At 49.7% G+C, this 71,092-nt stretch overlaps 3 protein-coding genes across 3 annotated transcripts in view; all 3 read right to left on the bottom strand.

The window, feature by feature from the left end:
• Positions 1–28,646: 28,646 nt before the first annotated feature.
• On the bottom strand, positions 28,647–40,001 carry ZNF8 (zinc finger protein 8; the record flags this gene model as incomplete). The annotated part of the gene is made up of 5 exons (XM_079724167.1): positions 28,647–30,043; positions 34,755–34,850; positions 35,139–35,265; positions 39,652–39,855; positions 39,900–40,001. 5 exons carry the CDS (start codon positions 39,999–40,001, stop codon positions 28,647–28,649), a joined length of 1,926 nt encoding a protein of 641 aa, XP_079580293.1.
• A 5,684-nt stretch (positions 40,002–45,685) lies between these two features.
• On the bottom strand, positions 45,686–46,372 carry LOC307066769 (large ribosomal subunit protein eL32-like). The gene is made up of 2 exons (XM_079724015.1): positions 46,262–46,372; positions 45,686–46,036 (listed from the first exon to the last, which is right to left on the bottom strand). The coding sequence occupies exons 1-2, from the start codon at positions 46,355–46,357 to the stop codon at positions 45,725–45,727; spliced, it is 408 nt and encodes a 135-aa protein (XP_079580141.1). The 5' UTR covers positions 46,358–46,372; the 3' UTR covers positions 45,686–45,724.
• Positions 46,373–70,640: 24,268 nt separating this feature from the next.
• The window catches only part of ZNF274 (zinc finger protein 274), a 22,402-nt gene continuing 21,950 nt past the window's right edge, over positions 70,641–71,092 (bottom strand). The window contains exon 8 of the mRNA XM_079724014.1: positions 70,641–71,092. This exon is cut by the window's right edge and continues 882 nt beyond it. Coding sequence (XP_079580140.1) covers positions 71,061–71,092 — 32 coding nt within the window. The 3' untranslated portion in view covers positions 70,641–71,060.

Genomic DNA, 71,092 nt, shown 5'->3' with positions numbered 1-71,092 from the left:
AACCTCTGGTGCTCGATGAGGGACGAGCTCTGTGCAAAGGCCTTTGGACAAACCTGACATTGATAGGGCTTCTCTTCGGAGTGGATCCTCAGGTGCTGGATCAGAGCCGAGCAGTCGCTGAAGGCTCAGCCACAGGCATAGCACCTGTAGGGCTTCTCCCCTGTGCGGGTGCGCAGGTGCTGGGTCAGGTGGGTGCTCTGGCTGAAGGCCTTGCCGCACTCCTCGTATGCATAGGACTTCTCCCCGGTGTGGATCCTCTGGTGCTGGGTCAGGTGGGTGAGCCGGCTGAAGGCCTTCCCGCACTCCTTGCATTCGTGGGGCTTGGCCCCCGTGTGGACCACCTGGTGCTGGGCCAGGTGTGCACTCCGGCTGAAGGCTTTCCCACACTCACTGCAGGTGTGGGGCATCTTCCGAGCATGGCTCTTCTGCTGGGCCTCCAGGGCCAAGGGGCTCCAGAACGTCTTCCAACTCACCACACTTGGAGGGCTTCCTCCCCAAGTACGTGCCTGGAGGCTCTGTGCCATAACCATCCAGTGGATCCACTTTCTCTCTGGAAGGAGTCTTCTCTTGGGAGGTGAAGTCTGGCCACACGTTGGGACTGTCCCCCAAAGCACCAGCTTCACAGCCGGGCTGGTCTGTGAGGGCGCCCTTGTGAGGCCCTGAAGTTTTCCTGAAATACATCTCTTGGGTGACAGACTTTGTCCACATCTTCCCTGAGAGTCCGGCCTGCCTCTCTGAGCTGCCCTCAGGTTCGCAGGCATCACCAAAGGTGGGTCCTGGGGAAAGCTCTCCTACCAGGGTTTCAGTGGCCCTGTCCAACAGCTCTGACTCGTCCGAATTGCTCTGCTTACAGCTCACCTCTGAGAGCTCAGATCCCAGCACCAGCCTGCAACAATCCGAACCACAGTGTCACCACTTTTTCCATACCAGGCCTCCCCTCTCTGCTGGGCCCTGGCCTCACTCTGAAAGGGGAGATGTGGGCCACTCCTGATATTTGGCCCCATTTCCAAAGGAGAGTTTCTCATTTGGTGTCTTGGATGACAAAAGGGCACAGTGCTGTCCTCCCACACCATCAAAACCGGCGTCACACACACAGATGGCCAATAGGCACATGAAAAGATGCTCGTCATCGCTAATTATTAGAGAAATGTAAATCCAAATTACAATGAGATATCACCTCACACCAGTCAGAATGGCCATCATCAAAAAGTCTACAAATAAAAAATGCTGGAGAGGGTGTGGAGAAAAGGGAACCCTCCTATACTGTTGGTGGGAATGTAAATTGGTACAGCCACTATGGAAAACAGTGTGGAGGTTCTTCAAAAAACTAAAAATAGTGTTGCCATATGATCCTGTAATACCACTCCTGGGCATATATCCAGACAAAACTATAATTCAAAAAGATACCCCTATGTTCATAGCAGCACTATTCATAATAGACAAGACATGGAAGCAACCTAAATGTCCATCAACAGATGAATGGATAAAGAAGATGTGGTACATATAGACAATGGAATATTACTCAGCCATAAAAAAGAATGAAGGGACTTCCCTGGTGGTCCAGTGGTTAAGACTCCGTGCTCCCAATGCAGGGGACTGGGTTCGATCCCTCGTCAGGGAACTAGATCCCACATGCATGCCGCAACTAAAGATGCCACATGCTGCAACTAAGACCCAGCACAGCCAAATAAATAAATATATTAAAAAAAAAAAAAGAATGAAATAATGCCATTTGCAGCAACATGGATGCACCTAGAGATTATCATACTAAGTGAAGTAAGTCAGAAAGAGAATGACAAATACCATATGATATCACTGGGAGTTTGGCATTAGCAGATGCAAATATTATATATAGAATGGATAAACAACAAGGTCCCACTGCATAACACAGGGAACTATATTCAATATCCTGGGATAAACCATAATGCAAAAGAATTTTAAAAAGAATGTATGGGACTTCCCTGGTGGCGCAGTGGTTAAGAATCTACCTGCCAATGCAGGGGACACGGGTTTGTTCCCTGGTCCAGGAAGATCCCACATGCTGCGGAGCAACTAAGCCCGTGTGCCACAACTACTGAGCCTGCGCTTCAGAGCCCGCGAGCCACAACTACTGAGCCCACGTGCCACAACTACTGAAGCCCGTGCGCCTAGAGCCTGTGCTCCGCAACAAGAGAAGCCACCGCAATGAGAAGCCCACGCACCACAACGAAGAGTAGCTCCTGCTCTCCACAACTAGAGAAAGCCCGCGCGTAGCAATGAAGACCCAATGCAGCCAAAAATAAATAAATAAACAAATAAATAAATTTATATATATAAAAAGAAGAATGTACACATGTGTATAACTGAATCGCTTTGCTGTACAGCAGAAATTAACACAATATTGTAAATCAACTATACTTCAATAAAAAAAAACAAAAACCTGCATCACATGTTTCCATCCACCCCTCAAACCACCCACCGCAAACTCTCCATTCTTTAAGGCTCCTGATTTTGTCACAAGTGTCAGGAAGAAAACCCTGAGGCTGAATGGATCTGAAAGAGAGAGGGAGAGAGCGAGCGCGCCAGGCGCCTGTGGACCTGCTCCCTTGGGCAGGCTTGGGCTCCGTCCCTGCCACCTGGATCTGGATGCATCTGCAGATGCTCAGTAAACACCGGCTGAATGAGGGAGTCAATCCAGGATGCAGTAGACTCTACCTTGAACCCCAAGTAGACACCTGCTGCTGTGGTGGGTGGGTGATGCCTCCACCTGGCCTCCCTGAGCCCCCGGGAAGCCTGAGGCCTGCTCTTTATAATGTGCTGTGAAGGCAGCGCATGGCTGAGCGGCAGCTGGAGGTTGGCTTGTGTACGAGGTAGAAGCATTCCTGAACGGACCTGCCCTTGACGGGTACACAGAACACCTTAGCACGCCTGACTGGACATCGTTTACTGGACAGAGTCCAGGAAGTGGGGGGTGTGTGTGGCCGGAATAACTGCTGGTTAAATCCACAACGGGGCCCCAGCTGTGCCGCTCGCCAGCTCCAAGGGTTGGGTAGTCCTGCCCTCGTCTGGGCCACAGTTTCCTCATCTGCAAGAGCGGGATGCTATTCTGCTTGCCTCCCAGGGCTGCTGGCCGCCGTTAGGCTCTTGTTCTGGGCTCGGCTCCAAGTGCAACGGGCAACTCCCACTGCCTCATTTCAGCTTCATTCTGCTCTCAGAAAGGGGCACTTTGACAAGTGGGTCTCAGGCAAGGAAACTTGAGGCCCAGCTGAGGGGAGGTCTTGAGTAATTGGTACAAGACCACATGATTAATTCAGAGAGGTACAAGATCACACAGTTAGCTAGTGGCCAAGTCGGGATTTCAGCTCTAGAATCTCCTCCTCTAGACCCACAGGTGTTCCCTAAGTCCCTCAACCTCCCTAGCCACATGCTGGGTCCCGACCACCCTTTTTTCCTCTATTCCAGAAACACTGCACCACCTGCTCTTCCCAGAATGCAGCAGTGCATACCATACCCCAGGGGCCTTTGCCTCTCACCATTCCCTCTGCCTGGAGTGTGGCTCTTTCTTGCTGTTTCAGTGCCGTTTTGCATTCTCCCTGAAGACTCTCTTGACCCTACACAAGCATGGGGCCGCGCCCTCCCTCCTCCCCCGTCCGTGTCTCGGCATAGCTGACGGGGCCAAGGGAGCACAGCTAACAAGCTCTTTCAGAAAGGTTCGTTTCTCAGGGAGCAGAACACGGTTTCCTAACAGCTCCAGTTACCACGCGTCTGATTCGTGCAGGCACCGTTTCACAGGCCGCATAGACTGCCTTGTTCACACCTCTCGATGACGCTGAGGTAAGTATTAGGACTACAATCCCCATTTTACTGACAGGGAAACTGAGGCACAAAAGAAACACACAGCCAGGAGGCGGCAGAGCAGTGGTTGGACGTACCAAGCCTCGATGATTCTCCTGAGCCCAAACTCCATGGTCTCCCTGCCCACGACCTCCGCCCTGGCTGCTGGCACACCCACCCCACCAAACGCTCCCATCAGGTGGGGCTGGGTCCTCCTGGTGTCCCATCGGGTCTCCCTGGGCCGCGACATCTGAGCAATGGTGCCCACTCTGGCCTGGGGCAGGTCTGTCTCACCCAGATGCTGGAGGTCAGCATAGGGAGGGCTCCGAGGGGGTGCATCGGGACACACCCCTCTCCCCAGCCCCAGGCATCCAGCCCCCTTATCTGATAGCAGCAGCCTGGTTTTCCTTTGGGGAACTTCCCTTGCTCACATCAGTCCCTGGGGCTTTGGTCAGTCAAAGACAAGCACAAGACCCCGACCAGCTCAGTGAAGCTCAGCTCAGGGATCTTTCGCTGTTCTCCCCATGAGGTTTCTACGTTGATAAGGCACAAGCATGAGATTGCTGGGCCAACTGTGTCTCCCTTGGGGACAGAAGCTACTTAAAGATGAACCTAACATAGGAAAACTCAACTGAGAAAGAAAGGAGAACGAGAGAATCCTGATGCCGTCACCTGAGCTCTTGATACACAGCCATGAAACCTCCCTCCTTGGCTTCCGTCAGTTTGAGCTGAGCTTTTGGTCACTGGCGGTCACAGCAGACCTGCTTACCGCAGTGTGTGAGGGTTTGGGCGAGTGCCCCCAGGTGCACACCTGTGCCCCCAGCGTTCCAGTCCGGGCTTTGCCCCGTGTGCCGTGGGCACCTGCCCGTCACCCCTCACCTCTCGTCCAGCGTCCGAGTCAGGTCCTCCACGAGCACCACAGCCTCCTCGCCACTCTCGGGGCACTGAGCCCGCACCCAGGCCTGGATCTCGGGGGGCAGCGCGCCCAGGACCTGCTCCAGCACCAGCAGCTCCAGCATCTGCTCCTTGGAGTGCGCCTCGGGCCGCAGCCACTGGCGGCACAGCTCCCAGAGCCGGGCCAGGGCCTCACGTGGGTTGGGATGCCTCCTCAGAGCAGAAGTGTCGGAAGCGCAGACAGGCAGCCTCAGGGTGGGAGGTGTGGCCAAAGTTAGACTCCTGGACCTGAGAGAAGCTGGCCTCCTCATCCTCGACCTTCACTCGCAGAAAGTCATCCTGTTCCCAGGGCACCGGGCTCACAAGGCTCTTGGGGATGGCCACTGGGCAGCAGACCTCCAGTGAGATATGGGATGGCTGGAGCCTTGGAACTGGGTCTGCAGGAAGATCAGAACTTGGTCATCCTGTGAACTTGGGGCCCTGCCTTGTGGCTGCCGAGTAGGGCAGATGCGGGCTTGGGGCCTGTGAGATGTGACTCACTCTCACAGAGTCACAGATGATCAAAATAATCAGGGCAGCGCCCATTTGGTGCTGAGCACCTTTCTAAATGCTTGCATCCAGTCACTCGTTCAAAACTCACAACAAACTCAGGAGGTGGGGGCTTTCTCTCAGTATATGGTATAAAGACAGACAGACAGGAGAAAGAGATTTGCCCAGAGTTTCCCAGATAGTGAAAGGAAGGGTGGCTGCTGAGCTACAAACCCCAGTAGCCTGAGCCCATGGCCAGTCTGCTTCAGGCCTATGCTCCTCCCACACAGAGCGGGTCTGTCTTCCATCTCACACACAACCCACTCTCCTGGGAGCCACAGGGGCATTCCCTTACTTTACTTGCTAAGTATTTTGTAGTTTCTGAGATGAATATTTAGACAACTGATATTCAGCCTTTCTTCTTTTCTAATACATGTATTTCAGGCTATAAATTTCCCTATAAACATAGTTTTAGCTGTACACCCACAAGTTCGGTTTTGCATCTTCATTATCATTTAGTTAAAAATAGTTTCTAATTTCTCTTTTGGTTTCTTCCTGAACCATGGGTTACTTAGAACTCTGCTGCTTCATTTCCGAACAATTCAGAGTTTTCTGATAGTCTTTTTATTACTGATTTCCAGATTAACTCTGTTGTGCTCAGAAAATGTGCTTTGGTCAATTTTAATCCTTTGATATTTGCTGGTTTGAGACTTGGTTTGTGACCCAGTGTATGGTTTTGTGGTCAGTGTTCCACATACACTCAAAAATAATGCAAAGCCATCTTAGGTAAGTGACAAAACAGGAAATAGATAAACTAGACTTCAACAAAATTAAAAACCTTTGTGATTTGCAGGACACCGTCAAGAAGGTGAAAAGAGGAATTCCCTGGCAGTCCAGTGGTTAGAAGTTGGAACTAAGATCGTGCAAGCTGTGTGACAAGGCAAAAAAAAAAAAAAAAAAAAGGTGAAAAGGCAACCTGCAGAATGGGAGAAAATATTTGCAAATCATATATCCGATAAGGGACCTGTATCTAGAACAACTCCATAATAAAAAGACAAATAATCCTAAATTAAAGAATGGGCAAAGGATTTGACTAGATATTTCTCCAAAGAAGATATACAAATGGCCAACAAGCACACGAAAAGATGATCGACATCATCGGCTACCAGAGAATTACAAATCAAAAGCACAAGGAGATATCACTTTACACCTGCTAGGATGTAATACTCAAAATAACAGATAACAACTGTTGGCACTGGAGCCATGACCTTGGGCACAGCGAGAAATGAACACGAATAAAACAAGATCTCAATCCTGAAACCTTTCAGTGGCAGCTGGTGATTTCTGGCAAAGCTGTGCTCTAGCCCCTAACTCCACTGTAAAGCTTACTTGGGCCTCTTGCAACCTTGCCTTTGCCATTATCCCAAGTCCTGAATTCCTTTGTCCCTGTTAGTCTCTTGTCCTAAAATCCCCCTCTGCACCTGAGCAATTTCTCCTAGTTCTCCAGGCCCCACTTTAGCTGTCATCTTCTCCAAGAGCTGTCCCAGCACCTGGGAGCAGGCTGAGTATCCTTCTGAGTGCCCCGGGTCATTCTCCCCCAGCTCTGTGCTCTAACCTTGTTTCCCCAGACAGACTGGGCATGCTGGAGCCGCAGTGCCTATATAGCAAGTGCACAGTGAACAGGTGCTGAGAAAACGGAGGGACCAGGAAAGGCGGAGTTTGAGGCAGGGAATCATTGTTCAGAGGAGGGGGAACAGGGGTGGCAGGACTGACAATAAATACAGAGACAGTTTCCGAGCTCCCTTTTGTACCCCTGAAACTGCTGTTTTGGAAAATCCCCGAGGACAGTCTCTGAGACACAGGGACGTGAACCATGATCAGCTCACCCCCAACGTGCTGACCTCACATCAGGTCGAGGTCCCCTGTCCACAGCTGTTTAACCCACTTAGGAGAGCAGTTCTTTCATTTCTTGCTCCGTCCTGTACCCGTCCTGACAACAGGCCTGGCACACAGCAGACATGCAGTACATGCCCAATCTGATGACTCCACAGACCCTGCCAGGCTTAAGTCCACAGAAGGTGCTAGTGGGCATCAACGCAGCTGGGTGACTGCAGGTCACATAATTTCAGCTGCAGACAAACTCTCTGTCACGTACTTGGTAAACTCCCTGCAAATCATCCAAATATAGTCCCCCTGACAAATCCCAGGCAATCCCATAGTAACATGCATACACCCTACCTCAGGCATAGTCTGTCAGTCATATCCCAAAATATACCCCTGCACCCTAACTTTCTCAGTGTCACTCATAGTCAGTCCAATAAACACAGGAGCTCACAGCATCGCCAGTCGTTCATAATCATCAGTCACTGTCTCAGCCAGTCACATACAGACTCTCGGTTACGCCTGAAATCACAGTCAGTCACAGACACACTCTCTCACGCACAACAACACACAACCCTCCGACAAAATCTCAAACAACTTCTTTGTCAGTCGCACACTTGATCAGGTCAGTCAGACATCCTATCAGCCGACCACACGCTCCCAGCCTGTCAGTCAGAAACACACCAAAACGAGTCAGACACAGAAACACAACCACACACACACACATACAACTGGTCAGTCAGCCGGTCCCGCACTGGAACAGAGTTCCACACTCGGTCTGTCCGTCTGTCGGTCCACGCGCGGCTCGGGGTCAGTCCCTCGCTCCCCATCTGCGGGTGTCGGTCCCACACATCTCGCTTAGACCACCGCAGGCGTTCGCCGCCTCGGGGTTTCCCGTAGTTTCTCTCCGGCAATCCGTGGGGAACCCCACCCAGACCCACCTCACCCGCTGGCGCGCGGGCGGACGCTTCCGGGAGGCGACGCGGCGGCGCTGGAGTTAGGAGTCCGCGCGCCAGCTGCCCACAGCCCCCAGAACGCGCCGCGTCTCAGGCGCCCCGGCTCGTGCGACTGCCCGCCCACCTGGACTACAATTCCCAGAAGGCGCCGCGTCGCCCACCCCCAGCAGCCCCGGGTCACGCCGGGAGTTGTAGTCCGGCCAGGTGCGTGGGCCGTGGGGACAGCGGCCGTGACTTTGTGGGGCAGTGGTGGCGGTGTGTGGATGATCCGGCCGGAGGGTGTGCGGGAGGCGAAACCGTGCATGGTGCGTGGGGGGTGAGAGGTGTGAGGGGTGTGTGAGGAGGTGAGGGGTGTGTGAGGAGTGTGTGAGGAGGTGAGGGGTGTGTGAGGAGGTGAGGAGGTGTGAGGTGAGAGGTGTGAGGGGTGTGTGAGGAGGTGAGAGGTGTGAGGGGTGTGTGAGGAGGTGAGAGGTGTGAGGGGTGTGTGAGCAGGTGTGAGGGGTGTGTGAGCAGGTGAGAGGTGTGAGGGGGTGTGAGGAGGTGAGAGGTGTGAGGGGTGTGAGGAGGTGAGAGGTGTGAGGGGTGTGAGGAGGTGAGAGGTGTGAGGGGGTGTGAGGAGGTGAGAGGTGTGAGGGGCGTGTGAGCAGGTGAGAGGTGTGAGGGGTGTGTGAGGAGGTGAGAGGTGTGAGGGGTGTGTGAGCAGGTGTGAGGGGGTGTGAGGAGGTGAGAGGTGTGAGGGGGTGTGAGGAGGTGTGAGGGGGTGTGAGGAGGTGAGAGGTGTGAGGGGTGTGTGAGCAGGTGTGAGGGGTGTGTGAGGAGGTGAGAGGTGTGAGGGGTGTGTGAGCAGGTGTGAGGGGGTGTGAGGAGGTGAGAGGTGTGAGGGGGTGTGAGGAGGTGTGAGGGGGTGTGAGGAGGTGTGAGGGGTGTGTGAGGAGGTGAGGTGTGAGGGGTGTGGATGCTGTGGGAAGCTGTGTATCATGTATGGAATGTGTGTGACCCGCTGCAACCATGTGGTCACAGTGCCTCTTTACCTGGTCCTCTTTCCATTTTCTTTCCCCTTTAAAAATTTTTTACCATTTTTCTGGAGCTGTAATTCACATACCTTCAGTTCACCCTTCCAAAGTGTACAATTCAGTGGGTTTTAGTATCTTTACAAGGCTGTGCAACCATCACCACTATCTATGTCCAGAACACTTTGATCACCCCCAAAAGAAACCCCATGCCCATTAGCAGTCACTCCCTACTCCCCCTGACACCCACCAATCTGCCTCCTGCTTCTGGGGATTTGTCTGTTCTGGATATTTTATGTAAATGGTCCCTTTGCATTTCCTGACCACCGGTAGGCACACCATGGGCACCGAAATCCAAGGAATCCTTCACTTTCCCCAACGAAGACCCATCTCACCCATCAAGTGCTGGGCTTTGGCCTGTGGGTGGCACTGGTGGCCTTCATTTCTTTGGGTCTTCTTGGCCTTCTTTGTGGTCCCCTGCCTTCTGCTGTCCCACTTCTGTTGTCAAAAGCACAGCCCCACGCTGCCCACCCCCAATAATCATGACAATAAACCACATCTGCACTGAGCCCCGTTTGCACGCCAGGCGATCACTGAGCCCGGTCAGCTCATCCAGATGGTCAGCTCTGCCCACGACCCTCTCCCTTTTTGCACCACCAGAGGCTTTCTCTCTGGCAGCTCTTGCTTCCCACCCTCCAGCCCTGCCCTCTCCACCAAGCCCAGCTTCACGTCACTGATGTCCTGCGGCACCTGCCTTGATACCTCCCTGCCTCCACGCCTCACTTGCCTCCCACCAGTGAAGGGACCCCCGGAGTTTCCTGGTTCCTATTCTATCACTTCTGTGAACCGTCATGTCCGTCTTCCTATTATACACATGGGTGCAGTTGGCTCTGCTAACTGGTCTGGTTTGTGTCTAAAGAGGCTGTATTAGTTTCCTATCACTACTGTAACAAATTACCACAAATGCAGTGGCTCACAACAACAAAAATCTCTTATCTTAGGTTTCTGGAGGTCAGAAGCCTAAAATGGGTCTCACTGGGCTAAACTCACCATGTTGGCGTTTGTGCTCCTCCTAGAGGCTCTCGGGGAGAAATCCATTTCCTTGCCTCTTCCGCCTTCTAGAGGCTCCCCTCGTTCCTGTTCTGTGCACCCGCCTCGCCGTCATCCCATCCCCTTCTCTGACTGACCCTCCTGCATCTCTTTTTCACTTATGAGGACCCTGTGATTACGCTGGACTCACCTGGTAATCCAGGATACTTTCCCCACCTGCAAATTCCCTTTTGCCATGTAAGGGAACATACTCACAGGGTCTGAGGATTAGGATGTGGACAACTTGGGGGGCGGGAGAGGCATTATTTTGCCTATTACAGATTCTAATTTCATTGGTCTGGGTTTGGCCTGGGCATCCAGACTTTTTTTTTTTTTTTTTGGCCACACCATGCGGCATGCAGGATCTCAGTTCCCCGATCAGGGATCAAACCCGTGCCCCCTGCAGTGGAAGCGTGGAGTCTTAACCACTGGACTGCCAGGGAAGTCCCCATCCAGACTTTTAAAAGTTTCCAGATGATTCTAATGTGCAGGCAAGGCTGAGAGCCACTGGCTAAGAAACAGCATAATGCAGGAGGAAGCAAAGGCTATGGAGAGGGACCCAGCTGATTTCAATTCCCAGTTCTGCCTCTTAACTCTTTTATGGGCAAATGACTTCATTTATCTGGCCTTCTACTTCCTTCTCTGTAACACGGAGATAATAAACCCTCTCCTCTTCCCAGATGATCATGACGCCCTCTGCTTCTCCATGTCCATGGTGGGAGGCAAAGTTGTACCTGCTCAGACACAGCCACACACTTAGGCTCACACAGACATACAGACCCACATAAAGACACACAGACACACAAAAACACAACTTGCATCCAGGATATATAAAGAACTCTTACATCCCAAATAACCCAACAACAAAGCCCCTAAATAACCCAATTTAAAAATGGGCAGGGAATTCCCTGGTGGGCCAGTGGTTAGGACGGCTGAGGGCCCAGGTTCCATCGCTGGTGGGGAAAATCTTAGTTTCTGTGCTCCATCGCTGGCGGGGAAAATCTGTGGTTTCTGCAAGCCACACAGTGTGTCTACATAAATAAATAAAATAATAATGGGCAAAGACAGTAACATTTACCCAAGGAAAACATGCAAATGGCCAATAAGCACATGAATGGATGCTCAACATCCTTTGTCATCAGGGAATTGCAAATCGAAGCCACACGGTGATGCCACTTCACACCCAAGAGGATGGCTATGATCTGAAAGACAGGTAACAAGTGTTGGTGAGGATGTGGAGAAATAGGAACCCTCATACATTGCTGGTGGAAATGTAAAATGATGCAGCCTCTGTGGAAAACAGTTGGAGAAATGAAAACGTACGTCCACACAAAATCTTATACAGAAATGTTCGCAGTAACATTGTTCAAAGAGGTAAGGGAGAAGCCAGGATATAGAGGTCTTTTTGCTGGAAAAACAAACAAACAAACAACAAAACATGTAGTCGAACATCAAAAGATTACTGCTAATCGCAAAGAACAGACACCTCAAGTTAATAACGTTCGTGCTTTTCTATGTATTGGAAGATGCAAGAGTCTGGGTTCAGTGAAATTATTCCTTAGATACGTATCTTAACTATCCAGGGCCAGTATCCAAAGCACAGAATGGATAACATTCTGTGTTATCCACAGAATGCTTCCTGTTTTTCTCCATCCTGAATTCCCCTCAGGGCTCACTGTCTGGAGGCATGCACTGGCTGATGGCTTGATCTTTGTCTACTGGAATGGCAGGCAACATTCCCTGTCCACAAACCACAGGGTGGTCTGGGGGACCCCCCAGTAGTTGTTTTGTATTCGGTGTCTCATTGGCTCACTCATGCATTCCCCATATGTGCCAGGAGATAGGGACACAGAGAGTGGACATGTGCTAATGGGGCTCCTGGCCCAGGGGGGCTCTGAACAAAGACACAGGCAAAAGCAACACAAGGGATGTGCTGCCACGGTGGGGGGGCCCCAAGGAGGCCACGGGCCTCTGACTTGCTCAGGGAGTCACCCTGGAGCTGATGCTGAGGACAGGAAACCAGAACAAGCTGGGCTGCCTAAGGAACCGGAAGGAGGTAGGTTTGGTCACCGCAAGCTGCCTGGGGGATGACGAGAAATGAGCCTGGAAAAGCGGGCCACGGTGGGGAAGTGCAGGGGCTTCGAGGCTGGGCTTGAGGTTGGTTCTTACCTTGGTGGCCACAGGGAAGCCCTGAGCAAAGTTGTACAGGAAGTGAAAGGCCCCCGCCTGTGACGGGAACAAGCTCGTGGCTCCCAGCAGGCATTTCACCAACGACGTCTGGATTGAGCAAGGGCTGCCCAGTTCCCATGCTGGCTTTGCCTCGAGTGGGTCAAATGGTTCGACTGCTTCTTCAGATGGGGCCCAATCCTCCTGATGTCTCCCAATTCTCAAGGGGGCTTTATGTTCCAGCACCGCCTCCTCACAGGGAACATGTCTGGGTGTCCGCTGAAAGGGGTGGATGGACTTCCACTACGCTCTCCTTATCTGCTACATCTAATATTTCCATCCTGAACAGTGAATGGCTTCCAGCTGGCCTTGGGCAAGCAGTTTAACCTCTCAGAATCTCAGCTCTAAGTGGGGATAGAAGTGCCTGCATCCCAGGGCCGCTGACAGGATGAGATAGGGACAACGCTTGCAAAGTGCTCACACAGTGTGGGCGCCTTACACCGGCATCACCGTCGCAGCTGATTTCAACAGTCTTCATGCTGAAGCTGAGGAGCGACACAGTTTTTAAAGAGCTGGACTTGGTGACACCACGTTTCAGCACACAGAGCTTCCTTTTTTGGGGGGTGGGGTGGGAAACAAAAAGCCACATGGCCCGAGTTAATGCAAGGCACAAAGGACTAAAAAAAAAATACCTTTTTTAAATAGTTTTTTTTTTCTTGTTTGTTTGTTTTTTTGTTTTTTTTTTGCAGTACGCGGGCCTCTGACCGTTGTGGCCTCTCCCGTTGCGGAGCACAGGCTCCGGATGCGCAGGCTCAACGGTCATGGCTCACGGGCCCAGCCGCTCTGCAGCATGTGGGATCTTCCCGGGCCGGGGCACGAACCCGTGTCTCCTGCATCGGCAGGTGGACTCTGAAGCCCCTTGTTTGTTTGTTTTTTAATAACACTTTTCCCTTGGCGAAAACTTTGAAATGAGTTGTTCCAGGCCTGCTGAGAGGAAGACCGTGGGAACCTGCACATAGGGAAGGATTGGGGGTGGCCGTGACTCCCCTTGAAGTTCACGGAGAAGCATCTCCAGAGGACAGGTCCCGGGCCCACGCCCAGCTTTCTCAACCGACCAGGTGACCCTGCGTGGAGAAGTGCATTAAGTGCAACAGTGGCTGCTCTGTACCAGCCCAAGTTCCTGACGCTCCCAGGGCCCTCTCAGGCTGGGGGGACAACACACCCAGGACGGACAGGTCTCCGCCGCATCTGGCACGTCCGCAGTTCACTGACGCATGAGAACCAAACGATCAGGGAGGGTTTTCTGACACCCGCTGTGTTCGCGTGGTCTCCCCCCGCCCCCACCCCCGCCAAGGGACCTGCTCTGGCGGAAGGCCCCGCCGCACTCCCCGCACGCGTAGGGCCGCTCGTCCATGTGCGCCCTCAGGTGCTTGTCTAGGGTCCAGCTTTGCATGCACTCGGTGCAGGCAAAGGGCCGCTCACCCCCGTGGATGCGCCGGCGCTGGGCCGGGACGAGCCCTCGCTGAAGGCGCGCCCGCACTCCAGGCACGGGAACAGCTTCTCACCCGCGTGGGTCCTCTGGACCTTCCCACGCTCCTCGCACGCGTGGGGCTTCCGTCTGCCGGGACTCGGCGGACAGCCCACGAGGCACGCGTTCTCGCCAAACGTACCTCCCCACCCACCGCGCGCCGGCGCGTCCTCCCCAGCGTCGACTCCTAGAGGGAGACTGTGGTCCGGAAAAGAGCCGAAGGCTCCCACGCACACGCCCTCTCCCGGATCCAGGTCTGAAATGCACGCGACGCCCTCTTGGCGAACATGGTTCGCGCGAGCTTGCGCCCGTGCCCGCGTGTCCTGATGCTCGGTGAGGAAGGCGAGCCTGGGGAAGCCTCCTGCGAGGCTCCGCTCGGGGCTCTGCTCCCGCCGGCTGCGCGTCCCCGCGGCCGCCTGGCCTCTGTGCTCTGTGACTTCACGATGGTGTGTGCCCTGGCAGCCCCCGCGTCACCTGCCCTGGCAGCCCCCGCGTCACCTGCCCTGGAGCCTGCCCTCTGTCGGGAGCTCGGGACCCAGGCTCTGATTCTGAAATGTAAGCAAGAAACGTGCTCAAGCGGCGACCTGAACGTGCACTGCCAATCTGCGCGGGGACACAGCCCCAGCGGCCTGACTTGGACAACAGAACGAGCTGCTGGCCCGGACCTGCGGCCTCGAGCAGAGGCTCCTGCATCTGAGGAAGGGCACCCACCGCAGAGCACGTACCAAAATTCCAGACTCCCAGAAGGAACGCAGGTGCCCAGTATAAACCATGTTGTTGGTACCCACGGTTCAGGCGCAGTGAGCTGCTGTTACCATTTAGGGAGTGGTGAGAACCCCACACTCCCGAAATCCAAGTTCAGACACCAGCCAAAGGCCAGCCTTGCATCAGGCCTTTCCAAGGACGGCAGCCTCAGACCTGCTATGTTAACCTTTTTCTGCACAGCGAGGAAGGAAAACGGTAGAAAGGAACAGAGAAGGGCACGGGCCAAGGCCACCGAGAGCCATCCCCTCGGTCAGATGCCATGAGGGGCACAGCCACGCCCTCACCGGACCAGGGCCTGGCCAGCGGAGTGGAGAACAGGCACTCAAACACAAACTTGTATGTATGTGAATGTTCCCAACAGCCAAAACGTGGAAACAGCCCAACTCTCTGTCAACTGAAGACTGTATGAATAAAATGTGGTCTATCCATGCGATGGAATATTATTCAGCCACAAAAAATAAAGGACTGATAATGTGCTACGTTGTTGATGAACTTTGAAAGCATTATGCTAAGTGAAAGAAGCCAGATACAGAGGCACAAAGCAGATTAGTGGTTGTCAGGGGCTGGGGGGACTGACTGCTTAATGAGTAAGGGGTTTGGCTCTTTTCTGTTGGGTGTACACCCCACCTCCTTGCCCCAGGAGGAGAAATAAACTCATCTGAAACATGGTGACTATAGTTATAATACTGCATTGTATACTTGAAATGTCCTAAGACAGTTTATCTTAAGTGTTCTCACCACGGTGAAAAAACGGTAACTCTGGGCTTCCCTGGTGGTGCAGTGGTTAAGAATCCGCCTGCCAATGCAGGAGACACAGGTTCGAGCTCTGGTCCGGGAAGATCCCACATGCCGCGGAGCAACTAAGCCCGTGCGCCACAACTACTGAGCCTGTGCTCTAGAGCCCGTGAGCCACAACTACTGAGCCTGTGCTCTAGAGCCTTCGAGCCACAGCTACTGAAGCCCGCGCGCCTAGAGCCCGTGCTCCGCAACAACAGAAGCCACCGCAATGAGAACCCATGCACAGCAACGAAGACCCAACGCAGCCATAAATAAAAAAATAAATTTATAAAAAACGAAAAAACAAAAAAACCCCGGTAACTCTGAATCAATAGCTTGACTGTGGTAATCATTTCACAATGTATACGTATGTCAAAATACAACCTTGTACACCTTAAATATATATAACCTTTATTTGTCAATTACACCTCAGTAAAGCTGGGAGAAAAAAAAAGAAATTTAATTTAAAAAATGATTAGATAAAGAGACCTTCCTTCACTTACCTGGGCCTCTCGGGACGTCTCTCTCCACAGTCCACGGGTCTTCCCACTGCTCCAGCTTGGAGATCACGTCTGGTTTGGAATCAGGAAGTCCTGTCCATGGTGACAAAGGAGGAGGGGGTTGCTACAAGTCAGTCAGGCCCCAAGAGGCTGAACAGTAGTGCAGTGTGTGCCCCGAGGCATGGGAAAGCCCTCTCCCTGGTGATTCAGGGAGAGGCATCCAGTCTGTACAAAGGGGACCCAGCTGGGGACACAGAGCAAGGACACATCTGGGTGTGAGTGACTGGGCACGAGGCAGGGGATGAACACACACACACACACACACACACATGCACACTCACACAGAGCATCCTCTGCGTTGGGCCCAGCAACCCCCATTCCTCCTTTGTGAAGCCCATGGCCACGTCCTTGAATGTCACTGGCTCTGAAACATCCCACACGCATTGGCTCAGCCAGGGGCTATGTCTGACAGGGGTCAGCCCCATGGGAAACAGCAGGATGTGAATATCCCGTTGTCATGGGGGGACTCATGCTAAGTGGCCCAAGCCAAGAGTTGGTGCTGTTATCACCTTGATACTGGGTGCTGTGATCCCACTTGAATATTTGTGTCTCTCCCAAAGTCCTATGTTAAAGCCTTAACCCCCAATGTAAAGGTATTTGGAGGTGGGGCCGCTGGGGGTGATTAGTTTTAGATGCGGTCATGAGCCTGGGTGTTGGCTGGTAAACAGTGTGGCCACAGAGAACCCCATGTCCCACATCTTCCCAGGGTCAGGGTTTCTCCCAAGGTGCCCTCGAGTAGTGACAGAGTCACTGAGCTCCACCCTGGTGTGAAGAGAGGAGGAGGAAGAGGAGGGAGAGCAGGAGGTTGGCCCTGCCCCAGGACCCACCCTCGCCAGGGTCTGCAGCTCCAGTTCAGCTCGCAGGTGAAGTGGCGCAGAAGCAGAAACGGAAATGGATGTGCCTGCTGAGAACATTGGCATTTTGGAGACTCACGTGGACGGCATCTGCCAGGAATGTGGTGTCCTGGGCCTCAGGCTTATGGTCCTTGATCCTCCCCTGAGAGGGAGGAGCTGGGGGAGGGCAGGGGAGGGGCTTGAGGGAGGCCAGACCTGCCCGCAGACCCCAGGGACTGCAGCCCCCAAGTCCCCTCACCTAGAAGCCCTGCCAGCCAGTGGCCCCTTTCCCAGGGGCCCTGGCCCTCCCGGTCCAGACCCTCCCACAGGCGTTTGCTGCTGTGCTGCCTGCCCTCGGCCTGCTCCCTCCTGTTCGCCCTACAGGGCTCACAGAGCCACAGCCCCCAACGTTTGCTGTGCGCCAGGCGTGCTGTGGGAACCTTCCGTCAGCTTGCTTGACCCTCACTCAGCCCCCACGAGTGAGGCAACACCACCTGCCCCATTTGACAGGAAGGAAACTGAGGCATCAAGAGGGGAAGACGCCTGAGTTCACATGGACAGATGCGGTGATCTGTGCCCCTGGAATTAGTCTGGGGATGCGGCACACCATCTCGGCTCTGGTGCAGGGGTCTGCACAGCCACCATGGATCCAGGGTGACCCGGGGAAGATGTATGCTTGGACCAGGAAGTCCTGGGCCTCTGGCCCCATATCCCTGCTCTGGGCCTGTTTCCTCGCAGATACAGCAGGGACAGTCTCCGGGAGGATGGACAGCATATTATGCTGTGAAAAGTCTTTGTGAAATGAAACACAACATGGGAACAGCGCACAGGGCCTTTGCTGCCCAAGGCCACACCGCCTTTACACCCTGCATCCCCGTGTGGCTCCTAGGCTGGGCAAGGGGTCATGGGGCTCAGGGCTCCATAGGGGCTTCCCTGGTGGCGCAGTGGTTGAGAGTCCGCCTGCCAATGCAGGGGACACGGGTTTGTGCCCCGGTCCAGGAAGATCCCACATGCCGCGGAGCGGCTAGGCCCGTGAGCCATGGCCGCTGAGCCTGCGCGTCCGGAGCCTGTGCTTCGCAACGGGAGAGGCCACAACAGTGAGAGGCCCGCGTACCGCAAAAAAAAAAAAAAAAAGGGGTCATGGGGCTCAGGGCTCCATAGAAAGCAGCCCTCTGACTTGATGCTTGGGGGCTGGGCCTCAGACCCTGCCTCTAAAACTGTCCCTGAGCCTAGGCTGAGTCCCTGAGCTGCAGCCCCATGCCACCCCCAGCCTGTGAGCTTCTCAAAGGCTCTCTGTGCCACACTGGCCCAGTTCCCTAATGTGGGGACAATCAGGTACTGTCACTACCCTCTGTTATACAGGTGGGGGAAAACGAGGGCACAGAAGAGTTAAATCTAAGGTTGTGAAGCAGTAGGTGGGGATTTGAAACAAGGCAGTCAGACGGGTCTGTGCCTTCCAAACGGTCATTTTTATTTTTTTTATTTTTTATTATTATTGTTTTTTTGCAGTACGCGGGCCTCTCACTGTTGTGGCCTCTCCCGTTGCGGAGCACAGGCTCCGGACGCGCAGGCTCAGCGGCCACGGCTCACGGGCCCAGCCGTTCCGCGGCATGTGGGATCTTCCCAGACCGGGGAACGAACCCGTGTCCCCTGCATCGGCAGGCGGACTCTCAACCACTGCGCCACCTGGGAAGCCCAAAACGGTAATTTTTAAAAAGAGAGATATCAGGGCTCAGCTCAATGAGTTCTGAGCAATGCACACACCTATGTAACCATCGTCCGGATCAAGCTCTAGAACTTTCTGTGAGGATGGAATTTGGCAGCCATCAGCCCCATGTGGCTCCTGAGCAGTAGGAACGCAGGTGGTGTGACTGAGAAACTAGATTTGTGATTTTTAAGTTTATTTCTTTAATTCAGATTTCAATATGTACAACGTGGCTCAAAGATACCAGTTGGAAAGTTCGGCCCTGGGGCGTTTCAGCACCATGGACGGACCCCTCCCGGCTCCTTTCCAGGCAATGCCCTCCCCAGCTAGGAGGTGGTTACTGCTGGGATTTCTGACAGCGCATGAGTGCCTATTCTTGAACTTCGTACAAAGTGAATGATATGCTGTGTAACAGTCTGAAGTCTCAGCTCCAAGCTCTCTCAGGCCTATGGGTGACAGCAGCAGAAGGCACATTTCAGGATCCCTTGTTACAGGGACAGTTGGGGACGAAGTGGAGCTACCAGGTGGGCGAGCACTCAAGAGGGCTGAAAATCATAGTCCCAGCTGTCTTGAATTCAGGTCCTGACAGAGACTCCCAGGAGGGAACGGCTGACTGAGGCCTTCTGACCCTCCCCACAGGGGTGAGAGTGGTGGGTGAGCAGATCCCTGGGGCCCAGGGCACCCTTCCTCCTGGTGTCATTGCTAAGCTGGGGACAGCGAGCGAGGTGGTAAGTGGAGTCTGTCAGATCTAGGATCAAACCCACCGTCACCACTCCCTGATGGGTGACCTTGGGCTGCTCAATTCCCCTGGGGCCTCAGTTTTCTATCTGTAAAATGGGGTAATAATACCTTTTGTGGGAAGCTGTTTGTTCATTCATTAACAAGTACTCCACAGACCGGGCACCACATCATGAAATTTACAGTTTGTGATGAATGGGAACAAGTGTAAAGTGTTCAAACGTGGTAAGAGATAAAAGCATAATGTGGGTTTGGGTGGCCAGGGAAGGCCTCTGAATGGCTAAGCTTATACGCTATTGAGTGGCTGGTGGGGTGGAGGAGGAGAATGATGGGCAAAGGGAGAGCCATAGGGGAGGCCTGGAAAACAGGTAGAAGTCAGGTCATGCAGGGCCTGGAAGGCATGTAAAAAAGTGTGAATTTGCTTCAAGTCAGGGGTCAGCAAACGCGGCCCCATTGCCTGGTTTTGTGCGGTCTGTGAGCTAAGAATAGTTTTTACATTTTTAAGTGGCTGGGGCGGGGGGGAAAGGTGAAAAGAAGACAAATGTTACATGAAAGTCAGATTTCAGTGTCCATCACCAAAGTCGTGGATTACGTCAGGAAAAAAGAAAAGAGCGTGGATGTGTGTTTTCTCTCTTGTTAGGTAAGAACCTATACGACATCCTTGCTTTTGCCTCTGGGACTGCAAAGCTCAAAATCCTTGCTATCTGGTGCTTCACAGGGAGAGTTTGCTGACCCTGCTCTTATGACTTGGGCAGTGACAGAGGGTTAAGGGGAGGGGTGGCCTCACCATTCAGGGTTAAAAACTCCTCCAGTCTTATGTGGAGGGAGATGGAAGGGGCAAAGGGTGGCAGAGACCTGTGAGGAGGTGGCGGTCTGGACTAGGCTGAGGAAGGCAAGGAGAAGGGCATGTTTTGAGGGAGATCTGGTTTCTGAAAAATGTCCAGCCCTGTGACCACCACCCTGCTGTCTGCCTCACCTGGTGCCTTGGGCTCCATCAACTGCCACTCTCCTCCATCTCTGGGCTGCTTGGCCTCACCAGATACATGACAGTGGTCTTAGTCTCAGGCTGAGGAGCCAGGCTGTAGGTGACACTGGCAGGGATGGATTCCTGTCCCCAGAGTCTACTTCTCACACAGCAGTGGGGCTCCAAGCTTCTGGCTTGAACCTTGGGGCCCAGGGCTGGGATTCTCGTAAATGAAGTACTGCTGGCTGAGCACAGGCAGCAGGGAGTGGGTGTGGCCACAGCCATACACATGGGCTCCCCAATTGCCTCAGTCCCCCGAATTGAGAACCAACTGCCTCAGTCCCCCGAATTGAGAACATATGTCCACACACAAACCTGTGTGTGAATGTTCACAGCAGCGATGCTTGAGTTAACAAACTGGTCTATTTCCATACGATAGAATATTATTCAACTACAAAAATGAAGTAAGGGCTTCCCTGGTGGCGCAGTGGTTGAGAGTCCGCCTGCCGATGCAGGGGATGCGGGTTCGTGCCCCGGTCTGGGAGGATCCCACATGCCGTGGAGTGGCTGGGCCTGTGAGCCATGGCCGCTGGGCCTGCGCGCCCGGAGCCTGTGCTCCGCAACGGGAGAGGCCGCAACAGTGAGAGGCCCACATACCGCAAAAAAAAAAAAAAAAAAAATGAAGTAAGTACTGATACACAGCACAACATGAATGAACTTGGAAAACATTACTTCCAGTGAGAAAAGCACACACACAAAAGCACATATTGTAAGACCCCATTTATATGAAATGTCCAGAACAGAGACAGAGGGTAGATTAATGGTTGCCAGGGGCTGGGGAGGAGGTGAACGGGGGAGTGGTGGCTACGGGTTCAGGGCATATAGGCACACACCTGAGGTCACACCTGCATACACAGGCGGTGTCACACATGCGGGGTCGCGCTCGGATGCACAACTGAGGTCTCAACTGCCAGCACAGGTCGCTCCCCCACCCCCACCCCCTGGCGCGCATCACCGCCTCTTCTCTCCCCTCCCCCACAGCCCGGCCGCCCCTGTCCACGCCCCTTGGGCCCCACCGCCTGCACACACGGGCCTCCTCGTTCCTCACACTCGCACCGCCAACCCGCTGGGACCGCGGACTCACCACAGAATGGGAGGGCGCACCTACTCTCCCGCATGCCGCCCTGTGCAGGCTCGCTAAGGCCACTTCCGCCCAGCGCCGGTGGTTGGGGACTTCATCTCCCAGCGGGCCCCGCGCGCTCCGTGCCTGGAAACAGCCGGCATAGGGTGAAGGCCCTTCTGGGAAATGAAGTCCAAGTGCACCGCCAAGGAAAGAGCGTGGGGACATGTCAGTCCGTCTTCCGGGGGGGGGGGGGTGGTTGGAGGACTGGACATACAGTGACAGGCACAGTTTCCTGTGTCCTTTTAGATATGCAACGTATGTACTTTTTTTCCTCTTCCTCCTCACACATATACATGTATAAGTATTAATGGAAGAAATTTTCATGTATTGAGGTACGGGGAAGTCATTCTGGCTTGTACACGATTTAACTTTACTTTTATGCTAACTAAAACTTAAAGCCTGTTTGCAGCCTATCACACACACATTGTATATCTGCTTTCATCATTAAAGAAAAGGGTGCACTGACGAGAAGTAAAGAATGTCCATGTTAAAAATAAAGATTAAATGCCTTCCTTCCTGGGACAGCAATGCCGGTCCTCCTTCAATGATAAGGCTCCCTTCCCAGGTGCCAAGGCCATACTGACTCACTGTTTTTTGTTTGTTTGTTTAAATTTATGTTTTATTTATTTATTTTTGGCTGCGTTGGGTCTTCGTTGCTGCACCCAGGCTTTCTCTAGTTGCGGCGAGCGGGAGCTACTCTTCGTTGCGGTGCGCAGCCTTCTCATTGCGGTGACTTCTCTTGTTGTGGAGCATGGGCTCTAGGCGCGCGGGCTTCAGTAGTTGTGGCTCACGGGCTTAGTTGCTCCACAGCATGGGGGATCTTCCCGGACCAGGGCTCGAACCTGTGTCCCCTGCATTGGCAGGTGTATTCTTAACCACTGCGCCACCAGGGAAGCCCCATGACTCACTGTTGATCTGATTGGTTTTGTTTTTGTTTTTTGAAACCTTGAAGGAAGGTATCCTTGACTTCTCTGATACTCTTTGTACTGAGAAGATACAAAACTGCACTGAAAACCATGCTTCAGTGGAGCAGTTCCTCAGAGTTATCTGAGATGCTGTCTTCCAGGCTATAGTCCTCAGTTTGGCTCAAATAAAACTTTCTTCTATTCCTACTATAGATTGGTTTATTGATGGGAAATGTATGTGCTACAACTAGCTTGCAGGAAACTTTAGGGAGTCTAGGCTGTTTTACACTCAATTGGTCCTGTTAGCTCAACACACACGTGTGCACCTGCAGAACAGGTGTGGCCAAGACACACAGTCATGGGGACATTTAACTGGGGGGAGACAGACAGTGAACAATGAAACAAATGAACAAACTTAGTTTAATTTTAAAGAATTAAGGTTTTGTTTAAATTTATTTTTTGAACTGGTAATACTTTTACATGTTTCAAAATTTCAAAAATATCAAAAGATAGAGTGAAAATTCTTCCTCATCCTTTTCCCCTCACTTCTCCTCCCCAAGAGCAAGTAGTATATATAGTAGTATGTATGTTCACTCTGTACCCTTCAGATATAGTGTGTGTGTGTGTGTGTGTGTGTGCGTGCGCGCATAAGCAATGGCTTCTTTACACAAATGGAAACATACCATACAAACTGTTTTATACCTTTTCACTTAACAATCTTGGTGCTCTTTTCCACAGTTCATAAAGACAGTCCCCATTTTAAGGGCTGTGTAAAAGCCAGCCAGTCCACCATAAATCACTTAGCCAGTTCCATGTGGTAGACAATGAGGCTGTTTCCAAATTTTCACTTTTGAGATCAATACCATGGTTAAAACTACATACAAACAGTTTGCACGGGTACAAATATATCTGTAGGATTCATTATCAGCAACTGGCTTGCTGAGACAAAGTGTTTGTAATTTAGACAGCAACCAACAAAGTGCCCTTCACAGAGGCTGTATCAATTCATACTCCTTCAGAAATGTGTATGAATCCCTCCTCCCCCTTTTGGATAAAAGTCAAGGCTGGTAAGATGCTGGGTGGAGGTAACATTGTTACAATCCTCCTGAAAGGTAATTTAAAAAGCTACATAAAATCCATTTTCAGAGGAAAATGTTCAAGATAGAGTAAGAAGTACATGTTACAAGAGAAACAGAAGGGATTCTAATTTTCTAAACACAAGATAACTACACATAAATATTTCTGTTGTGTGTATAAGATTTAATGTTCACTCTATGTATACACACATGTATATTTCAAGAAAAAATTACAAGGAAAATTAACAAAATCTTAAGGTAATGACCATCTCTGGATGGTGGAAGTATGAGGAATTAAATTTTAAATAAACCTCCATACTTATGTGTATTTTACTTTTGTGCATTTTACAGGTTTTGCTACAAAGAATTTGCATTACTTTGACAAACTGATATAACCATATATTTTCCCTAGTTTATAGTAATTTCCCCTGAGGAGTTTCTTATCTGACTTGGTTTCAAAGCATCTGTAAGGAAATTAGTAGGAATATGATGCCTAGAAAACGTGACCCAAAAAGAGAAATGGAAAATTCCCAAAGATCTGCAGTGCACAGGAGAGGGCGGCAAATGGCAACAGTGACAAGCTTGTTCCAGGCTTACCTGGTGAGGCCACTGTAGCCTCAGCCCACCCAGTGTCCACTCTGAGAACTGTGGAAACATGACCCTTTGGCAGCTGCCATTTTTCGGGCCAAGGCGGAGGGAACGGGGCAATCGCAGGCCTGGATTCCAAGCTGTCCAGAGCTGTGAAGTCACCGCGGGGTCTCCCCTCCTCAGAGCACACTGGCAGTGGGAGCATTCCGAGTCTGCACCCCACACCGCTGGTGGGGCCATGAGGAGGTAAAGTCAAAAGTGGGGAGGGGGCTTCCCTGGTGGCGCAGTGGTTGAGAGTCCGCCTGCCGATGCAGGGGACGCGGGTTCGTGCCCCGGTCTGGGAGGATCCCACATGCCGCGGAGCGGCTGGGCCCGTGAGCCGTGGCCGCTGAGCCTGTGCTCCGGAGCCTGTGCTCCGCAAGGGGAGAGGCCACAACAGTGAGAGGCCCGCCTACCGCAAAAAAAAAAAAAAAAAAAAAAAAAAAAAAAAAAAGTGGGGAGGGCTCTGGTGGCCAGGCCACTTGGTGTCATGTCACTCCCCCTCTCGTGGCCATCCTGCACCAGTGGTGGCAGAGGGAATGGAATGGAATGAAGAGAGCTGAGATGTTTAGATGGTAAAACCAACAGGATATCTATCTTCTGGCTTGAGGGATGGGGTGGGGGGTGGCAACCATCCCCGTGAGAGGGCCCAGGGGAGGAGGAACAGGTTTGGCCTGGAAAATGGCCTTTCCCTCCAGGTAGGCTGTGTTTTGGGACTTTGCAGGACATCTAGGGGAGCTGCCCAGCAGCATGCAGCTGCTGTTCTAGCCTGAAGCTCAGAGACCAAGATGTGGGAGTGAGCAGCACAAAGCCATGGGTGTGGACGAGGACATCTGGGAGTGAGCGGAGCATGCAATGGGCCTCCGGGACCACACCCCAGGGACCCCAACATTTAAGAGGGGAGGGGAGGGGAGGGCAAGAAGCCCCTCGAGAGGTAGAAGGGATCTGGAAGAGTGGGGTGTTCCAGAATGCCAGGGGACCCAGCATTATAGGCAAGGGGGCCTGGCCGGCAGGCTGAACAATCCAGGGGATGAAGAGGCGGAGGTGGCATCTGATCAGGAAGCGGGGAGCACCAGCGGCTCCTCCAAGAAGAGACTGGAGGAGGAGGGCTGAGGGTGCTGCCAGCTGCCTATCCATTACCTGCTTCCCGAGACATTCTTCTGGTGCAGTCCCAGCCACAGAGGTTAGAGCAGCTGAACACTAGCTTTCCAAGCGCCCTCGTCGTTAGGCGGCGCCCTGTGACCCAGGCTTGGCCAGTGAGACATAAGGAGCACGGGCTGGAAGCTTCGGGGAAAGCCTTTTCTTTGAAACCTCACTGGAGAGATGAACATAGGCCTGCCAATCCCCCTGTCCTCCAGTCCTGATTGTGGACGCAACCGCTGAGGCTGCAGCAGTCTCCCTGCGATGAGGAGGGACGGGGTGGGAGAGAAAACACTGCGTTTGACGTAGCTGAGGCCCTGAGGACACAGCCTGATCTGTTTAAGACATTGTTGACGGGATGCTGACTTCAAGTTCTGGCTCCTAGCTGTGCGAGCTGGCCATGGCTACTTTTGTCCTGTGCCTCATTTTCCTTGCGTGTAAAATGGCACCACCTCACAGAACTGTGAGACACTGCCTGTCTGAAAACACACCTTTTCTGAGCCATGGAAATAGAAGGTTATTTGCTAAGAATGAAGTGGCAGGTGGTGCAGACTAAGCCATGAGGACAGAGGTGTTGAGACAGTGAGAGCCGACAAGGGAAGGCCATGAGGACAAGCCCAGAGGACAGGTGAGCGCAGAGAAGCAAACACGAGGCTTCAAGGGCTCTTGTGGAGCCTCTGGAGATGAGCGGTGAGGCTGGCTCTCAGCGTCCTGGAGGCCAGCTCTGCTGGGATGGAAACCCCACTGGCTGTGACACCCACAGCACCCAAAGAACAGAAATGGACACGAGAAAGTTCTGACAGGGTTCTGACACTCGACCATCACGTCTCGACAGTGAGAGTTCTGAGGCTCAGTCATCCTGACAGAGGTCTTAGAACTGCCGCTGTATCCTTCCACGATGATACTTCTTCCATTCAACTTGGCGCTCTGCCAATCCAACATTCTGTGGATATTTTTAGGAACAATTTCCACAAGCTGAGATGTGCCATAACCAATTTTCCTTCCTTCCAATTCTTGATGTTTATGGTTTGTGTTTAACTTCACTGGAACTCAGCTGCAGTGGGAACAGCAAACAAACAAAAAAAGGCAACCGTGCTGTGTAACTGGAGCACACGACATAGTGTCCCGGTGGGATGGGCATTTCGCTCTTTCATTGTAGGTTAGAAAGCAGGCAGGTTAAAATCCTTGGTTTTTACATCCTTTCTGCTATGAGATACCAAGGATCACATCTCGAACACAATGTTCTTCTTTATGTCAAGAACAGCATAGACAAAGGTCACAAGGCTTTGCTTTCCTAAGGAGTAAAGTTGGAGGAAAGCAAAAAGATGATCCAGACGAAGTTTCCAATTGTGGACATGAAAATGGTCATGTTAGAATGGTCTGCATCGTATACAAATAAACCATTTTCTCAGACGTCTCTCTTTCCTGGGCACTGACAGCTGAAAGGTCTTCCGAAGGTCTTCCGGCAGAGACCCCAGCAAGGTGGGGAGGCGTGCTTGAGATGGGGCAGAGAACGGAGCAGTGAGTCACACCATTCACACGGCCCCTCAGCACAGCCTGGTGACCTGACGCCAAGTCAGAAGTCACTCCACCAGGCCAAGGAGGGTCTGACGGGCAGGCTTGGGACGGAGACAAAATTTAGGTTATCCTGTTGTTTGTTTCCCCCAACATATAAAAGACTAAAAAAGAAAAAGAAAGAAGGGAGACCTATAGATTAAAAGAGACCTAAGAAAAATATTAAGCAAATGCACCATGTGATTTTTGTTTAGATCATGATTAGAACAAACCAAATAGAGAACAAAAGTTATGAGGCAACCAGGAACATCTGAACACTAGATACTTAATAATATATTGAAGAATTACTGTTATTTCTGTTTAGATGTGAAATGGTAATACAGTTTTACTCGAGGTTTAACGAAATTAATCATTTTTCCTGCTTCATCCCAGACAACCAACATTTTTTTTTCCTTTACTGAAATGCCGGGGAAGGGAGAATATAAACAACAACCTCGGGACCACTTCCTTGATTCCCACTCAGGCTCTGGCAGTTTTACCCACTGTTGCTTTTGCACTATCAGCGCAAACATCAACTTGGTGAAAAAGGCAAATGACGGCTCAGAATGATTATGAAAATGGTTTCTGTCAGCAAGGGCTAACATACTTTTATATACATATTTAAAAGTCCATGCTTTTTAGAGATATCCAGAAAAATGGATGAAATGACAAGATTTCTGGGGCTGATGTAAAAACAATCCCGTGGCAGGCAGGGGTGCCAGTGAAAATGTATTATCCATGTTTTACATGGAATGTCCAAAATAAAATGCTAAAATTTAGATTACTCAGAAAAATAAGTGGATTCTTTTCCTTCATACCAACTACGAATGCTAAAACACAGTGAAAAAAATTACTAAAAAACATGTTGTGCACATGCTCATGATATCACTTGTTAAAATCAAATGTATATAGGATTGTTAATACAGCCCTGATCAATCAATTTACAGAGTCTGGGGAAAATCGGCTCTTGTGCTGGGCGTGGTTTCTCCACCTCAGGGCCATGTGATTCTTTGCCGAGGGGCTGTCTGGGGCTTTACAGGATGTTCAGCAGCATCCCTGGGCTCCCCTCCTGGATGCCAGGGGCACCCCTCCCTTCCGCCGGTCACGACAACCAAAATTCGTCCAGACATCATCAAGTGTCTCCCGGGGAACAAAAGCACTCTGAGTGAGAACCTCCATCATAGACCACACTGCTGTTCTAAGGCGATGGTTTCCAGCGGGAGCTGTGACACCCCCAGGGAACACTGTGGAATTTCACAGGGCCTCCTCTGACATTTGATTTGGGCATGAGTGTGGCTGCCGTGCATGCTCTAATGGCTCTGAAGTGCAGAACTGGCCCCCAGGGACCGTGTATGTATGTGTGAAACCACCTGTCTGTAATGTATGAATTGAGACCCTGGGTTGACTCCATGTACAAACCAATTAATTCCTGCAAGTTTAAATGTTATACATAAACCTTCCAGAAATGCACTGGCATTTTGTTTTGTTCAAACCTTTTCCAAGGCTGAGTCACCACTTTGGGAAATCACACCCACACAGGAATGCCTCTCGTAATATTTCCATGGTCAACACTACACCCCGTGTACCAGACGGCAACAGGCAATGCCCCAGGTCTCCGGGCACAATGGCCACAAGGTCACAGGGAGAGATACCACCAACTCAGCACACGTTACCCCACTGTAAATTACTTTCGCTTTAATTATCCTTTACAAAATGGGGGCACGTATGGATTTTTCAACATTACACGTGTGTGGGTTACATTACCTGTGAATTCATTTCAGGGTACTGGGCTTGATAGATTGGAGAACCACTGAGCTCAGGTGTTTGGGAAGCGAAGCTTCCTTAGGAAATCAGAGGGCATTTAAACCCCAGCCCCCCCTTCCATAAATACACCTTGTAGGACTTACCACGTTTTTGTACCTGTGGTTCAAAAGTCATCCGCAGAGTTTCTCCCCTAGGTGGATTCTCTGATGTCAAACAACACGGACGTGCCCACAGAAGGCTCTTCCACCCCAATAACATGCACTGGGTTTTTCTCTTGCATGATTTCGTGGATGTCAAACAGGGCCAGTGCCCGGCCTGCCGGCTGCCCTGCCTTCGTCCCGGCCCCAGGGCTCTCACCCGTGGGCCCGAGCTGGTGCCGCCCGAGGTGCGGGCTCCGGCCGCAGGGCTGCGGGCGCCGCCGGCCCCGGCCTCGGGGATCCTCCCTGGTGTGCGTTATCTGGTGTCGGATGAGGTGCGAGCTCTGCGTGAAACACTTGCCGCACTGGCCGCACCTGAAGGGCCTGTCGCTGCGGGGAGCCCCCTCCCCAGGGGTCAGGGGCTCCGGCCACGCCGGCGTGGGCTCGAAGGCCAGCCTCTGGCGGCAGTCGTAGGGGCCCTCGCCGGCGTGCTTGCGCTGGTGCTGCGCCAGGGACGAGCTGTGCCGGAAGCCCTTGCCGCAGCGGCTGCACTCGTAGGGTCTCTCGGCCGTGTGCGTCCTCAGATGCAGGAACAGGCACGTGGTACGCGAGAAGGCCTTGCCGCACACGCTGCAGGTGAACGGCTTCTCCCCGGTGTGCGTGCGCCGGTGGCGGCCCAGGGACGAGTTTTGGTTGAAGGCCCGCCCGCAGTCCTGGCACGCATAGGGCTTCTCCCCGGTGTGGATCCTCCGGTGCACCGTGAGGTGCGTGCTGTGGCAGAACGACTTGCCGCAGTCCGCGCACTTGTAGGGCTTGTGGCCCGTGTGGATGCGCTCGTGCTGCACCAGCGAGGAGTTCTGGCTGAAGGCCTTGCCGCACTCCTTGCACGCGTACGGCCGCTCACCCGTGTGGATCCTCCGGTGCACCGTGAGGTGCGCGTTGTGGTTGAAGGCCTTGCCGCAGTCTGCGCACTTGTAGGGTTTGTCCGGCACCTGGCTGCGCGCAGGCTCGGGTTCTGGTTCCAGAACCGCCTGACCAAAAGAGTTGCTGCGGTCACTGTTGTCACACGGCTGTCTTCCCGAGGAGCCCATCTGCTCACCGGCTGCGCTCGGGTTCTGCTGCGAGCTCGTGACCCGTGAGCCGGGAGCACACAGACACTCTGTCCTGGAAGTCTCCGGGAGGGGATTTGGGTTTGGACTCAGGACACAGTTTTCCCCAAGTCTGAGACTCTCGTGGCTTCCATCTTGAACCAGTGCTTCCTTGAGGCTGAATTCCAACGGCCTCCAATTACCCGGCTCCTTCTCGGGCCCCTGCACCCGGCCCTCATGTTCCCAGTCTTCCCCCGGCGTGGCGGGACGTGGAGCCTCCCCCAGGAAGCCTTCCCGCCCCTTCTCCTCAGGAAGGCCCCGCTCCTGGGGGGGTGCTCCGCCCTCAGGCCCAGGCTCCCAGCCTGCAAGAAAACCCAAGAGCTGTGAGGGGCTGGCAGACACACCCTGGGCCTGGGACCTAACCTCTCGCCCCGCCTCCCAATTCTGCTCTCACACTGACCCCAGTGCCCTGTCTGCAAACACAGCTTCACTCATTCATCCTTTCAACAAAAACTTCTTGAGCACCTGCCGTGGGCCAGATACTGGCCTAGATCAGGAACTGGCCAACTACAGCCCCCAAGCGACCAATGCTTTTTATGTTTTTAAAGGGCTGTAGGAAAAAAATATGTGACAGAGATGGGCGGGATTCTGAAGCTGTTGGTAGCTGTTCAGGCAGTCATCCAGGTACTGCTATCAAGGGATTTTGCAGGTGACATGAAGTTTACTCATCAGCTGACCTTAAACCTCAAAATAGGGAGATGATGCTGGATTAGCTGACTGGGCCCAAGGCAATCCCCTCAAGCTTTAAAAGCAGAAGGAGGTAGAAGGCAGAGGCTGCCTGGGCAGGGGGCACGAGCCAGGGAATGCGGGTGCCTCTCAGAGGTGAGAGAAGCTCTCGGCTGAGTCTGCAAGGAAACAGGAACGTCAGTCCTATGACCGCATGGAACTGGATCCTGCCTGTGTCTAGATGCGGATTCTTTCTGTGCCTCCCAGTAAGTCGGCCCCCCGACCCCCAGCCCGCCGACGCCTTGCCTTTGGCCTTGTAGGCCCCAGAGCAGATAAACCAGTCAGGTCTGAAAGAACTGGGAGATAATAAATGTATGTTGTCTTAAGCCGTGTTTGTGGCAATCTGTTTCAGCGGTGACAGAAAACAAACACGGCAAATGCAAGTTGCCCGCCAAGCCTAAAATATCTACTGTCTGGCCCTAGATGCTGGGGACAAGGCAGTGACCCTCTGGAGCTGGGGAGGCAGACACTGAACAAAGCGCAGAAGGAGCAGCCTTGGGTGGGGAACGAGTAGCTCAGTACAGAAAACCTAGGTGTGACAGGCCAGATCCCCAAGTGCAAGTGCCCTCTTGTCTGAGGACACCCTGAAGGAGCAGCATCTGGCCTGCGGATCCTCCAGAATCACCCCTCACGCAGGCAAGGCGTGAAGTGGCAGTGGAACAACTTACCACACACTCACCCCTACAACAGCACACGCCTACTCTCTGGAAGGCCGAGTCTAGAGCCAGGTCTGGCAGGGCTGTGCCCCTCCTGGAGGCGGCAGGAATGGGTTTCCTTGCTGTTTCCAGCGTCTGGAGGCGCCCACGTTCCTTGGCCCTTGCTCTTGCCTCCAGAGCCAGCAGTGGAGCACCTGCCAATACCTCTCTGACGTCACCTGTCCTCTTCCCGCCTCTCTCACTAGAGGACTGCTGTGACTGCAATGGGCTGGCCCAATAATCCAACGGACAGGCGCTGGGCATCAGGACGTGGACATCCTTGGGGGCCAGGCTCCCGGCTCACCCCAGCCCTCTCCAACCTCCTCACCTGCTGGAATCCTGTCCACAGCACACTCTATGTATTCATTCACTTAGGGTCCATCTCACCACACCAGAATGTCCACAGCCAGTTCCTAGGGCTGACAGGGAGCAGGTTCTCAAAAATACACGCTTCAGATGCGAGGCAATGAGGGAGCACTGGGCGGGGGACAGGTGCCGTAGGAGCCAAGCCTGACCAGGCAGCAGGCGCTTGTCCCGCTCACCTCCGGTCCCCAAACTGGACTCCATGCACAGCGCCCAGAGGGTACTTAACAAAAACACCAGCCAGTCCACAAGAACAAAACCACCAGCCAGTCCACAAGAAAACTCTACAGGAATGTTTACAGCAGCACTTCTCACAAGAGCCAAAAAGTGGCAACAAACCAAATGTCCATAAGTGTGGTCCATCCATATAATGGGATATGATTCAGCCATGGAAAGGAATGAAGTCCTGACACACGCTAAACACGACTGAACCCTGACAATGAGATGTTCACTGAAAGAAGCCAGACACGTACAAACCATCAGGTATTAAAATAAGCTGCAAGGATATATTGTGTTGATACAACACAGGGAATTTAGCCAATATTTTATAATAACTCTAAGTGGGGTACAGCCTTTAAAAATTGTGAATCAGTACAGGGAGATCAGCTCGGTGCTTTGTGACCGCCTGGAGGGGTGGGATAGGGAGGGTGGGAGGGAGACGCAAAAGGGAGGGGATATGGGAACATATGTATACATATAACTGATTAAATTTGTGATAAAGCAAAAAATAAAAATAAAAAAAAATAAAATAAAAATAAAAATAAAAAAAAAAAAAAAAAAAAAATAAATAAAAATTGTGAATCAGTATATTGTACACCTGTAGCTTATATAATATCATACATCAACTATACTTCAAAAAAAAATAAAAAAATAAAACAAACACAAACAGAAAAAAAGAAAAAGCTGGACACCAAAGGCCACATATTCTAAGATTCCATTTAAATGGAATATCCAGAATATGCAAATCCATGGACAGAAAGTGGATTAGTGGTTGCCGGGGGCTGGGAGGGATGAGGCGATAGAGTGACTGCCTTTGATATTGTCACTTAATGAGAAATATGTATTTGGTCTTCCTCTCTGGTCCCCGGGCACAGCTCCTAAAAGCCTTGGGATTTCCTTGATGAGAGGGGCCAGGAGTGTCTTTTGTTAATTGTAGCAAGTCCCCCTCAACCATGTGAATTCATGCTAACGAGGTGACTCTCGGTGGGCCTCTGGACAGCTTCCAGACGGGGAGCTTCAGCCCCTCTCCCCTGACATCTGTCTGTTCATTTGTATCCTTTATATTATCATTTACAAAAAACAGTAAATGTAAACAGTGTTTCCCTGAGGTCTGTGAGCTGTTACAGCACATTACTGAACCTGAGGGGGCCGTGGGAACTCCTGATTTACAGCCAGTCGGTCAGAAGTATGGGAGGCCCTGACTCGTGGCCAGTGTCTGAAGTGGGGGCAGCCTTATGGGACTGAGTCCTTAAGCCGTGGGGTCTGTACCAGCTCCATGGAGACAGCGTCAGAATTGGACTGAATCGTTGGGACATGCAGCTAGTGTCTGGAGGGGTGGAGAATTGGTTGTTGATGTGGAAACCCCACACGTCTGGTGTCAGGAGTGTTCTGTGGGTAAAAACAAACCATGGTACTGCTAATGGACAACTTCTGGGCAGCAAAAATGTTCTGGAACTAGACGCTGCTGATGGATGCACAACCTGTGAATGCACTCAAAACCACGGAATCGTACACCTTACACAGATGAATTTTATGGCACGCGTGGGACCTGGCAGCTGGAAGCGGGCTGGCCTGATGGGAGTTAGTTCAGGGCCTGGGGGTGAAGGCCAGCATTTGGGGCTGGAAGATGTCAGACAGGCTTCATGGCCTCAGAGGAGACAGGGCACTTGTTAGTCCTGCCCCCGGGTGATGGGCCACACCCTATCGTGGAGGTACCGGGGCTTCCCTACAGATGGTGTCAGAGGCTTTCAGGTGGGAGGCTGGGCTGCAGGTACAGCTGGTTACATATCCCGTGGTCAGAGCCCACTTCTTTCAGAAAGTAGTCAGGGTACCAATGCACCAGCCCGAGGGAAGGGATGGATAAGCCAGTGATGACAATCTAGACTCCCTCCTTCCAGCTTCCCTAGCAGCGGGGGTGACCCCCTCCTGACCAAGGAGACCTCAATGGACAACATCTGGAGTTCTGATAAAAGGGGACAAACGTGACTGGCGCCATTCTTCCCAGCTCCTCCTGCCCGTCTGGAGCACAGATGTGACGGCCAGAGCTGCTGCAGCCACGCTGAGCCCCAAGAAGAGGCCAGGAGAATCCGAACCATCAGCCCTGGCATTCCTGGAATGCCAAGCCAGCACCAGCAATGGCCACCTCTGGGTTCCTGCTTTGTGAGAAACATGCTGCGCTCTCGCTCTGAGGAGCTCTAGCCCAGCTGTCAGGTATTTGCGGCTGAACACAATCCTGTTCCCGAAAGAACAGAAGGGTGTAGGGAACAGGTTTACAGGCTGTGGACGTGCAAGAATGAAACAGAGAAGATGAAGGGCACGTTCACACATCAGAAACGACCCTGTGGTAAGGGCGCGCCGGGAAGGTTGCTGAGAGAGGGAAGAAGTGGTGCATTCTGACCCCTTGAGCAGAGGCGGGAGGTCTCTGAGCTCAGAGAAAGGGGAGCACAGGTGGGAGGCCTCGGAGCACCGGGAGCACTCCAGGCAGGGGACGCGAGGGCAGGGCCCAGACTGCCTGTGCAGAAAAGAGCTACAGGGTCGGCCCAAGGCTGCCATCCTAAGAGGGCCAGCTTTCAAGGCTGGTCTTTGGCTGGGTCTGGAACTTGGGTTCGGGGAGGGCTGCCATGAACCTAACTGGTCAGAGAGGCTCACTTGTGCCCAAACTCCGTGACAACAATATGGTTTAGGGCGAACACCTGCTTTCTCCTGGGAGCCTGGAGTCTTGGTCTGTGCCAGGTAGGGGGTGCCCCCGTGACCAGCCCCCAGTAAACCCCCTGGCACAGAGCCGATAGTGAGCCTCCCCGGCAGCCAGCACTTCTCCCTGGTGTCACAAATCACTGCACCTCCAGGGAGGGATTCTGAAGCTGGCGTCTGGCTCCCTCTGGACTCGGTCCCACTGGCCTCTTCCCTTTGCTGACTTTCCTCTGTATCCTTCCTCGGGGACCCTGACACACCACCCCTTCCAAGCAGCACAACTGCTCCTGTTAGGGGTTCCCACTTGGCGGGTTCTCACCTGGACAGCAGCCCTGGGCAATTCCTCTCTCTGCCACCCATAGCTCAGCCCCTTGCTCCAGCTGGGAGATGACTTCGGGTTTGGGAAGCTCAGGCCCTGGAAACAGAGAAAGACAAAGGAGGTGGGAGCCTGCTCTGGAGAAAAAGAACCAGCCCAGGCTCCAGCCCTAGACTCCTGACCGTCAGGACATGGGGGCACCTCGTAAGTTTTTGCGTTGGGACAGGAAAAGGCAGACACCCTCCTACCCGCGTGTCCCACAGGAAATGAGGATTCAAGGTCTCTGATCCCAGGTCAAGTCCTCACACCAGAGGCCCTAGGACCCATAACCCATGAAGGATAAGTCACCACAGGAATCTGATCGTCAGCTTGGGAAGTGGGCCTCACCCACAGAGAGCAGGTGCCCGAAGGTCTCCAGCATCACATCACGGTACAGGGTCCTCTGGGCGGGGCCCAGCTGCCCCCACTCCTCCTGGGTGAAGTCCACAGCTACGTCCCGGAAAGTCACCGGCTCCTGAAACATCACACACACCCTCAGTCAGCTGGACTGTCCTCATCAACACGCTCGGGAAAAGGAGGAGGAGAGGGGCAGGTGAAGACAAGCAGGCCAGTGTCCAGAGGGTGCATGTTCTGAGCGATGCAAGTCAGGTTTCACTGGGCACCTACTGGGCTGCCTCACGCGGGGGTGGGCTGTATGGCGAGGACATGAGAAAGGATCCAGGCAAGATCAAAGCCAACCACAGCTGACCTACAACTGATCTCAGACAGGTGCCGGTGCCGACAGAGACCAGTTTAAACTGCTGACTTGCAGATGTGTGGGCTAAAGAAATGGTTACTGTTCTAATCCACTAAATTTTGGGACAGTCTGTTGTGCAGCAACAACTAACTGACACACTAAGAAATCCTCAGATTCAAAGCAAGGCTTATCATCCTCCCTGAAAAGAGGGATGTGCAGTTGAGGTCAGAAACTCGCTGGCCTTGAGAGACTGGGCAGGCTCACAGTGACTAAAGTGGGCCCATGTAAGAGCTTACGAGGGTTTAACCTATAAGAGGTGACACGGGAAGTGATGAGTAATATGTGTGACCTGTCTGCAGGGGTGGCTGGGACTCAGAATCAGTTGACTGTGGGGAAATACAGGCCCCATGTGGTCAAAACTCCCAATCTCTGGTGAGAAGCTGAAAATTCGGTCACATTTTATGAAGTGAAAACTTTAAATTTTGGTAAGTTTACGCAATGTATTTAAAATGTTTCCCACAAATGAAACCCTTCTGTGGGCTGGCTGTGGCCATGATTCAAAGCTGGATCGAAGGTTTGGCTCCGCCATTTCCTCGAGAGGCAGACAGCAGGTACCCACCTCTGCCTCCTTGTTTCCTTGTCTACAAAGAATCTCTCCTTGGGAGCTGTGATAGGGATTAAGTGGCTGTTAAACACTTCTGACAGGGCAACTGGATAGCCACATGCAAAAGAATAAAGTTGGTCCCCTACCTCACACAATATATAAAATTGAACTCAAAATGCATCAAAGACATAAATGTAAGACCTAAAACTATTAAATTCTTAGAAGAAGGGACTTCCCTGGCGGTCCAGGGGGTAAGACTCTGCACTTCCAATGCGGGGGGCCCAGGTTCGATCCCTGATCCAGGAACTACATCCTGCATGTATGTCGCAACTAAGAAGTCCACATGCTGCAACTAAAGATCCTGCATGCTGCAACAAAGATCCCACGTGCTGCAACTAAGACCCAGTGCAGCCAAAATAAATAAATAAATATTAAAAAAAAATCTTAGAGGAAAACATAGTGCTAAATCTTTATAACCTTGTATTTGGCAAAGGATTCTTAGATATAACAGCAAAAGCACCAGCAATAAAATAAAAAAATAAGTAAAATGGACTTCATCAAGATTAAAAACTTTTGTGTTCCAAAGGACATTATCAAGAAAGTGAAAAGATGGGAGATGATAACTGCAAATCATATATCTGATAAGTGACTTGTATCCACAAGATATAAAGAACTCTTAAAACTCAATAATAAAGACAATCCAATTGAAATGGGCATAGGATCTATATAGGTATTTCTTCAAGAAGATATAAAAGAATATACAAACAGCTAATAAACACATGAAAAGATGCTCAACATCATTCACCACCAGGGAAATGCAAGTCAACATCACATACCAAATACTTCAATTTTAAAATTGTATTTTCTTTTAAGAAAAACAGTCAGATTTAAAAACATTAAAGATATTAAAGAAATATAGTACAGGTGGCATATGGCTCTGACAAAGATTGTGCAGCAAATATGCAGAACCCTTTGGTTGGGAACAGAGGTCTCTGCTCCTGTCCTCATATCCTCACCTCCCACTCAGAAGGTCCTCCAATCCCAACAACATGCTCCCTGTGCCTCCTGCCTCCACCCACCACCACCTAATCTGCATGGGGTACCAGTGACAGCCCAGCCACCAGGTCTTCAGACCCCTGCAAACCTCCTCCTCCTCTGCACTCTTGGGACCTAGAGAATGGGCTTTGTCAGATCCCATCCTCCCCCGCACCTGGTGCCTTAGTTAGCTCTCAGTGTCTCTCCTACCCCCACCCCCCAGATGCCTGAATGTTTTTTCTCAAACCCATGCCATTCCTGCTTAAAACACTTGAATGGCTCCTTTCCATCTTTGGATACAGGATGACCCCTTTTAGCCTGGCTATGGTTGGCTGAAAAACGGCCCCCAAAGGTATCTGGGTCCTAGTTCTTAGAACATGTGAACGTTACCATAAATGGCAAAAGGCATTTTGTGGACGTGATTAAGGATTTTAAAAATAGGGAGATTATCCTGGATTATCCAGGAGGTCCCTAAATTCCATCACAAATGTTCTTCTGAAGGGAAGGCAGAAGCAGAGTTAGTTACAGAAGACAACGTGACCACTAAAGCAAATGCTACGCTGCTGGCTTTGAAGATGGACAAAGGGCTCTGAGCCAAAGAATGCAAGGTCTACAGCTCTAACAGCTGGAAAAGGCAAGGAAACAGATTCTACCCTAGAGCCTTGACAGGAAGGGCGGATCTGCCCACATGTCGGTCACAGCCCAGTGAAGGTGACTTCACACCTCTAACCTCCAAAACTCTAAGAACAAATGTATATATTTTAAGCCACCACAACTGTAGTAATGTTATGGCAGCCAGAGGACGCTAATACACTGGACCTCAAAGCCCTCCACTTCGGGCCCTTGCCTCCTGTGGTGGCTGGCCTCCAAGATGGCCCCCAAGGATCCCCAGCCCTTTGTAGCCCCCTCCTATACGAGCAAGTTTGACTTATGTAACCAATAGGATGTAGTAGGGTGTGAATTCTGACCCCAGGTCATAAGACATTGTGGCTTCCACATAGCTCCCTCCTGGATCACTCACTTTGTGGGAAGCTAGGTGCCATGTTGTGAGGCCGCCCAGGCAGCTCCACAGAGAGGCCCATATGAGAAGGAACAGAAGCGTCCTGCCTGTCATGTGAACGAGCCATCCTGGAGGTGGACCCTCCAGAACCAGTCGAGTCTCAGGTGACAGCAGTCCAGGCTGACACCTTGACTGCCATGAGCCCAAGCCAAAACCACCAGCTAAGTCATTCCAGGATTCCTATCATCAGAAACTGAGATCATATTTATTGTTGTACGTTTTTCATTATTTGTTACACAGCAACCGATAATGAACACACTTTCTCTTAAGCCTCTCACTGCTGACAAAGACTCCTTGACGAAACTTTAGTCTGACTCCTCACAACCCTCTTCCCAACTAAGCTTTGACTTCTGGGCTTCTGTGTCCGTTTCTGCATCACCCAGTTTTACCAAAAATCCACTGATTTAGCCAGAATCCCACCCTCCATATCTGACCACTCTTGATATCTTTTCAAAGTCCTCATCCCCCAAAATCCTCCAGATAACATCCCCTCATTTGGGTGCTTCAGCAATAATCCTGTTTTAAGTCAGTTTAGCAAGAATTACCCCCGCCCCCCCCACTATAAATACCCGCTTTTCCCTGTTGTATTCGGAATAGAGCCCAGTTCTATACTGAAGTCTCTTTCCCCCTATTGCAACAGTTCCCGAATAAAATCTGTTTTTACTGCTTTAACTACTGTCCAGCTCTGGTATTCTTTGACACTGCTCACTCCCTGCCATCCACAGCAAAAGCAAACTAAAGCGTAGTTGCATTTCCTGCCAATCTGCAACAACACGTCTCTGAACACATGCACACCTAGAATTGTCAAGAGTCTCACTCTGCATACCAAATGTGAAATAGGTGCAAACCCCCGCAGACAACAAGAAAAAGACAGAAAGTCTGTAATTTCAAAGACCCGGAGCTTCAGGAATTATGAATTTCTTTTGGTTCCTGCTGCGTGGAGTCAGCACTACATGGAGAACAGAGGCCACTTGGTCTAGAAAGGCTGGAGCTTTGAATCACGCGCCTTCCCAGACGGCCTTGCAAGCAGACTACCCTGTACTGCAGTCCCCCACAGCCCCGTAGGGGTCAGACCCGGTGGTCGCTCCCGCCCCATTAACGCGGTGTGTGGTCACCTGTCCTCACCCCAGAGGCTGTCCCCGTCCGCGGGTCAGGGGGTTCGGGGAGCGGGGCTCTGGGTGGGTGTCGGTTGACTCCGCATGTTGAAGCATCTCTACTCCAGTTACTATTACCCATCCTCACGGTGGTCGGCCTTCGGGGCGGGGCCAGCCCGGTCCTCGGGAATGACCCCAAGTTCTAGGCCGGGACAGAAAGGCGGGGGGACTTGCGGAGCATGCGCAATCGGGGACTGGAAGGCCTGGGTTCTATTCCCGACGCCACCCCTCACCAGCTGGGCTAGTCGGGGCGCCCGACCTGGGCTTCAGTCTCCCCGTATGACCAGGGGATAACGCCCGACCCTGCTCACCGTGCGCTGCGAGGGGTAAAGGGTCAGTATCTGAGGGAGATGCCCGGCCTGGGGCCCGCTGCCGTCGTTGTTATTGTTACTGTTATTGTTCCGCCGTACCTGGAGCCGTTCCGCCGGCAGCCCCGTAGCCATCGCCAGTGCCGCCGCTTCCTCCTCGGGGTCCATCCTGGGCCGACAGGTCGAGGACAGGCGCCCGAGGTGATCCTGAACCAGAGAGCCCCACCCGCTACAGGGACCGCGGGACTCGCCGCCCGCCGGACAATGGCGGCCGCGCCGGCGACGCTGCAACTACAGCTCCCAGAAGGCTGTGCAGCGCGCTGCAGCCCCGGCCAATGAAAGCCTTCGTTCATCGAGCCTTCGACCAATGGGGGCTTCCTCTCGCTTGCCCTTCGGCCAATGGGGCCCCTCAGGCCGCCGCTGTGGGCCTAGGCGGGCGGGGGTCCAGTGCCGGTCGCTATGGTGTTGCGGACCCGATGGTGGGGGAATCGTTCTCCCAGACCAAATGCCAGTCCGCGTCCTGCGGCCCCGCTTCCAAACGCCAATCTGCGCCCTGTGGCCTGGCATCGGAAAGCCAGTCTGCAACCTGGAATGCCACGGCCCGGGTTGCAATCTGGGCCTGCTCTTCCCAGGTGGAAAGGCGCAGGAGGAGGCCTGGGGCTTTCCTTGTTTGTCTGTGGATCGTATACTGACGTTGTGCTTAAAATATTTCGATGCTTTACAATTACATGAACGTTTAAAGATTTTGTTAATAGAATAGGTTTAGGGGGCTAGTGGCCCAGAGGGGGCACAGGCGGGTTCTGAGAGCTGATCATGTTCTGTTTCTCGATTTGGGGTATTCCTTTGTGAAGGGTCATATCTGTGGTTCTGTTAGAGTCCATTAAAAAGTTTATTAGAAAAGAAGAAAGGAAAAGCAGATGTTCACCAGGATGCAGTCGAACCAGAACAAATATTTATTTGATCATGTACTGTGTGCTAGGAACCAGGCACAGCAAGGCAGAGAACAGAGATACTCGCCCGCCCCCACGGGGCTGTTGGTATAGTGGGGAGAGACAAACAGTAAACCACAAACATGACAAAAGGGTGAACGACCGTGGTCACTGCGGGGATGGGGTAGCCGCGGGGATGGGGCAGCCGGCTTCCAAGGGGCGCGCGGTTTCCGCACTCACTCCCATCCCTGTCATCCCTTTGCTGCTCCTGCGTCTCTCCGCTTCAGTCCAACCACCGCTCTACAATCTGCTGGGCATCTCCCCTGCAATCCCACCCAGGACCCAACCCCAGCAGGCCTGCGGTGCCAGGAGGAACATGTGTTCACTCACCACTCACCGTGGCTGTGGGAACCACGGATCAGGCAGCCTCCAGACCGAATCTGGCTTCTGCTGGGAGCCCAACAAAATTTCCTGGTGGTATCCTTTCTCCGTGGGCAGAGAAGGTCCCAGGAGGATCTATTGCCTTCCCCTTAGCAGCAGCTCCCCAGAGGGTGGAGAAGGTGGTGGTGGGGTGTTGAGTCTATTATCTTCTCCTTGGGAACAGCTCTTTATTTATTTATTTAAAGTTTTTTTAATATATATATTTATTTATTTTATTTTTGGCTGTGTTGGGTCTTTGTTGCTGCGCGCCGGCTTTCTCCAGTAGTGGCGAATGGGGGCTACTCTTTGTTGTGGTGCGCGGGCTTCTTTGGTGGCTTCTCTTGTTGAGGAGCACGGGCTCTAAGTGCGTGGGCTTCAGTAGTTGTGGCTCGCAGGCTCAGTAGTTGTGGCGCACGGGCTTAGTTGCTTCGCGGCATGTGGGATCTTCCTGGACCAGAGCTCGAACCCGTGTCTCCTGCATTGGCAGGCGGATTCTTAACCACTGCGCCGCCAGGGAAGCCCCGTATCCTTTACTTTTATTCTTAAGTTTTTGGCTGTGCCACATGGCATGTGGGATCTAGTTCCCCGACCAGGGATTGAATCTGGTCCCCCTGCATTGGGAGCACACAGACTTACCCACTGGACCACCAAGGAAGTCCCAACAACTGTGTATCCTTAGTACACCACTGCCGTAAATCTCAGCCGTGAATACAGTTAGATGCTGAGCCCCATGAATTCTAGAAAAATCTCTAGATGTGGGAGTGGTCTTGTGGGCCACCAATAGATTCACTACTGGTTGTATCAAAAATACATTATGATTATTTTGGTATCTGTGTTTTAAAAAGCAGCGGTGGGGGTGGGCAGGGAGAATGGATTTCTGTTAAAAGGAGCCCCTGGGTCACATGTAACACAGGTGTGGTATCTGTTTAAGGTCTTCTAAAAATTAAGCCACAAATATAAGTGAAACCAACAAAGAGGAAATAGATACATGGATATACAATTTTGAGATTACTTTTTTTTTTTTTTTTTTTTTTGCGGTACGCGGGCCTCTCACTGTTGTGGCCTCTCCCATTGCGGAGCACACGCTCCGGACGCGCAGGCTCAGTGGCCATGGCTCACGGGCATGTGGGATCTTCCCAGACTGGGGCACGAACCCGTGTCCTCTGCATCGGCAGGAGGACTCTCAACCACTGCGCCACCAGGGGAGCCTGAGATTACTCTTTACAACATGTTAAGATGGGTCCAATAGCTGTAATTCTAACACTTCCTTTCAGGTGTGTCTTATGTACGTTTTGATTTGGAACCACTGGGTATGAGAATCATTTGGGCAGAAAGGTCTCAGGTTCCTATTTCAAATGAGCCCACTTCTTGGGTCCTTAAGAGCCTCCGGTTTCCGATTTATGAAAGGGTAGAACCCCTCTCAGAGCAGGGCCTGAAGCACTCACGGTGTACACAGCAACTTCTGTCTTCCATCTCCCCCAGCCCCCTACATGCATCCTTCTTGTGTGATTCCCGCAGGGTGTGGTCTCCAGGAACCCATAACCCCTATGCTCCTGTGTGGCGTCCCCATCTTGGGAAGAAGGACTTGAGGGCACTGCGGCATCACACGCATCTTCCGTACTGAGTCCCTAAATAGTGCCTTCACTGAACAAGGCTACTTTTAAGACTTGCTGAATGGAAATGTCTCTCAGGTGTTTGGTCAACAAGAATCGTCAAACAACACTCACTTTGCTAGATCCATTGCGCAAGTCCTTCCTCCCAGGCCCCAGCGTCTTCTGAAAGCTACATAAGGTTGGTCTCAGCAGCAGGACCAACTGCCTGACCAGGCAGCAAAGTCCCCTCTGTTCTGTCCCGGCCACTGTAGGAAGGCATTTCCTGTCTCGAACTCCGAGTCTCATATGAATCATGTGGGCCGTTACTTATAGGGTCTTATGGAAAGTAAATACCAGGTAACTGCCAGAGTGACCTTGGGGGAGTACATTCAGTATGTGGTGGTTATACAAATTCACACACCTGTCTTGTCCGCCCAGGTGTCCCAGGATACCAGCACCTCTCTGGGGCCCACTGACTTCCTGGTGATAAGGCTTCTAGAAAATAAAGTCTTAGAGCCTTAAAAGGACTCCAAGGAATTCTAAGAAGCCATGGAGCCTTCCTGCTCTACTGGAATCAACTCTGATTGGCAAAACAGAAGAGCCTGACATCTTTTCAAGCTCTTGCTTCTTTAATCTTCAATTTACAGGGACACTGAATCAAAAGGAAACGTGTACATAACCCCCAAATCAACTGCAGATGTCTTCATGCACTGTAGTTTTGCTCACCTATACGTACACATTTGAAATAATGTTACCCAAGTAAGAAGTGCACCACCAGGGAGTAAGACACGACAGAAGGTTTAACATGGAAAGCAGTTGTCTCCCGCCGCACCTTACCCAACAGTCACAAATCCCATCAACCACTGTCAGCCATTTCTATTCTGGTTCTTCCTGAGGCCACCTCTGCAATTCTGATCTTTCAGTCTATAGACTTTACTGGCTTCCTGCTCTGATGAGGAATTTAGATTTGACTCACGTCGCTGCTCTTCTATTTGCTTCCAACTTTTTGTCATGTTACTGTTTTGAGCTCTAGTTTTGGTCTCCTAAGTAAGCTAAAGTATTGTATTTAAAAGCCCGCTTCCTAAGATGATGATACGGGGATACACTCCCTCCTTTCTACTTCTCTTCCCCTTTCTACTTTGTAACAGTCACAGGCTGTGCCATGACTATTGGTGACAGGACTGGGAACAATGGCACGCCACTCTGTTGCCATTATGAAATCTATTCTGTCACAGATCTGGGTTTCTTCCTAAAATTGAAACATGAAAATGAACAGTATCTACTGTTTCTCTCGGAGCTCTGCAAACACTGTTCAGTGACGGCCCATCAACACAATTCTGTTTCCCCCTTGTTTTCCGATTTCCTGAGTCCTCTGCCTCTTCCAGGAAGAATTACTAACACAAGGGTCAAATGAATACTCCTTTCTAAAGTTTGCTTCAGCGGCTTTCCTGGTGGCGCAGTGGTTAAGAATCCACCTGCCAACGCAGGGGACACGGGTTCAAGCCCTGGTCTGGGAAGATCCCACATGCCACAGAGCAACTAAGCTCGTGCGCCACAACTACTGAGCCTGTGCTCTAGAGCCCGAGAGCCACAACTCCTGAGCCCGAGTGCCAGAACTACTGAAGCCCGTGAGCCCAGAGCCCGTGCTCCCCAACAAGAGAAGCCATGGCAATGAGAAGCCCATGCACCGCAACGAAGAGTAGCCCCCACTCGCCGTAAACAGAGAAAGCCCAGGTGCAGCATTGAAGACCCAATGCAGCCAAAAGTAAATAAATTTATATTAAAAAAATTTGCTTCACATTTGGACTGCAATTGTCTTGTACAATCTGTACATTTTCTTGAACAATTTGCTTACTTTGAAGTCTCTGATTAACTTTTTTTTAATTAGAAGAAACATTCCTTTTTCTTAAAAAATATTCCTTTTCTTTCAAAATTCTTTCCAGAAGTTTCTGTGATGTGTGTGTGGCTGTCTTGGGTCTTTGTTGCTGCGCGGGCTTTCTCTAGTTGTGGCAAGCAGGGGCTCCTCATGGTGGCTTCTCTTGTTGCGGTGCACAGGCTCTAGGCACACGGGCTTCAGTAGTTGTGGCTCCCGGGCTCTAGAGTGCAGGCTCAGTAGTTGTGGTGCACGGGCTTAGTTGCTCTGTGGCATGAGGGATCTTCCCGGACCAGGGCTCGAACCTGTGTCACCTGCATTAGCAGGCGGATTCTTAACCACTGCACCACCTGGGAAGTCCCAGTCTGTGAGGTCTTTTTAATTGTGTTCTCAATTTCTCATGCTGCATGGATTTATCCATGATCTGAAGATCTTTCAGCTCTGGAGAAGTTTCCCTTTTTCTTTCTTTCTTTTCTTTTCTTTTTGGCCCAACAGTCTTACTTTTAATTTCAGGAAGGCTATTCTTTTTAAAAGAGCATCTTGGGTTTATTTTTCATTTGCAATTATTTCTTGACTCACTCCTAGAATAAAACATATAAAATATTTATTTCTCCTGAATATCTCTTCTCTTTGGCCTTTTTTTTATCTTAGATTTAAAAAAATAATTTTATTTATTTATTTTTGGCTGCGTTGGGTCTTCGTTGCTGTGTGTGGGCTTTCTCTAGTTGTGGCGAGCGGGGGCTCCTCATTGCGGTGGCTTCTCTTGTTGCGGGTCACGGGCTCTAGGTGCGTGGGCTTCAGTAGTTGTAGCTCGCGGGCTCTAGAGTGCAGGCTCAGTAGTTGTGGCACACGGGCTTAGCTGCTCTGCGGCATGTGGGATCTTCCCGGACCAGGGCTCGAACCCATGTCACCTGCATTGGCAGGCGGATTCTTAACCACAGCACCACCAGGGAAACCCCAGATATTTTTTCATTCACATTGGAAGCTTTCTTAATCTTTCACTCCCTAGCTCTCATGATATTGAAGAAGCTATCAGAAAGCAGAGGGGAAGCTCCACAGATGGGTGGGGCTGGTTTAATGGCACACTTTGCTTTAGGATTAAAAGGGTAAGAACCAGCTGTTAGGATGAATGTCCTTGAAATGCCAAAATAAGGCAGCACTTGTTCTGGAGCATAATACACCAGATTCCCTAGTCCCTCGGACTTTTTTTTTTTTTTTGGCCGTTTTATGGTTTTATTAAACAAAACGTGCACACGAGCTGTCTATTCATTTTCTTTGCTGCGCAGCCTGGTGTTGGGATTGGTAACTCTGATGGCCAGCTGGGCTGCTCTCTCCACAATGGCTTTGCGGTTCTTGGAGGAGACGTTGTGCGCAATCTCAGCACAGTAAGACTTGTTGCACATCAGCAGCACTTCAAGCTCCTTGACGTTGTGGACCAGGAACTTCTGGAAGCCACTGGGCAGCATGTGCTTTGTTTTCTTCTTGCTCCAGTAACCGATGTTGGGCATCAAGATCTGGCCCTTGAATCTCTCGCGCACCCTGTTGTCAATGCCTCTGGGTTTCTGCCAGTTCCGCTTAATTTTTTTTTATTTTTTATTTTTTTTGTGATACACGGGCCTCTCACTGTTGTGGCCTCTCCCGTTTTGGAGCACAGGCTCTGGACACGCAGGCTCAGCGGCCATGGCTCACGGGCCCAGCTGCTCCGCGGCATGTGGGATCTTCCCGGACCTGGGCATGAACCCGTGTCCCCTGCATTGGCAGGCGGACTCTCAACCACTGGGCCACCAGAGAAGCCCCCGCTTAATTTTGACATATTGGTCTGACTGGTGCAGGATGAACTTCTTGGTCCTCTTTTTGATGATCTTGGGCTTCACGAGGGGTCTGGGGGTAGCCATGATGCCGAGTAAGAGATGGCGGCCACCTCCGTAGGCAGCGCCGGGGACCTCAGACTTTTTTTTATAGCACATAATTCATTCTCTACTATATTTTTTGCTTACCCATGGTCAGATACTTAATGCAAGAGAAGGGAGAGCAAATTAGGAGTTTCACGGACAGACCTTCAATGAACCCCGCTTTCCTGCCCCACTTGTCAGTCTACAGCTCTGAGAGGGGGGCTGTGACCTCCACTCCTGCAGCTCCCTCTTTGCAAGTTCCTAGCTACAGCCTCTTCCACTCTGCATCTCCAGGCGATGCTCTCACCTGCTTTTACCTTGCTCAAACCTGCAATAATGGCCTCTCCCACTTGCTTCACCATTGATTTACACTTCAGCCTTTTTTTGAACATGCTGCCGAGTTGACCTTCTTAACCAACCATCTGTGCACATGATTTTATATGTTGTAACGTTCTGTGTATATACTGTTTGGAGTCCTGTTTTTACTTCACTTGACATCTTTTGATTAGTCAACCTAACTGAGCAACAAACTTAAGTTAGAGCATGACAGAGTCCCTGAAAAATTCAGTCTACTTTTAATCCCAATAAAAATCATTTTAGAATACTTCCCATCATTAGTTTTCCTTCAATTTGTCTTCCGTTTATTTTTGCCACACCACGCAGCAGGATCTTAGTTCCCTGACCGTTGATAGAACCCAGGCCCCGACAGTGAAAGGACCAAGTCCTAAACATTGGACCACCAAAAAATTCCCCAATTGGTGTTTTTAATTGCTGGTTTACACTAAACATGGCTGTCTTCAAACTTCATTTCCAAACACCAACTTCCTCATGCAATGGTTTCTTCTTAGGTTGAGTGTTTGGGGCTCTGTGTAAACAGTATCTTTCAGTTCCCCATCATTTCCATAAATGTGGAGATGTCTGATTGAGTTTGGGTGGCTGTATGCACTAAAAAGATTATCTGGTGGGTAGAGCTCCATTCTGAGTTTTCTAACTTCTGCTGAGAGCTCTGACTGTTTTTCATCAGTGGTCATATTCATGACCTAAATGCAGAAGTATATAAATTTTAGTATACATACAAATCACGTGTGCTCCTTCTGGAAACTGCAGGCTCCTGGGTTTTACTGCTAGATATTCTGATGTAGTAAAATGAGGGTAAGCTTGGTAATATGCAGTTTCAACACACACATTCCAAGCAATTCTGATGTATGTCATCACTAGACTACACTCTGAGAATCATACCTTGGTCATCTGATGTCTAGTAAAGAAAGTCTGGCAGTGAGCTTTTCCATCTTGATTATTCATAGTGTTTCTCTCCCATGGGTTTTCTCATGTTGAATAAGGGATGTACTATAACTGAAAGCTTTTCCACACTCATTACATTCATAGGGTTTCTCTCCAGTATGGATTCTCTGATGCCTAGTAAGTTGACACCGCTGGCTAAAGGCCTTTTCACAATGATTACATTCATAGGGTTTTTCCCCAGTGTGTGTTCTCTCGTGTTTTGTAAGGGTTGATCGATCATTGAAGGCTTTACCACAGTCAATGCATTCATAGGGCTTTTCTCCAGTATGTGTTCTCTGATGTTCAATAAGGCGTGACCTCTGACTGAAGGCTTTAGCACACATGTTACACTGATAGGGCTTCTCTCCAATGTGTATTCTCTGATGCACAATGAGGGGAGACCTCTGGCTGAAAGCTTTTCCACAATGACTACATTCATAAGGTTTCTCTCCAGTATGTGTTCGCTGATGCACAAGCAGCTGAGATCGCTGCCGAAAAGCTTTCCCACAGTCATTACACTCATACGGTTTCTCTCCAGAATGAATTCTCTGATGTGAAAGAAGGTGAGAGCTCCCAGTGAAGCCTTTCCCACACTGATTACATTCAAACGGTTTCTCTCCAGTATGAGTTCTCTGATGTTCAATAAGGTGAGAGCTCCCAGTGAAGGCTTTGTCACACTGATCGCATTTATATGGCTTCTCTCCAGTGTGAATTCGCAGATGCCTAATAAGCTGAGTGCTTCGAATGAAAGATTTTCCACACTGATTACATTTATAGGGTTTCTCTCCAGTGTGAGTCCTTTTATGTGCAACAAAGTCAGAGCTTTGACTGAAGGACTTTCCACAATGAGCACACTCATAAGGTTTCTCTCCAGTATGAATTCTTTGATGAACAGTAAGGTTAGAGTTCCACCTGAAAGATTTTCCACATTCATGACATTTATATGGTTTTTCTCCAGTGTGAGTTCGTTGATGCCTAATAAGTTTGGAACTCTGGGTGAAGGATTTCCCACACTGGCTGCATTCATAGGGCCTTTCTCCAGTGTGAGTTCTCTGGTGTACAACCAGGTCATAGCTCTGGCTGAAAGACTTCCCACACCGAGTACATTCATATGGCTTTTCTCCTGTGTGTGTTCTCTTGTGTACAACAAGCTTAGAGCAACAGCTGAAAGATTTTGCACACTGATTACATGCATATGACTTCTTTCCAGTCTGAATGATGTCACAGTCAGGAAAAGATGAGGCCACATGGAAGGCACCACAGTCCTCCTCACATCTGAATGGTGCCTCTCCACGATCACTTATTTCGGTTTGTACAAGGCATTCATCGCACTCGTACTGACCTTCTCCAAAATCCACTGGCTTGTGTTCATGCAGAGACATGCTATGGTTAATGCTGTTTCCATCGTCCGTACTGTCACTGCCATTCTCTGCTGAAAAAATTCTATTAAGAAAATGAAGGGAGGTACCACAGTTGAAAGAGTCACTACTGGCAGTATAATCATAAGGTTTTTTATTTCCCGTTTCAACATTTGCAATTTTATTCAAGTAAATGCTCTGACAGAAGGCTCTAGCACTTTGATGATCTTCACAGGACTTCAGATCAGCCCAGTTTTTCTGATGATTAATGAAAACCGAGTTCTGTTTCAACCTTTTAACCTGTGAGTTGAGCTTATGGAAATGTGTTCTTGTGGGTAATGTTGGAGGCAGAAGGCTTAGACTCAGATAACTACCCCCTTGAGCAAAAAGTCTCTCTGAGGTAAGTACTGTTTGACTCAGAGAGTCCCCCTGGTGCTTCCCTAGCTGGTCCCTCCAATGCTGCACTTCTCCTAATGACACCAACCAGGGGCCCTCCTCCTGTACACAGTGTTTCATTTCCATGTGGTGAGACGGCTCTTCCACAGCAATACCCTCTTCAGAAGCTGATTCTTTCTTTTCAAGGGTAGTCTTCCAGTCTGAAAGAAATCCAAATTGCCTGAATTCCTGGAGAGGCATTAGAAGGGGAGAGTGGGATGAAGGAGACCACCAAGTATGAGAGGTATCTCTGGGTTTGTTTCTAATCCAGGGACTGTAATTTCATGCAGGGTGTGAAAGGAAGGGATGGCTCAGCAAAGAGGAAATCAGTGGTAAAATACAAAAATGCAAGCAAAGATGATGCAGAGATGACTCAGGAGGACTGGTCCCCAAAGAGGGAGCAGAGGCATGAACTAAGCAGGGAAGGGTGAGGCTTAAAGGAGAAATTCACACAAAACGTTTGGGTCTGAAGGTATAAAGCCCTCGATCACCACAACAGATACCTACGTTCTCTTTGCTGGGACCTGTCAACAGGACACCTTGTTTGGAAAAAGGATCTTTACAGATGTGTTAAGGATTTGAGATGGGGAGATTATCTGGATGGGCCCCAAATATTATCACAAGTGTCCTTATATGAGGGAGGCAGAAGGAGATTTGACCCACACAGAGAAAGCATTCTGAACACAGAGCAAAGAGATCTGAAGGGGTTGGCCTTAAAGACTGAAGTGATGTGGGCAGAGACCAAGGAATCCCACAGCCACCAGAACCTGGAAGAGACAAGGAATGGATTCCCTACTGGAGCCTCCGGAGGGAGCATGGCCCTGCTGCACCTTGATTTTAACTCAATGATACTGATTTTGGACTTGTAGCCTCCAGAACTGTGGGAGAATCAATTTGTGTTGTTTTAAGCCACCAAGTTGGTAATCTGTAATAGCAGTCACAGGAAACAGGATCTTAACATGTACCTCAACCATATGATCCACAATCTTAGTCTATCCACTTCCTGGTGCTGGATCTTGAAACAAGATCCCAAATACCAACACTAATTTAATATTCTTAATGCACCATTTCTACCGTCACTTCAGGCAGCCCACAGAGAAAAAAAAGGCCCTTTAACCACTCCAGAATTGATGTCACAGACTCCCCAGAAAAGTGCTGTGGTCCCTGAAGCAGGGTGCTTGGCCAGACTGGGCCACAGGTGGACTCCACCAGCTGGCGACTTCTGAGGCTCGATTTCCTTGGCAGTAAGCTAGGAATACAAATGCTTAGCTAACAAGGGTTACTTTGAGGTGTAAACGAATCAGCACGTGAGCCTCACACAGTGTCTGGCACACGGTGCACTGCTCTACACGGTACTGTTGATGTCATCACCCTTATTATTGTTCTAAAGGGGATTCCTCCGCTTGCTGAAGATACTGGGCCTTTAACGAAGAGTGCCACAGGCTCCCAGCTCAGGATCCTCGCCTGCATCCTCCAGGTTTCCCTTTTTACTTGTCACTTTGCCCACATACTGTCCTTTTCAGTCAGGTAGCCACCCACATCCAGTAATAGCAAGGCCTTTGCCCAGGGTCCCATGCTTCTCTCCCTATGCCTGCCAAGGAGATAAGTATCCTCCATTTGGCAAAGTATGACCTACACTCTCCGGCTATCCTTTGACTTCCAGGAGGACGTTTCCCTTCTGCCCAACAAAGACCTTCTTTCCCTCATGGGGAAGGTCCTTATCTATGCCCAACCCCTCCCACGACCAGCACTGTTCTCCTTCCCAAGACTCTGCTGTGTTCCTTTGGGGTGCTGACTTGGAATCTCTGATGATGAGAACTTTTCAAATGAAACAACAGCCCCATGAAGGGGAGTGAAAGGGTATTTGGAGGAGGAAAGGAAAGAAATCTTTGAGTGGCTAAGATATGTCCAAGATGTGCCTGGCTGTTGGAAACTGGGCAAAGGAGGTTAAAATTCTACAGTAGCATCTGCACCAAGATCTTGAAATGAGGAAGACAGATTGTGCGGGTCAGCAAGAAAGTAACGTCTATGACAGAAGAGAAGACACTGTTGGTAAACTAAATTCAGAATGATGTCATTTGAGAACCAAGGGTAAGTAAAAGTAGGTAAGAGTTCAGAAGTAAGAAATAACAGAAGCTGCAGGCAAGAGAGTAACAGAGTAAAAAGGCGCAGGAACACATGAGATAAATTATAAACACCTCCAGGCTGGGGCAAGGTGGTATAAAGGACAAACATGTTGTTTATTGCTAAATGAAAGCAGCCACTCAGCAAAGAACACGTACTGCATGATTCCAACTATATGATATTCTGGAAAAGGTAAAACTACAGAGACAGTAAAATAATCAGTGGTTACCAGGCGTTAGGGTGGAGGGAGGGTGAATAGGTGGCGCACAGAGGATTTTTAGGGCAGTGGAACTACTCTGCACGATACTATAGTGGTGCACATATAACATTATATATTTGTCCAAACCCACAGAACGTACACCACCACAGTGAACCTAATGTAAACTGTTGATCTCTGTTGATAATAATTTATCAATATAAGCTCACCGACTGTAACAAATGTGCCGAAGAATGCAAGACATTAATAATAGGGGAAACTGTGTGGGGTGGGGTGGTATACGGGAATTCTGTACATTCTGTAAGCATGACACTGCTCTAAAACATAAAGTCTATCAATGGGGACTTTCCTGGTGGTCCAGTGGCTAAGACTCCATGCTCCCAATGCAGGGGGCTGGGGTCTGATCCCTGGTCAGGGAACTAGATCCCATATGCCGCAACTAAGAGTTCTCATGCCGTGACTAAAGATCCCACATGCCGCAACTAAGACCCAGCGCAGCTAAATAAATAAATAAATAAATAAAATAAGAAAATAAAGTCTATGAATTAAAACAAAACAACAGAAGATCAGAAGCAGCCCAATTAGTCAGTATGATGAACATGTTCTAAAATAGGTTGTGGTGATGGATACACATGTCGTGAATATACTAAGAGTCTTTGCATACTTTAAATGGGTGAACTGTATGGTATGTAAACTGTATTTTGATACAGCTCTAAAAGAAAAAAAAGAAAAAGAAAAAATAATTCCAATTAGGCTGACACACAGGGTTGGAGGTGGGCCTATGGGATGAGGGGAGGTGGGAAAGCAGGTCCAGGAAGATTTAGAAGGAATCCTTCTGGAAGGCTTGGATGCACAAGTTTTTACCACACCTTGGGATCATCTTGAAGACATGGGAACGTCCAACATGGAGGAGAGCTGATCACCCAAATGGCAGAGCAAAGACTAGCCTGAAGGGGAGGGCTGAGGAGCTTCCACCCTGGGTAGAAGTCAGGATGAGAGGATGGAGGAAAAGAGGGGGCATGAGGACATGGGAATGAGATGCAGCAGCAGAGGGGTGAAGACCAGAGGAAGACGGGGACAGAAATGAACCCATGTGTGAGACATGTCCTGACGACAGCAACAAGTGTTCTCTGTGGGTGGGCTGGGCACAGAGACAGGCTGATGTGGATGAGAACATAGCTGCCTTGTTGGACACGAGGAGGCAGCAGAGAACACCTGAGCAAACTCCCCAAAAACGGCCACCCTGCTCCTTGGACCTTAACCATTGGACAGCTGGCCTGTTCTCACCTTGGGGAGGTCCCTGCTTCACCCTCCATGGGTCCGCCCCTTGCTCCAGTCGGGCGATCACATCCGGTTTTGAAAGCAGAAGCCCTGGTCAACGGAGGAAAAACAGAGGGCTTGGTCTTCTGCTTGGTGACAGGCCCAGCCCTCACCCCTGGGGTCAGATGTGAATGGACTAGGAGGGCCCCCACACCCTCCCAAGGAGATTTCCCACTCCCTGAACCACAAGCCACAGACCTGCTCTGGAGGTGGAATGAGCGGCAATACCAGGACCCAAATCTCAAAGGGACCCACTTCCAGCACGTTTTGGCCCAGCCTGGGCACACCCTTGAGATGAGCCTCACTCTGGGTCCTGCGATGGGCAGTGCCTGCCTTACCCAGGGAGACCAGGTGACTGCAGGTCTCCAGAGTCACCTCACGGTACAGCATCCTCTGGGCCAGGTCCAGCTGTCCCCACTCCTCCCATGTGAAGGTCACAGCCACGTCCTTGAAGCTCACAGGTGGCTGAAACATCACTGGTGTTACCATGGGACCCTGCTTTCTCGACGAGGAGGGTGGGGGGACAGGACAGTACCGGGGAGGGAGAACCCCTTGCTCAGATCAGTCCCAGACTCAGGTCCATGGCGTTTTCATTTCTGCCTGGGTATCTCATCTACTGCTGGTCACACCAGTGATCCCGATTTTCTGTTTTGGGAAACAACGGGGACCCCTCTTGGAGATCCCCATCCCCAGCCTCTCTACAAAATCACAGATTGGAAGCCAGTCAAAGAGGATGCTCTAAATCAGGGGTCAGCACACAGTGGCCCATGGGACAAATCAGGGCTGTGGTGTGTTTTTAGAAGGCTAATGCCATGAGCTGAATTGTTTCCCCATGAATCCCCATGTTGAAGTCCTACCCCACAATGTGACTTATCTGGAGACAGGGCCTTTACGGAAGTAATTAATGCTAATGGAGGTCATAGGGCAGGGCTCTAATGTGATGGGACTAGTGTCCTTACAAGAGGAGGAGGAGAAACCAGAGGCCTCTCTCTCTCCCTACTATGTGAAGACATAGAGAAGGCACCATCTGAAAGCCAGAAAGAGTCCTCACCAGAAACCAACCCTGCTAGCACCCTGATCTTGAACTTCCAGCCTCCAGAACTGTGAGAAAACAAATGACCGTTGTCCAAGCCACCCAGCGGGTGGTATTGTGTTACAGCAGCCCAAGTAGACTAATAGAGCTGAGAAAGGATTTTATGTTTTTAAAGGACCACATAAAAAAAAAGAACATGAGGTAGAAGCTGTATGTGGCCTGAAGAACCTAAAATAGTTCCCACCTGGCCCTTTACAGAAAAGGCTGGTCAAGCCTATGCTCAAGGGAGGCTAGGAGGTAAGGGGCCACATGCCCTGGCCTTGGGGGCCAAGCCAAGTTGGCCTCTCTGCTTCACGACTTGTTGGCTGGACACCTGGACGTGTCCCTGAACTTCTCGGCATAAGCTGCCCTGATGCAACTATGAAGACAGCCTCCTGCACCAGGAAGTCTCACAGGACATGAGTGCAACTGACCCCTGGCATCCAGGAAGCACAGGCAAGTGTATGATGCTGGGACCCTGAAGGAGGTCCTTGGCCCAGGGAACCAGGTTTGTGAAGCTCCTGGCTTGTTCACGCAGGGAGCCTGTAGACTTCACCCCAAGGCATAGGGCAGCATTACAGAACTCTCGTGTGTGCTGGCCTGAGGAGTTGGGTGTTATCCTTGGACACATTTTACAGCCAAGGAGACTAAGGCAATGAAAGTGAAGGTCCCCAACTCACCTGAGACAGGATCTGCTGAGTATATGCCTCCATTTCCTCCTCATACCTGGAGAAGCTGTCCTGAAGAGGGTAGAGGTCCTCAGAAGGCAGGGCTGGGGTTGGGGGAAAAATTAGGGATTCAGCCCCACCTAAGTATCTCCACGCTCTTGAGTCCATTCCCATCCCCAAAGAAGAGGGTGGCCAATGCCAGCTGAGGACCATCCCTTGGTGAGTGAGGGGCAGGGAGGCAGGGCTCTGACCACGTGTTCTCCCTGTTCAAGGCTCTGAGGTCAGCTGAGGTGGCCGAGCCAGCTTTCCAGTTGTGGAGAGGGCCAGTCTGCCTGGGTCCGGGCCTGGGCTACCCTAGGCTCAAGGTAAATGCCTTGAGGCACGTGCTGGGGTGTCTGAACCATGAGCCCAAAGATACACAGCAGTCCTTCAACACTCAAATAAGGGAGGGACCAGTTTTTCTTCTTATTTCAAGATACTAAATAGAGAGAAGTGGAGGCAGTGTCAAAACAATTAATCGTACAATTAAAAAATATCCCAATGAAACATCAGCTGGTTTCTAAAAATGGAGGTGGGGGATGGGGACAAGGAGGATATGAAAAGCACCAGGACAGCTAAGGGCACTCTGCGAGGCGGGTATCATCCTTCTGGAGCTGCTGGGTGCTGCCCCACTGCCCGTGGGCCACACCTATTATCCCCTGCTTTACTTACCACTGTCGTGGCTCCCCATACTCTGCCCATCTAGTATCTTGGCTGTAGTCACGTGACAGTCCCACTGAAACAGCCAGGCAAAAATCCTCCCGAATCTTGCCCCAAACCCTTCCCTATGTTTGACTCCCTCTCACCCTGCCTGTACCAAAAGCACACCCACACCATGCACACACACAGATGTTCACCACACGTAAGAAGGCGGCTGAAGACTCTGTATGATGCTACCTTGTTCTGACATTCCCATCCATCCACGGGCAATCTCCTACTACCCGTGTCCATTTCTACCCTCTGATTCTCTTCTTCCTAGTCTGGAGACACCCCAGGGTAAGGGCTGGGAAAACCTCCCCTCTGCAGCCAGACTGCCTGCTTTTTTTTTTTTTTTTTTTTTTTTTGCGGTACGCGGGCCTCTCACTGTTGTGGCCTCCCCGTTGTGGAGCACAGGCTCCGGACGCGCAGGCTCAGCGGCCATGGCTCACAGGCCTAGCCGCTCCGCGGCATGTGGGATCTTCCCGGACCGGGGCACGAACCCGTGTCCCCTGCATCGGCAGGCGGACTCTCAACCACTGCGTCACCAGGGAAGCCCCAGACTGGCTGCTTCCAAAGTCCTAGTTCCACCACGTGCCTCTGTAGGACTCTGAACAGGCCTCCGTAACCTCTCTGAGCCTCATCTCTAGACATCCGGGAGAAGAGCAGGCCCTGCCTTGGGGTGCTGCCGTGATGATTATGTGAGCTGCATTTACCATTGCTTAACATTGTGCTGACACACAGTAGGCGCACAGCAGATTTCATTATATTGGTTATAGTTGGACATAAAACTCCCCTTCTTTTCCTCATGCTGGACCCAGGAGGGGGCTGGTCTGGCAGGGGTCCCTCTTTCTAGTGGCCTCTCTTTCTCTTTCCTTTTCTAGTTTCCTCTTTCCCTGCCTGTGAGGGGGTGGGGTTTCAAGGGCTGCCCTAGGCTTTATGTCCAGCCTAGACCTCCCTCCCAGGTTCCCTGTCACTGCCATTCCCTCCTTCACATCCAGCCATGCCTCTAAAGACTTGATGAAATAAAATTCATATTTTACGACAAGAAAAATTTAAACATAAACTTTTTCTCTGCTTGTGTGGGTCTCTTCCCTCCCATTTAGTGTGTATCCTGTATCTGCATTAACCCTATCTCCTTAGGAGGCAAACTTCCTTCTTTGTAAGGGGTCACAGTGACCCACTACTGGCTTTGTACTGCAGCTCTGGATTACATAAACTGTCAATTCATCATTTGATATATGACCCCTTGTCTCAAAAAGGGATATAACTGTGCTTTGATCTCTAGGGTGGAACAGTCCTCAGAGCTTTCTGAAAGACTATTTCCTGAGTTATAATCCTCAGGTTCGCTTGAATAAAATGTTCCATTTCTCGGCTTCCCTGGTGGCACAGTGGTTAAGAATCCGCCTGCCAATGCAGGGGACACCGGTTCGAGCTCTGGTCCGGGAAGATCCCACATGCTGTGGAGCAACTAAGGCCGTGCGTGCTCCACAACTACCGAACCTGTGCTCTAGAGCCCGCGAACCACCACTACTGAGCCTGCGTGCCACAACTACTGAAGCCCATGCACCTAGAGCCTGTGCTCCGCAACAAGAAAAGCCATCCCAGTGAGAAGCCCACACACCACAACGAAGAGTGGCCCCCGCTCGCTGCAACTAGAGAAAGCCTGCGCGCAGCAACGAAGACCCAGTGCAGCCAAAAATAAATAAATAAAACAAATAATTTTTTTTAAGTTCCATTTCTTTCTTAGATCAACTATGGATTAAATCTATCATTGACAAGACTCCTGGACTCAACACAGCTGAGAGTGACCACGGATTCCTCATCTCTTGCACTGCGGCCTCCATCCTGGCTCCTCACCAGACATGGAAAGTCAAAGTCCTCCTCGTTCTTTCCACTCCCTTGGCACTAACCCTTGCACTGAGTTAACCACCACCTGATGCTTCTACTTACTGAGGCTCTGTAATCCAAACCCCAGTCCTCACGCACAAGGGAATTTGTGTCCCTGCTCTCCACACCACTAGTCCTGCTCACCAATACAGCCCCTTCTCACACCAAGCCCTTAATTTGGGGCATCACCAAACACAACCAACACAGGCCAACACCCTGGTCCGGAGTTTGCCCGATGCCATTTGCTCTGCCAGGACTGCCCCTAATTCTTTGTTCATCTGGACAACATACGCTTTCTCTTCCAGTTAAATTCAAAGTCCACGTACCAGTGGAAGAAAACGTGTCCATGTTCTGGAGCTCGGTTGGCCTCGGGGGTACAGCGGACCCCCCACGCAGGTTCCCGGGCCAGGCTCACCTGCGCGCGCGGGTAATGGCGGCACTTCCGGTGGGTGGCGGAAGTGCGCGCGCTCGGCGCAACGAACTACAAGTCCCAGAAGGCCGCGGGGTGGCGGCCGTTTTTCTCGCTTCGGTCGCAGCTTTTCCAGTTGCTGCTGCGGCCGTTGCTCTGGGCGTCGGCGGCAGCGGCAGCGTCGAGGCCTTTGGTGTCTGGGCGTCGGCGACCCAACTTTTTATCTCTTACAACAGCTCGGGTTGCGGCTGAGAATGTTGCTCCCCTTTAGCTCTGCCCTTCGGCCCCGAATTAATGGACGACTCTGATTCTCCTCATGGGCGTCTGCGACACAGGTCGAGGGCGCGACGTTCGTGTCTGAACCGTGCACGGCTTCGTGCTTTCCTCGTGGGCCTTTGCAACGGCCAGACCTGCCGTGGAAGTAAAGGGAGACCACCTGATGAGGACCACAGAAGATGTTTTTTCAGAGCCCGCTAGAGCAGGGGATTCCATCACAGTCTTTGCGTTTGGCAAAGGCTCAAAGGCCGGCACAGGAGAGGGAAAGCTTGACAGCAACAAACAGAAATGGCCTCAGGTGTGTCCTGAGTGTGGAGTATGGAAGTTGGAGGCCGGCTAACTAGTAGTGGGTCATCCTATGTGATTGCTCAGGGGACCTTATCTGGCTTTCTCCAGTGGGTCGTAAGTGGGACAAGGGCAAAAAATAGGGAAGCTGGCAGTTAGTGACCAAGTCCTGTTTTGGGCCTGTTGCTACAGAGGTTGTGGGTCAGAGAGCTCTGTTCTATGTGGTCTGGCCGTTGTTTGTGGGGCCAAGACCCACAGACCTGGTACCGTGCCCTGGCTCTTCAAGGAGGGCGAGACCACAGGAAACCTTCCCAGGCCTGCCTTCTGGTGGGAACCACTCTGGCTCTACTTGAACCTCAAGCATCGTTAAGCTCCTGGATTGTGCTCCTGTGTCTGGGTTGCTCCTGTGACCAGTCTTCCTTGCCTTGACTCTCATGGAGTTGACCTTCTTGGTTGCTTTACCCAAGGCCATTGCTTCTTATTCGTACACTTCATACTTGCTCATGTGACTCTGCAATTTGTATATTCTTCCAGAATGTCTGGAACCTAACTTCCCAAAGGAGAGTCTTGATGGAGTGGTCTCATGCCTCTTGCCCTGTGATTGAATTAGTCAAGGGCATTCTGGCCAAGGAGAAATGACAAGTCTGCTGGGGGCTTCTGGGGCAGCTTCCCTCTCTTAAAAATGGACATAAGACACTAGTGTGTCCCCTTATATTGCCTCTGGACAGTGTTGTCTGCATGTAATGTATAGAAAAGTACCGCCATGCCAGCACCATGAGGAAACCAGCCCAAGAGGCAAAGTCAACATGTTGAGAATGGCAGAGCAGAAAGATGGAAAGAACCAGAATAAGTAATGGGATCCTCCCGGAGTCACTGAATCAATATTGCCTATGCCCACCTTGGGACTTTTCATTATGGTAAAATAGACGACCTTGTTTGTTTTTATTACAGAAAATTACAAACATACAAGAGTAAAGAGAATAGTATGATGAAACCCCATGCTTCCTCTATGCACTACTCAGCTGCATTTACTGTCAGCATTCTGCTTTTTAAATTTAATCTATCCCTACCTGCTCTCAGCCACCGCTGGATGATTTTGAAGCAAATCCCAGACACATCATCTCACGCATAAATGCGAAGAACGTACCTCTAAAAGGTAATGATTTTTTCCAGAATAGACAAATCCATAGAGAAAGTAAATTAGTGGTTACCTAGAGCTGGAGGAGTTTTAGAGGCGATGTGAGTGACTGCTAAATGGATATCTGTGTCTTTTGGGGGTGGTGAAAATGTTCTAAAATTGTAAAACTCTTGAGTATATTAAAAACCATTGAATTATACAGTTTAAGTGGGTGAATTGTACAGTTTAAGTGGGTGAATTTTATGTGAATGATGTCTCAATAAAGCTGTTAATAATCAGTACATAAAGTTACCAATATCTATCAGAAAAAAGATAGTACACCTGAAAATAACACAACATTGTAAATCAACTATAGTCCAAATTTTTTAAAATAAATAAATGTTATAAAAAAGAAAAAAGAGCTAATGATGGCATAACTTCCTGGGATGTCTGAGCGACTGAAAAAAAAAGATATCATGGGAAAAAATGAGTTTAAATATATAACTACAAAATCATTAACACACCTAAAAATATCAGCAATAATTCCTTAATGTCAAATATCCAGTGTTTAAATTACCCCAAATTGTGTCTTTTAAAAATTTTTTTGTTTATTCAAATTGAGATCTGAAAAAGGTTCACACCTTGCATTTGGTTAATGTGTGCTTAAGTCTTGTAGTTTATGGATTTCCTCCACAAATGCTTTTTCATTTCCATTTATTTGTTGAAACCAGGTAAATTTTTCCTGTAAATTTTTACTACATTTTGGATTTTGGTAATGGTATCCTTATGGTGTCATTTCTCTTTCCCTTGTTTATCCTGTAAACTGGTAGTTGGATCTAGAGGCTTAATTAGATTCAGATTTTTATGTATATTTGACGGTCTTTCATAGGTGTTGCACATTTCCTTTTGCATCATATCAGAAGGCACATGATATCTGGCACACTTCTTTGATGTTTATTTTGATCATTCAGGTGTTGACAGCCTGATCCGTCTATTACAAAGTTCTCCAACATTTTTCATAGAATGGGTTCTAGCAGTCATTGATCGTTGCCTTACACCCATTATTTCATTAGGAGTTACAAAATAGTGGTTTTCTAATTATATCATTCTTTCTGTGTCTACTTGCTGGAATTCTTCCATAAGGAAAAATTTTCCCTTACCAACTTTTTTGGTTTCCCTAAGATGTACAGGAGAGAGAGGATAAATGCTTCATTCTTTCCCTTTGCTTTGAAAAAACTGAGATGTGTTAGCATCCTTCAAAGGTGGACAGTGAGTGTGTTTTATATACTTGGATTTTAAACATATTCTCTGTGTTTTAACCTATTTCAGTGAACAATTTGATGCTTCAATTAACCAAACTTTGGCCAAGATCAGCTCCTTCAGTCTGGCTCCTGTGTCCTTTTGACACGACCTCAGTAGCCTTTGATAGCTTATTTACTTTCCTGTCTGAGAAGATGTTACAGGCTCATTCTGTAAATTTCCAGTCCCAGCCTTGGAATTGGCCATTTTGCTGAGGAACCCTGGTTCTTTTTAATGGGAAATGTGTTTTAGAGACCATAATCTGGGTACTATTAGTACTCATTGCTACTATGGTAGTTATTGTTAAAAACCTCTTCAGTGGACATTTAAAAATTGGGAGATATATATATATATATAGATATAGATATAGATATATATTTTAAAGAGAAACATTTTAGATTTATCCTGATATTTCTATATCAAATTTAGTGTGACAGGGCTTTAATTATTTATTTTATGCTTTGATCTTTTTTTTTTTAAGCTGAAAATCTTGGCTCCCAATTACATCAGCAGAATTACTTAGTTGCTTTGTGTTTCAAATTACCTCCAATCTTATTACTGACAGTTCAAGAGTTATCTGCAGTTCTTTTTGTCCTTAGGATCTATCTCTACAGTGAAATTGCTGTGTTTTAAAGTTAATGGAAATAATTATTCACGTGATAAGCTTTTCACTGAACACTTTCAATTTTTAGAGATCACTTAAAACATAAGTAATTTCTAATTATGCAAAGCACTCTCATGGTTCCAAAATGAAAACTACAAAAGCAAAATTACACTTAGAGAAGCCGAGCCTCTTTGGCTGCTCCTCCCTCTATCCCTGCCCTCTCCCACTGGTAATCATTTATATTAATTTTGGATTATCCTTCCATTTAAAAAAGTATCTAAGCAAATACATTCTGCATGTGTACCCCACACTCTTCCTTGGGTAAAATATTCCATACCACACATAGTGCTCTGACGTACTTCGTTGCTTATACCTAATGATTTGGTGGGCGATCACTCTCTGCCAGCTGCTAGGGCACCATTGTGTTGCAGGACCACAGTTCCTTCCACCAGCCCCCTACTGATGACATGTAAGCTGTACTGAGTATTTTACTATTACAAACAGTGCTGCAATGGATACTCCCGTGCCTATGTCATTTTGCATTTTTGGCAGTGTGTATTTGGAATAGATCTCTAGAAGTGGGATTACTGGGTCAAAGATAGATGTGTTTTTAATTTTGCCCAATTCCTGTCCTTTGAGGTTATTATACCTTTTGCATCCCACTAACAATGTATGGTAGGACCTCTTCCCCACCGTCTCATCAGCTGGGTATGGCACCAAACTTTTGAATCTTTGCCAATCTGATAGGTAAAAAATGGTATTTCAATACAGTTCTAATTTGTGTTTCTCTAGTGAGTGAGAATTTCTCTAGTTATGAGCATCTTTTAATATGTTTAAGAACTATTACATTTCTTGTTCTGTGAACTGTTCATATTTTAGCCATTTTTTTGTTGTTGGTCTTTTACTCTAGCTTTGGAAGTTCCCTATTAGCAATATTAACCTTGCAAATTGCAATTTTCCACAGTTTGTAATCTTTTTATGTTGCTAATAGTGTTGTTGTTGTTTTTTTCATGCAAATGGTTATTTTTACACCATCAAATTTATCAGTATTTTCCTTTATTGCTTCGGGATTTTGATTCGTGGGTAGGAAATATTCTCAAGTTTTGCGGACATTCACCCGTGTTTCTCCTAGTACTTGTATAGCTTCATATTTTACATTTAAATCTTTGATCCACTCAGAATTCATCCTAATGTAAGGTGTGAGGAATGAATTTCATTTTATCTTTTGCCACAGGTAGACTAAGTAGTTTAGCAAAATTGTCTACTTTTTCCTCACTGTTTGAGGTGCTCCTTTTATCATACACTAACTTTCCATATGTAATTGAGTCTATTTCTGGATTTTCTTTTCTGTTGAATATGTCTGTCTACTCATGTGCCAATACTACAACTTTAAAATTATAGATGTTTCGTAATACAGTTTACTATCTAGTAGTGCTGGTCCTCCCTTATTGCCTTTGTTTTTCAGGGTGTTTCTGGTTTTTCTCTATTATTATTTAGTGCTTATAAATTGTCAAGTGTTGAAAGAGGAGCTAGTAATAATAGTAATAACAATAGTAATAGATTAAGGGCTTACTGACTACCAGCCTGGTAAAGCACACGTGTGTATTGACTCAGTTCTCCTTTTAGCAACCTTATAAGATAGATTCTATATGAACTTCCCCTTGGAACAGATAGGAAAGCTGAGGCACAGAGAGGTTAAGTAACTAACTCGAAGGGCACAGCTGGTAAGACGCAAAGCCCAGATTTGAACCGAGGCCATCTTGCTGCAGAGCTTGTGTTTTTTGTTTGTTTGTTTGTTCATCTGTTTTCAAATATCTGCCAGTTTTAGACCAGACTGACTTGGAAATCCCAGATTCCCTCAACTCCTGGTTTGGTCTAAGCCATGTCTCCTCTTCTCTGGAAGATCAATTTCCTCATTGTTACTGGGGGAGCCCTCAAAGTTGGGGTGTAAAAGCTGAGTGTTGGTGCCACTGGCAGGAACCACTCTGCCGCACATGGATGAGGGAATATTGCAGGCGGAAGAAGCCCAGCACCCCACCCAGGACCAGATGGAACACTGCTGACTAGCTCGCCTTCGATCAGCTGGGCCCCCGCAGGCTTGGGTGTGCTCCTAGTTCCAGGAGCAAAACATTGCCCCATTGGGCAGCCCCTCACAAAACTCCAGGGGGCGCCACTCCCACGCACTGCTCACACATCCCTTTCCTTCCCATTTTGTGGGCTTTTAACTTTTGAAACCAGCTTTTCTTTCTCTTGGTGTCATGAAAGGAAAGGAATTCCTGCCTTTGGCTGTTCTCAGTGAGAAGACAGCAGGGATATTCTCTGCCACTAGAGCTGCAGCAGCTATGCTGCTGTATCAGGGGATCACCTTGCAGAGGTAAGGAGACTTGTCAGCCACCTGGACTATAGAAGCAGTTGCTATCCCCTGTGTGAGTAAACGTTAACCTCTAAGTTAAGTCTCTAATTCTGATTGATTGTCTTATCACCAATGTGGCCCTGATGATATACTTCTGAGAACGTTGACCCTGCTACCCAGCCCTGTATTCCAGGGAAACAGCAGCAGTAGAAGAAGCCTCTCTACCTTGTGCTCCTGGAAACTTCTTACTGCAAAGAACCACCCTTCCACACTTGACTTAGCTAAGACTCGCAGATAACCCCCTTGTTTATCTAGGATAAGACCAGACACTTTTCCATTCTTTGTCTCACACATGATTAACTGAGCTGTTTGTTCCATTTGTCAGTTAGAACTTTTGTTGACCAAGTTTTAGTTAATCTTCTGTCCTTCCCACAGGACCGTGAACTTTGACATCAGCCTGGGCCAGCGTCAGAATGTTGACCAGCCCCTCCTTAACAACTCCTCCAGAAAATCAGCTGACAAAATTTTTAAAAAATTGCTTGATCAACTGCCCAATGCCTGTTCCTTTTAGCATCCCTGTAAAAGCAAAGCCTTTTTCTGCCTGACCTTTGAGATGCAGATCTTGTGGTCAGAGCTATTTTCATTTGACACCTGCAAGATCCCGAGAGTTCCCTTTGTTAAAGCCCCAGAAGATGGTGGTTGCCACAAGCCCCATGCCTGGGGTGGAATTACAGGCTTCTGCTAGATGTTCTATTTATTTATTTATTTGGCTGCGCAGGGTCTTAGTTGCAGCATGCGGGATCTAGTTCCCCAACCAGGGATCGAATCTGGGCCCCCTGCATTGGGAGTGCGGAGTCTTAACCACAGGACCACCGGGGAAGCCCCTACATGTTTTATTTAAACAGAATTTTAAAGTCAGAGCCTCACACCAACTTAATACCTAAGATGCACCTCGGGGTGGTGCAGAGTGAACCTGGCCGAGGGCTTCTTGTTGCTGAGGGCTTGGTTTCAGTGAAAAACAAGATCCTATGGGCTTAGTGTAGGGAAGGATCTTTTAGACCCCCTACAAAGCCGGGAATGAAAGCCATTCTCTTAAGAAGTTTCATTGCTAGTGTCAGAAGAATGGTTGAGCAGGCATTCCCATCTTTGAGGCCCTCTGGTTACTGCATAATTCAAATGCACACTGCACATTAGGGAGGGAGAGAGGAGGTGCAAACAAACAGAGAATTTTATGTTTAATTTTTTCTCATCCTGCCTTAAAATATAAACTTTCTTTCATTAAGGGAAAGCAGCAAACACTGACCCCCAGGAAAACTACAGCCAGCTTATGGAATGAATCTCACTCTGGTTTCATGTCAGACACTCAAGTGAGATAGACTCAGGTGATGGGCAATGGGTTGAAGCTCTTCCTTCCTGAGACAGGCTGGGACCTGAAACCTGGGACCTAGGATCCTCTGCCGTGGGGCTGGCACCTGGACAAATGTCTCCTCGAGCAACAAAATGCAAAGAAACTATAACGGACAAAACAGCTGCACACATGTGCAGTTGGGGCAAATTATGGACAAGATACAAAAAGACCAAAAACCCAGCAAAAGCAGGGTGTTGGGAGCAAGAGCAGCGCACTGCACATGCACCCTGCACACACCGCCACCAAGCGGGTGGGCAGACCACCTAAGCCACCCCTCTGGGCCAACCGCTGGACTCACCCCTACCCTCACCCCATGTGAGGAACCAGCTGGCTCCCCCTCATGGAGCGAGAAAGGGCACCTGTTACTTGTTTTCACTTCCTTGTGCTGCAGCATGAGTCCTAATAAAGACTTACCTGAATTTCTTAGCTGGCCTCTCAGCAGTTTCTATTGATTAAGGAAGCCAAGAACTCTGGGTGGTAACACTCCCATTTCTAGGTTTCCTGCATCAGTGGTCACTCTCCCCAGGCTGGACACAGAAGGATGTAAGGACGTTCTGGGTAAATGGCACTAGTGAGTGCAATGACTGGAGCATACATACCTTCTGTGCTGCCCAGGCACTTTCAATTCTGTGATGAGATTCTCCAGTGGATTTCAAGTCACCTCCTGAGAAACTACTGGGTCCTCAGTGGTGACTCTCTGGGGAACCCGAGAATGATAGGAGTTGTGGCCGTCGCACGCTTTTCTAGAAATCCTTCCCAGAAGCCAGGTAGCACTTCTTAGTTCCTTGTCCTTCTTCCTGATATCCTCAAAGGAGGTAAATAGTCGACAGGATTCTATTTTTGTTCTGGACTTTTAAAATTTGTTGTTAAGTAATTATCACAGGAACATTTAAATATTTTTAAATGGGACAAATCAAATCAACTATTTATCCATTCCACTTTTATTCTCACCCATGTACAAACATATTTTAATATGACAGCACAATCATGCACATCATGCATTTTTCACTTCACATCATAATTATGTCTTACAGAATCTGCATAAAACAGATTAGAAACTACACAAATGTCCCCAAATGGTAAAGTATCTAAGTAAAAAAGAACACTGATATTACATTTCCATCAACTGTTTCAATCTCTGTACAAATACTGTAATCATCTGAGGAAACAATTTCCCCACCTCAGTGTTTATGTTATTCATTTTCGCATTCTTGTTCCTTCTCAGATTTAGGCCTCAGTGCTATTAAGAACACTGCCTAGTAGATCAGCTTTTGTAGGACTGTGTCATAAGAGCAGAGATTGACCATATGTCATTACACTAAAAACTGTTGTTTAACAGTTTTCTTCAAGAATGAGTTCTCTGATGTCCAACAAGGGGAGAGCACCATTTGAAAGCCTTTCTGAACTGATTACATTCATAAGGTTTCCTTCACTATGAATTCTTTGGTGTTCCATAAGTCAGATGGTCTGCTGAAGGCTGTTTCACGGTACATTCAAGTTTTTTGTTTTTTAAAAAATTTTGTTTTATTTATTATTTCTTTTTGTCTGTGTTGGGTCTTCGTTGCTGTGCACGGGCTTTTTCTCTAGTTACGGCGAGTGGGAGCTGCTCTTCGTTGAGGTGTGCAGGCTTCTCATTGCGGTGGCTTCTCTTGTTGTGGAGCACAGGCTCTAGGCACGCGGGCTTCAGTAGTTGCACCTCATGGGCTCTAGAGCACAGGCTCAGTAGTTGTGGCGCACGGGCTTAGTTGCTCTGCGGTATGTGGGATCTTCCCAGACCAGGGCTCGAACCTGTGTCCCCTGCAATGGCAGGCAGATTCTTAACCACTGAAAAATAGAGGGAAGCCTCTATTTAAAAAAATTTTTTAATATTTATTTACTTGGCTGTGTTGGGTCTTAGTTGCAGCACACCAGATCTTTGTTGCCGGGAGTGGGCTTCTCTCCAGTTGTGGTGCTCAAGCTCTAGAGAGCGCAGGCTCAGTAGTTGCAGTGTGCAGGCTTAGCTGCCCCAAGGCATGCGGGATCTTAGTTCCCCAACCAGGAACTGAACCTGTGACCCCTGCGTTGGAAGGCAGATTCTTAACCACTGCACTACCAGGGAAGTCCCTCATGTGGTTTTTCACCCTTATGAATTTTCTGATTCACAGTAAGATAAAAACTCCGTCTGAAGATTTCCCACATTGATTACATTTATACGGATTCTCTCCAATATGGATTCTTTGATGTCCAATATGGTGACAGTTCCAGTGGAAAGACTTTTCACACTTACGGCATTCATGAGATTTCTCTCCTGTGTGAGTTCTCTGAAGAGTAACAAAGTGAGAACTCCAACTGAAGCATTTCCTGCACTGATTACAATCATAAGGTTTCTTTCTTTTCAATGTGAGTTCTTTGATGTGAAATAAAGCCAGAGCTCTGAAGGAAACACTTCCTGTATTAACTACATTCATAAGGCTTCTCTCCATTATTCTTTTTTTTAATTTTGTTTATTTATTTTTGGCTGCACTGTGCCTTTGTTGCTGCACGCAGCCTCTCTAGTTACAGTGAGCAGGGGCTACTCTTCGTTGCAGTGCACGGGCTTCTCATTGAGGTGGCTTCTCTTCTTGCAGAGCATGGGCTCTAGGTGCACGGGCTTCAGTAGTTCTGGCACTCAGGCTCAGTAGTTGTGGCTCGCAGGCTCTATAGAGAGCAGGCTCGGTAGTTGTGGCGCACGGGTTTAGTTGCTCCACAGCATGTGGGATCTTCCCAGACCAGGACTCGAACCCATGTCCCCTGCATTGGCAGGCGGATTCTTAACCACTGCGCCACCAGGTAAGTGCCTCCATTATTCTTTCTTTGATACACATTAAAATCAAGGATGTGACTGAAAAACTTCCCACATTGAATACAACAGAACAGTTTTTCTTCAGTGTGAGTTTTCTGATGCCTAATTAGTTAAGACCTCCTGCTGAAAGCTCTCCCACATTCACATTCATGGAGTCTCTCTCTAGTACAAATTATGTAGTATCAACAAGTTGCGAGCACCAGATGAAAGACTTCCCACATTGATTACATTATACAGTTTTTCTTAGGTATGAGTTCTTTTGTTTTGTTTTGTTTTGCGGTACGTGGGCCTCTCACTGTTGTGGCCTCCCCCGTTGCAGAGCACAGGCTCCGGACGCACAGGCTCAGCGGCCATGGCTCACGGGCCTAGCCGCTCTGCGGCATGTGGGATCTTCCCAGACCGGGGCACGAACCCGTGTCCCCTGCATTGGCAGGCGGATTCTCAACCACTGTGCCACCAGGGAAGCCCGTATGAGTTCTTTAATGTGCAACCAGATGAGAACTCCACTTAACAGATTTACCACAGTGGGCTTCCCTGGTGGCGCAGTGGTTAAGAATCCGCTGGTTGGCTTTCATTAAGTTCCAGCTCCAAAGGAACCATAATGGTGGCTGTTTCTATGTTCTGTGATCTAGGAATCTGAGGCAGCGGAAAGCCACATCTTACCTTGTGAATGTAACCCTTCTCTACTTTCTCCAGCTTTCAGCTGACTCATTGTAATTCTCCCAGTTACTATCCTCATCCATTTCCACAAGTTCAGCTGCCTCTGCCCCAGAGGATACATGTGCACCCTTTTCCACCAGACAAAAGTCTAAGTCCCAGGCTCACCAGAAAGTCTGAGCAGCCTACTCTTCCAGACTGTTGGAATTTCCTACGCAATCTCCATGTTTCTGTGAGAACGGAGAACCATTCCACACAATTCCAAGCCCCTAGTTCCTTGCGGTTTGCCAACCCTAGGCACAGTGCCTGCCCCCTCTGCCTTTCCCAGATCCAGTGCTTCTTGGAGGGATACACCATCCCTTTCGGTACAGTATCCATTGGTGGAAACTTTCAAATCATGTACACCCCCTGCTATTACTGCAGAAGCAAATTACCACAAACCCAGTGGCTTGAACAATACAGATTTATTATTTTACCCTCTGGAGATCAGAAGTCTATCACTGGGCTAAAATCAAGGTGTTGCCAGTACTGCATTTCTTCTGAAGGTGCTAGGGAATGAATCCATTTCCCTGTCTTTTCCAGCTTCTAGAGGCCCCTCATATTCCTTTGTTTATGGTCCTGCGTCACTCAAATCTCTGCTTCTGTCACCATTTCTTCTTTTCTTACTCAGATCCTCCTGTCTCCCTCCTGTAACGACCCTTGTGATGATACTGGGTCCGCTGGGATGATCCAGGATTATCTCCCTGTTTCAAAATCCTAATGTAATCACATCTGCAAAGTCGCTTTGGCCACGTGAGGTACCATATTCACAGGTTCCAGGGATTAGCAGTGAACATCTTTGGGGGCCATCATTCTGCCACTCACAACCCTGCACCCAGGATATTCAGACACATTCTGAGCCCTGATGGCAAATTTATGACTGAAATGCTGAGTGGTACAAGTGTGAATTACGTGGGGCTGGGGAAAGATTAGGAGCCACCAGTTTATTTACTTATTTGGCTGCACCAGGTCTTTTTTTTTTTTTTTTTTTTTTTGCCGTACACGGGCCTCTCCCGCTGCGGAGCACAGGCTCTGGACGCGCAGGCTCGGTGGCCATGGCTCACGGGCCTAGCCGCTCCGCAGCATGTGGGATCCTCTCGGACCGGGGCATGAACCCGCGTACCCTACATCAGCAGGCGGACTCCCAACCACTGCGCCACCAGGGAAGCCCTGCACCAGGTCTTAGTTGCAGCACGCAGGATCTTCGTTGTGGCATGCAGGATCTTTAGTTGTGGCATGGGGGATCTTTTAGTTGTGGCATGCAAACTCTTAGTTGCGGCACGCATGTGGGATCTCGTTCCCTGACCAGGGATCGAACCCAGGCCCCCTGCATTGGGAGTGTGGAGTCTTAACCACTGGACCAGCAGGGAAGTCGCATGTATATTCAAATCCTGCATCATTTCATCCTACGTTAAGGAAAGTGGAAACTCTTCCATTCACCTCAGAGATGAGTTTCTCTGACCTTCTGAAGAAGTCAACTTATGATATTAAGTTATCCATAGCCTTAAATCTTTCCTAACTCAGCATTTATTACCTTCAGGTTTTTTTTAGTGAGAGTGGTGAGTACAGAGGCTCCTGCCATGAGACTAGGGCATTGCTGGCCCTCCTGCTGGCATCATCCACCATTCCCTTGGTTGATCATCCTCCAGCTCATCATCCAGGCTCCTCATATAATCCTGACAGATGTCCATTCATCTGAAGGAGGTTCGTGCAACCACCTGCCCTGCCACCTGCTGATCATGCTCCCAGAGCACTTCCTTCACCTGCCTTGGCCTCCACTCCCCTTATCTACCCCAGCACAACTTCCCAGGTCTACCCAGGGCCCACCCCTTTTGTTTTAACATTGCTTCTTTTAATCAAGTCATTAGTGAAAAGACGTTTAATCAAATAGGTGGGAAAAAACACACGGAGATCCTACCACAGAAATATATAGTTTATTTATCTATGTTCTCTTTCAATCCTTGTCCATATGCATAAATACTTTACCACAAATATAGTATCAGTGCACAGACTTTTTGGTACCTGGCTTTTTAAACTTAGATTATAAGCATTTTCAGGTTTCACTAATATCACTTTTAATAACCAACGAACAAATTAAAATGGCAAATCAACTAAGCGAAAAATTAAATGTTTTTCCAACTGATGTATTCATTAGCGATAGTCCCCACTGCTTTTCTTACTGACTTACGTGCAGGGCGGTCTCCCTGGTCATCCTTTGGTCTTGAGAACTTCATCACTCAAGGCTTTCCACATTCAGTCCCGAATCTCAACCAGGCTCGCTCATGTGACACTGCAGGATCAGGCTTCAAAGGCAATGTCTCTTCACCTGGCTTGAGGGCTACGAGGTAGGCTGTTTCTTCTTGCATTTCA

The sequence above is a fragment of the Hyperoodon ampullatus genome (assembly GCF_949752795.1).
Source record: "Hyperoodon ampullatus genome assembly, chromosome: 18".
Taxonomy (NCBI): domain Eukaryota; kingdom Metazoa; phylum Chordata; class Mammalia; order Artiodactyla; family Ziphiidae; genus Hyperoodon; species Hyperoodon ampullatus.
This window is presented reverse-complemented; position numbering and strand designations above follow the sequence as displayed.

Bases quoted from the DNA above. Each gene is read 5' to 3' on its own strand.
- LOC307066769 (XM_079724015.1), bottom strand. From the start codon at position 46,357: ATGGCTACCCCCAGACCCCTCGTGAAGCCCAAGATCATCAAAAAGAGG. The intron at 46,037-46,261 runs CGGGGGCTTCTC...AAAAAAATTAAG, and splicing joins ACCAATATGTCAAAATTAAG to CGGAACTGGCAGAAACCCAG.